Source organism: Ixodes scapularis, unplaced genomic scaffold, assembly GCF_016920785.2.
Source record: "Ixodes scapularis isolate PalLabHiFi unplaced genomic scaffold, ASM1692078v2 PGA_scaffold1__304_contigs__length_218370807, whole genome shotgun sequence".
NCBI lineage: Eukaryota > Metazoa > Arthropoda > Arachnida > Ixodida > Ixodidae > Ixodes > Ixodes scapularis.
Genome location: NW_024609846.1, coordinates 34,067,511 through 34,139,599, shown reverse-complemented (window position 1 = coordinate 34,139,599; position 72,089 = coordinate 34,067,511). Strand labels below are relative to the sequence as shown.

The 72,089-nt window shown below is 44.7% G+C and overlaps 1 pseudogene; it reads left to right on the top strand.

The window, feature by feature from the left end:
* Window positions 1-42,673: 42,673 nt before the first annotated feature.
* Window positions 42,674-44,498, top strand: LOC121835678 (annotated as a pseudogene).
* Window positions 44,499-72,089: the final 27,591 nt, after the last annotated feature.

The following is a 72,089-nucleotide window of genomic DNA, read 5'->3' as shown; positions in this document are numbered from 1 at the left end:
GCGAACAATAAAGAAGGGAATATGCGAATTTTACATAATTAATTTTCTAATTACTCTTTACACTTCCTGCCTGGCGTTCATAGTGGTGAGCAAACCTTATCCCGAAGTAATCTGTTTTCTATTTCGTGGCCCATTTTTAACCATTTGCCGTTTTATAAAAAAACACCTTGCGAAGTAACATAACACGACATAGCAGCTCAGGAAGCAACTTCGACATTCACGGAGGGTACATAATAGCTAAGCTTAAGTAAAAAGAATGATTCATATAAAAATTTATATATTAAAATTGCACCACTACCTGCCAATAAATATGGTCTGAAAAACGATTCACCTACTCTGCATATTTGGATATTATCGCTCATCTACCTTCGCGCTGTATGAACAGTATCTCGGTTAGATCACATAATCACACAGCACAAATGTAATTATGTCCAATTTAAAACATCTGAAGTTTCACAATTTATTGTATAATATTGCATTCATCCACTGCTTTATGGCAGAAAGGTCTCTTAGCGCTGAGTATTACACTACTGCGATAAACTGCTGTAATTACATCGAGACCGTAGAAGCAGAAACCCATCACACATTGGTACAGCGGTAGACTCATGGGTTTCAACGATCCTAGTGCCAGAGCGCATCACCTATGTCATTCGAATAGGCAGATATCCAGCAAAACAACCGGAACCGCGTACAAGTGCGTTCTTTCCGTGCAAAGACCTTCCACAGAAAACAATTGTTTCAAAGTCAGTGCAAAAAGTATAACTTTGTTAGTCGCTTTAGAAGGACGAAAGATAATAGTGATTTTCGGTTACCTAATATAACTCTCACGGACCGTCAGAAATGCTGCCATTAATAAAAGGCATCCTTTTCCTGCTTCTGGTTTTGGAGAAACCGACATCCTCGACGAGTTTGAAGTTTGAAGACACTGGGACTGTCCTCAAGACCATCGAAGACATACCTAAGGAGTTCACCCTTTTGTTTGAGTCTGGGAACGACTTCATGGACGTCTTCGTGCCTACAAATTGCATCATGGACAACAATGCGCTCTTCAAAACTTTTCTGGACTCCCGAGCGAAACTGGTCACGTTGTGGACTGATGGCAAGATGCACTTAAATCTTTGCGACTACAACATCTGCTACGCATTTAGAACGTCGTTTTATAAGATAATTTACTTCATATGCGACCAATACCTTATTGATAGTCTATTTGATAGCCTCCAAACAAAGTACTTCATGTCTGCTTTCGTCGTGGCGGAATACGTGAAACATCCCAATGAAAATTATCGGAAGTTGTTTACAATGCCATTTCAGCCACCTTATCCCAGAGCCAGCGGAAGATATGTAATGAGCTTCGACAACGGCAGTCTCTATTTGACTAGCGAATTCGCAAGAAAATTAATTGAACCCCAGACTCTTGAGAGGGGTCCGTTGTTAGAACGGCAACGGACGCTAAATGGGAGCTTTATACACCTCGTATGTTTAGGCATTTACGCCTGCCAGCATCCAAGCTTTAACGTTACATTAAATATCTTAATGCACCGGAACGCTTTGATTAGCGTTGATCGTAACTTCAACAGTAATGAGCTGTTGTCTAGCTCATTTATAAGTAGTTTAAACAATCGTGCAGATAGAGACACGGCGAGTTTTTTTTACGCGTCTCATCATTTCGGATCGGCTGGCTTCTCATTTTATGTTCGCAAGCGTGATCCGGTTCCCAGGGAGGCAATATTTATCTTGCCATTTTGTTGGGAGGTATGGGTAGCACTTCTCGCGTCTTGTCTGTTACTCGTTTTGACGTATGCCCTAATTGCGAAGGTTAAGTTGAAGGAGAAAGTGAATATTTTCCACTTTATATTTCCCATGGTGGCAGCGTTCGTTCAGCAAAGCTTTCAGCTCCACAGAAGCCTGCTGAGCACTTCTCTGTCCAGCTTTGTGTACAGCACAATGGCGTTAATGTTTGTCGTTATGTCGACAGCATTCAAAGGCCGTCTCACTTCGCTTTTAAACGACCTGCCTCTCAAAGGAGAGGCCACTCAGTTTGTTTCGTTTGAGCATCTTGTTGAAACAGGACATCGACTCTGTTTCCTTGAAGATGCGGGCATCCTTCGTGCATCTGGAACACTAAATGTCTTTAAGGGAAATGGCCCAATCCGGGGAGAAGATAAATGCTACCAAACTAGGAAGTGGTCATTCCGTGGTCCTGACTCGATTAAAATTTCCGCTGACGGAAGGGACACTTTCTTCACCTACAACTTGCGAACAGGTCGAAGTGAGGCTTTGAGGCGAGAGCTGCTCAGAAGGGGATACGTCGAGACCGAAGGCACTGTGTTTTCGTACCCCGTTGGACCGGAAATGAGGTCATCTTCGGTATACCGACAGGATTTCGGTAAAACATTGAGTCGGGCGATAGAGGCGGGCCTATACAAAAGGTATGCTGCCCTTGCGGAGTACAAGAGCAGGTACTTTCACGAGAGTATTTCGGAGCACGCCGAAGAACTGGTTCTGAAGTTCAGTGATGTCAGACCTTTTTTTATGGCTTGGTTCTTGGGTATATCCTTCTCACTGCTTGTGCTGATTGGTGAGGCGACTTTATCTCGTTTGGAGCGTCGAAATCGTTCATATTTCGCGAGAATTATTCGGAATCAACCTTCAAAGAACGGGATACGAATCATACGCCTTAATAAAAAGAATCGTGCTCGCGTTCTTACAATGAACTGAAGATAAACTATAACATGGTTGAACTAGATGACGCTTATACTTTTACGAATTATTTAAGTTCATTGTTTAAAACATTTTAATATTTACAGTACTATTTTAAATTCTTTCCTTAAATATAAGTAGAACTATTAAATGTTATTTAGCATTCATACTTGTAACTCGCAATGTATTTTTGATTTGTGTGTACATGACCTTTTCACTGTAATTCTATGACGTGTATCCTACAACTCCGATGTAACCGAAATAATGTGGAACATAATATCTCTGCCTAAGAACCCCGAACGGCGATTTCTTCGGGGTTTCCCGATTGTGTGACGGTTATTTTTATAATATTTGTACAGAAATTTCTTCCGTTTGTGTGCAATGCTTATGTTGAAATATGTTAGGCTGTCAACCCTCCTACGTTTTCCATTCAAAGTGAAGTATTCTGCGTACTGAGCCACTGACTGCGAAACCTGTATCTCATAAAACGGGAGAGCAAGAACTGATAGTAGGATATATTCAACAACGTTTAAAAACATACTTGGTACCGTAATAAACAGAGAGTTGTTATAACCGATACATAAGATTCAATCGGTTTTTACACTTTATTATAAAAAAAACGTTATGTCCACGTATGTATGAGCAATAATCTCCTTTCGAATGTAAATATTTCTCGCTGCCGTACCTTAATTTGAGTAGTCGAGCACTTGTGGAAGCTTCTTTAGAGATGTGTGTCACAATTGAATAAACCGTACTACGTAATAAATCTTACGCCACTGTAAAAGTGACGTCAAAGATGGGCATCAAATGCGTCTGAAATGATCTGCATATCTTCCTCAGGAAAAGATTTCCTTCATAATTTTGTTTTCGCCCAGAACCCATTTTTTTCAATCAACATGTAACTTTTTGTAGGAATGGATAAGATTGAAGTGTCTCAAAAACGTATATATAAATGTACAATTCATAAATGGCTGTAAATATTCTATGTTAATAAATGTGTTGCTTTTGTGTGATATATATGTTATGGTTGGTTCATGCCTTTATTCACTCATATCAGATTTTAATTATGTTAATATTAACTAACTTTCCTTTTCTCCGTGTCGTCTTATGTTTTCGTACCTTGCCCCTATCTCCAGTCTCAGATTTACTAACTTGTTCATATTCTTTACCAGCTTATATAAATCATGCCTCCTGCACCATATATATCGATATTTATTTAATCAACCTAGTTGTATCGGTATTAAGGCTGGCGACACTGTTGGCCCGAGCCGAGGTGTGGGCTCGCGGGCATTAATAAAAGAGATCAGTCTCGTTCCAGCTGCCACGTCTACGGCCTAATTCCTAAACATGGTGTCAGAAGTGGGATGGAACGTTCGGCCCTGCTAAGCTGAGATTTCTTGCTGTTCTAGCGACAACTATGCTCATAGTCTTTACAAGCTTATATAATGCATGCCTCGTGCCCCTAAAACATGGGCACGTATTTTATCACCCCAGTGTCCACGACTGATTGACGACTCCAGAAGTGAGTTTCAATCAACATTTCGAATAAATCTATCTAAAGACCCTTAGAGGAGAGGGGAGGTATACTCCCGTGGAGGGAATTGGGGCTACCTCTCCTCCCCTCAAGATCTGATCCGTAAGCGTTTAGTTAATGAGTAACATCAGGGCTGCTACTTTGCCAGCAGTGATGGGGAAGAGTGAATGGCTGATTAGGCTGGAGGAAGAAGAGTCAGACGAAGTGAGAAAGGTTTGCAGAGTGCACGTGACTCAGCAAGAAATAAAGGTTTCTTTCCTTTAAAGGTGTTCATTACTTGGTTTCGTTCATTCGCTATATATTTGGAGGTGGCCGGCGCCTTCCATGTTCATTATAGGGGGACTGGACAGAGAACGCCCTGCGACATGTTTATGTAAAACCGAGCACGCCATACCGAGGTGATGACTATGCACGTTTGGATTGCGGACTTGGAACTAATCAGTTACAGGTAACAAAATTACTGGTAACCCTTTACCTTTGTAGTCATTTTGTAATCAATCTACCACTTTTTCTCAAATCCATTTGATTACGAAATGTAACTACTTCTTCAGTAACGGATTGCCACCAATTAATCGTTACATCTCTTGTTTGTTGTTTATTTACAAAAGTCATCTTAAGATTTCAAAAGGTATAAAAAAAACTATAATATGTTTTAACGGTCACGTCACCAGGGGGAAAACCCATCGGTGGGGAGGGGGAAGCAGAGGAAGAAGTTAATTCTTCTATCCCCTTGCACGATATCAAGAGAGTCCCGATACTGAGCAAAAAAAAGGGAAGCGGGAATTTTCTTAGGAAACAGGACAGGTACAGAGGCGCCAGATTTACTCCAGCGATTTCTTTATGGTCGTTGATTTGCATCAAAATTGGCTCGACAAACCAATATACACGGCTGTACCAATCTCTCCAGGTATAGTGTTAAATAAAAAAAATGGCGATGTAATAAAAATTTTGAGTTTCGATTTCATCGTGTTTTTCAATTCAAGAGCCACTACTAGCCACGCTGAAGTGTGACAACAGAAATGGTAAAACGTGGGCAGTAAATCACGTTCCCAAATGATTACAAGGCGTTTGATGGCGGGAAAAACGTTTGGAAGCTCATTCAATGAGAAACACGAAAAAACGCTCGACACACTCTGTTTCGAACTATTGGCACGTCCTGAAATTCTTCATCATTTATGACTGGAGAGCGCGCGGAAATTTGAATGTTGTTCACAGCATTAGCCTTATTTACGATGAGGGCCGTAACGGCCGGGGGAGCTGTGCAGACTGCATCGCATGGGCTCCCATCTCGAAGCCACTTTTCGGCGGAAAGTGTCAGCCCTTGGGCTAGAATCTTTTAAAAGACTTCCAGACCATCGCCCTGTGCCTGGCAATTGAGGACTTTCACGAACTGCGGACCCCTCGGCGTACGCGTAGGCTTTGGGGGCGGGGCATCGGGCTCGTGCCCCCCCCCCCCCCCCCCCCTGGTCCCGGGCCATAATCCTTACCAAGACGCTGTTTGCGTGCTATGTAACGAGCTTCTAGTAGTGGCATGTAAACAAAATAACGCCCACGTTGCCTTTATTGACAAAATACATGGGAAATAGAATCCCAGCATGCTTTCGTTAGTTTCAATGTCCAGTTCCGGCGAAAAGGTAACACTCAGCACCATCCGCAACCCCCCCCCCCCCCCCCCCCCCCCGGGGAAAATGGGAAGTCTTCGCCTCTGCCCCTCGGACATTTGCTGGCCAACTGTCGGCCCATCCAACGAGCTAGGGCTAGCTTGCTGCCGCGTCGCCGGGGACTGAGCACGTCGAGTACGAGTGCCAGGGACCCGCAATGTCGGTGTACACCGCGGAAGGCGAGACAATATCACTAGGGTTGCCGCGAACCACCCTATGTTCGATTTCGAAAGTTTTCGATATTTTCGAGCCGAGCTGATGTTCGAATTCGAAAGGTTTCGATATTTTCGACCATACGGAGATTCGAATTCGAAAAATTCGCAACTTTCAAAAATCGTGGAGTTTCGAATTCAAAACGTTCGAAGCTTTCACGGTTTCTAAAAGTTCGGGTTCGATTATTTCGAATATTTTTTACTTGAGGTTCAAGAAATTCGAAGCTTTCGAACTTCTCTAACTTGAAATTTGAGAGATTCGAATGTACGATTTTTCTTTGGGTCTGAAATTCGAAAAAATCGAACGTTTCGAATTTTTATAGACATGAAGTTCGATAAATTCGAAGATTTAGAATTTCTTTTTACATACAGGTCGAAAAGTTCGAAGGTTTCGACTCTCTTTTAGCGCTAAATTCGAAAAAAGAAACTTAGATTTCGAAGTTCTTTAAAGTCCAAGTGCGCAAAGTTCGAAGTCCGGATTTCATGTTCCGCCACAGTTTCAGTATCAAATAATGTTTTCCCGCCTCACTGGTTTTCCCGAAATCAGGTTTATAAATGTTCGGGTGTGATATTGACATTGCGCGAAGTTGGTCAGGCAATTAAATGAGACGAAGAGTGTCCCGGATGTGCTGGATTATTTGCCAGTGCAGAGTGACGTGTGCAGATCACTAATTGTGGCCGTCAGCCCGGGGGGGGGGGGGGGGGGTTTAACGTGCATCACGCAGTAGTCCCTTAGCAAAAAGATGCCGTACTTCAAACGAAGTTGAAATATATATGAATATGAGTATTAATTTTGTATTCATTCTGTATTATTTTGTCCGCACTCAAAATAAGCACGTAAATTATTTAAAGTTAATCATAAATATCATTCAGAAACTGTTTCAAATACAACACAAATATAATTACTTCAATGTGAAAATGCAATCGGTGTATTAAAAAATGACAAAAAACACATTTACAACTTACAGCTAAAGAATTTAAAAGTTGTCAGAAATGTAATGCTAAATAGGCTAAAAATGAAATAAAAATATGTTAAAATCATATTTGAAATACATCAAGAATTAATAGATTGTATGGTAGAAGAGCATTTTAAGTAGGTCAAACATTACCTTCAAATATACTAAAAGTGACTTGGATGTATGTATTAAAATACTAACCAAATCTATTTTGCATGCATCTAGATAATACGATATTAATATGTGTAAACTACTGCTCCAAGCCTTCCTGGTTGTAGTGGTGTTCGGCTGCACACATGCTGTGAATAGAAATGATACACGGTTTGCTCAACCAACACACTTGAGAAAGTCAAGGTGCCCAGTTGGGACAGCTCAACAAAAGATGTCCCTGCCAAGTGTCTCATCATGCAAAGCAGGATGGCAAAATAACCCAGAGCTCAGTTACAATTGTCAATTTTTTTTATTTCTCATTGATACAATTCAGAAATAGGCGGGCTTCTTCAGTGAGGAGGCCGCATTGTTGCACTTCCGTCTTAAGTACCTCCTCACATTCCCTTCATATTCTCCAGGAAATATGTTCATGACGTAGACTGAAAAAGAAACAAGTCAAAAAATTACATGACGCTTTTTAAGATTCCGAAACAATCTAATCAATCATTAGTCTCTATGGTACAGTAAATAACAGTGTTTCAGGGCCGGCCACCTTACTAGAACCAACATCCCAGCCGAGACTGTGTGAAAGAGAACACAACCCACATCTAGTGTATGAGTGAAGTAGAACGCTATAGTCACGACTTAGTGTTCCACTTCACCTTTTACCCCGTAGGACACCTAGCCTCAGCTGAGACACCAGATCAAGCAAGCTGGTTAAGGGGTTTTGATATTGTATAAGTGGTAATCATTAAGAAAATAGTCATTGATTTTCTTGTTATTCCAGAACATTAACCCAAAGGAAGAATTGGGAATACATAATTTGCAGCATTGCTGTCACATTTTCATTCCTTTAGAACCTAGTATCGCGAAATTCATAATAGTTATTGAGTATCGCGAAATTCATAATAGTTATTGAGTATCGCGAAATTCATAATAGTTTTTGTGAAATCGAAAAATAAAAATGATGCGAAAACCAACATTCAAATATACCCGCACTCTTCAGTACCAAGACCTCAGTGGCGGGCAGGCTTGCCAGTCGAGCAAGCGGTCTAAGACATAGAATATGCCAATCATTCGTTCCGTACTGGAGTGCGGGTACTGGAGCGAGCTTCCAAAGCATTCATTTGACACCATGAAACTGCTTCGGATCAGTTGGGAACAAATTCTACAGTCCAAAAACTGAACCCACACTCTAAGAAAAAATGGAGGAAAAAAGTAGCAACGGCGCGTCTTCCTCCCTTCTACTGACGCGCCCCCAAGCGGACACGAGAAAAGGGGAGGAACGAAACGTTTTTCTCCTTCTTCAGGTCGACGGGAGAAAGCTTTCGCCCTCCCGACTCATATTCTTTCGGTTTCGTTTTTCGAGCAGGTCGCACACGTTGTTTAATAAATAGCTGTTGAGTTGATTGAGCTTCAGCGGCAGCGAAGGCCGCCTGTAATTCCGTCTTTTAGTTAAACGTGCAGGACATTTCGGTTGCATTCACGTTTTTACCACTAATTTTATTAAGCGAGCTAACGAAGGCGCTAGAAACAGCGAAGTTCCGGAGCAGTGCCAGCAGCGCTACATACACTGGGTAAGACGGCCGTCTCCGATTTGCGGGACACACGCGGGGAACTACAGCAGCGAAACCACGAGGAACTGTGTCGACGTTTTCGACGTTATGGAAATCGCGGGAACTGCGTCCAAGGCAGGCAGGTTTTCCTGCCGGCTGCAAGGGTGCCTTCGGTGCTGAGTTCGATTCTGGTTTCCGATGCCGAGTGCAACCGGCGTTCAACGTGGTTCTGTATTTGTGTGTGTCAGCAACATCGTGATGGCAGTGTTGTGGGTTATGAACAGAAGACGAATTATCGCCGATGTCACCGTGTGTTCGCGTGTCAGTGGTGTAACAACAACATGAGATCGTAAAGTGTCGGGCATTGATGCCGTTGGTCGGGCCGTGATGAGGGGGCGGGGTGTCGCAGGTTGACATTCCGCTTTACATTAAAAAAGTTTAATACCACTTGAGGGATTACGTGCAATCAATCAACGTGCGGATAGAAGCTGCTATCTCTATCTTAAAGTGGCCAATGTGACTGTCGGATTTGTCTCGTACCCGAGGGCGATTGCGCTCTGGGGCAAGGACTGAGCAGTACGAAATCGTGACGGAAAGTACGTATATTTACAGTATGAAATTTCGGCATTAAAAAACAATAGTAGGTAAAATCGAAAAAAAAAAAGCTGCCCTTTATTTTGCTGTTTAAATATACTACGGTTCCTGGAGAAACTGCCCTCCAAGTGGCGCGCTGGGATGAGCGCTAAAAGTTTTCGGGCTCGCCACGGCGTAGCTCCGTACCCTTAACACCTGCCGCAAGTCGCGGCTTTGTCTGCATTCAAGTTGATCGAAAAGCGACTTCTCAGCATGTGAAGCATCACTTCCAGCTGGGTGAATATCCGCTCTACAGAGATTAATTCAAGACGGTAATTGCAGCTTTGCGCGAGCAGCACAAATAGAAAAACCAACAGAAATACAGGCTGTGCAGGCTACGACGTGCCGTGTGGGGAAACAAACTCATGGCTTGGAACCGCATTGCAGCGGCGTGATTTATTGGCTTTCAAATAATTAGGGCATGATCGAGCGTTTACTTTTTAATAAGAGATTCATCTCCTGAGCCATCTAAAATACTCTCGGAGATTTGACATTGCTGGAAAAAAATCAACATGCTGGAAATTTTTTTTATTGCTTAGGGAGTCACCGAAAAGTTACGTACGTTCAAAACGACTAGTATAAAAGACGGAAACGTTGTATTGATATTTGTGTGTGCCGTGTATGTGCTCAATGTATGTTCACCTGATACTTGTAATAGGCGTAATGTATGTATAGTAGAGGATCCCCAAGCGCAGGAGAGGGGCTCTTGAAGCGCAGTAGTGGTCTAAGAAGAGCAAATTATCTTTTGTAGAACATGTATTGGGTGGTACCTAGCGCCACCTAGCCTAGCTACTTGCGATGGATGGATGGATGAATACGGCTGAGCCCTTTGGATCGGGCAGTAGCTTACGCCACCTAGCCATTTTGTTTTACCATTTAAGCTTAGAATATTTAAATGTGAAATCTATATTCACTCCGCAGTGCCAAGAAAGTGAGGCTATGAAACCCCCTTGCCATCAGTGGATAAGAAAATACATAGTTTTCTCTCGATTTCTGCCACCATTCACTTAATCTTTGCTTGGTAATCTCTACAGTCTTGAAATCCACTCTCCCTTCGCTGTCTCTAAAACCCAATGACTTTATTAAATCTATGTTGTCTTCGGTAGGCATAGGGTGAAGCCCTTTACAGTAGAGTATCAAGTGCTCAGCCGTCTCGTCCTCCTCTCCACAAGCAGTGCACACTGTATCAATTTCCTGGTACTTCACTCTGTATGTTCTGGTTCGCAGAACACCCGTTCTTGCCTCAAACAGCAATGAGCTTCCCCTAGAATTGTCATAAATGCTTTCTTTGGCAATAACTCTTTTGTTTAATCTATAGCTTTCCAGAGCCGTCTTTGTCTGCATTCCCTCTAGCCACCAATCTCTTTCTGTGGCCTTAACTTTCTTCTTAACTGAGACTTGCTCTTCCGTATCTTCGCAATATCCCAAAAACTTTCCTCTTAATTTCCTAGTGCGCTGTTGCCACTTTGTGTCTACACTCCTCATGTATAAATAGCTGAAAACCTTTCGTGCCCATTGCTCCCCGTCCATTTGCCTCAACCTATCCTCAAATTCTACCTTGCTCACCGCTTCCCTGCTCTCAAATGATGCCCATCCCATGTCTCCTTGTACTCCCTGGTTTGGCGTTTTGCAATGTGCCCCCAAAGCCAGTCTACCTACTCCGCGCTGTTTTATTTCTAGTCTCGCATGCACTTCGGATTTCATGCATAGCACTGCGTTTCCAAAAGTCAAGCCAGGCACCATGACCCCTTTCCAAATCTCTCTCACCACCTCATACCTGTTGTAATTCCAAAGTGCTCTATTTTTCATTACAGCTGCATTTCTGTTGCCCTTACCTATTATGTACTTTTCATGGTCTCTGAGATATTCTGCACCATCACATATCCATACTCCTAGATACTTGTATTTACTAGCTCTCTCAACTGTAATATTCTGTATCTTCAGCCTCTCAACTTCATCCTCGTTAAAAATCATGACTGCCGATTTTTCGCTACTGAATTCTAAACCTAATTCTACTCCTTCCCTACCACAGATGCTCATTAATTCCTGCAACTCTGTCCTGTTGTTAGCCATTAGTACAATATCATCCGCATACATCAATCCCGGTAAAGATTGCTGAATTTTTTGGCCTAGCTTACTGTAAGAAAGGTTGAACCCAAGCTTACTCTTCTCTAGTCTATCCTCCAATCCTCTCAGATACAACATAAACAGCAAAGGCGATAACGGGCACCCCTGCCTAAGGCCTCGTCTTATCTCTATTTTCCCTGTCGCCTTTCCTTCCCATGTTATAATCACCTTGTTATCTTTGTAAATGTTCCTTAATAGTGCTGTTAGTCCTTCATCTAGGTTTAAGTTCTCCATTATGTCCCACAGGTTTCTTTGGTTCACATTGTCATAGGCACCCTTGATATCCAGAAATGCCAGCCAGAGCTGTCTGTTTTCTTTTTGCGCTATTTCTATACACTGCGTTAGAGAAAATAAATTGTCCTCCAACCTTCTTTGTTTTCGAAACCCGTTCTGTAACTCGCCCAGTATGCCCTCGCAATCTACGTATTCCTCCAGTCTGTTCTTTATAATCTGCATTACCAACCTGGAAATAACCGGTGTCACGGTTATAGGACGATAATTCCTAATATCAGACTTATCTCCCTTTCCCTTATATATCATACTCATCCTACTAAGCCTCCATTCATCTGGAATATTTCCTTTTGTTATCACGGTACTCACTACCTCCCTTAGTTTTGAGTTAGATTTAGGACCCAAATTCTTCACCAGCTTGATAGGGATACCATCTGTGCCTGTCGACGTGCCACTAGGGACTCTTCGTTCCGCCTTTTCCCATTCTCTTTGTCCAAAATCCGCGATGTCACAAACTGGACTGCTACTTCCTTCGGTTCTCCTATCTTCCACATGTAACCGTTCCCGAAATTTCTCCTCCATCACTGCTCCTATATATTGTATCGCATCATCTCCCTCTAATAGATCTCCCTGATGCGAGAGTATGAACCTCTGTCTAGCTTCCGTTGTTTCACCGAGTGAGTTCAAGTGCTCCCAAAACTTCTTGGCAGCGTTTCTATCTTTCTTACTTACATTACTCATCCATTCCTCACCCTTTCTCTGAATTTTCGCATTGATCAAACTGGATGCCTCTCGGCGACATGTTATAAAATTGTCCCATTTTCTTTTTACTTCCGTTTCGGACTCCCCACTACGCTTGGAATACCTGTGTTCTCTAGAGGCTTCCTGACGTTTTTGTATCGCTTGCTTCACTTCTTTGTCCCACCAGCTTTTTGGTCTATGTCCTTGCTTCCCCTTTCGTTTACTCTTAACTGTGTCTAGTTCTAGAGCAAAAAGCCTAGTTAGGCTCTCATAGGTCCAATCTGTATGCCGTTGCCCTGAAACTGCTGCCTCTATTCTTTCAACAACTATTTGTTGAAATTTGTTGTTACTCTGCTTGACCCCGCCATCTGGTGCCTAGCGATTTAACCTTTCAGGCTACGCGATAAACAGCGCCTTCGAGTTTGTTCTTTCGAGAGCGGCTTTTGGTTCGCGGATTGAGTTAGCCCTTCTCCGTGATGTGCGGTTGACGAAGGAATTGTGACTCGAGGAGCACCAAAGGTAAGACGCAAAGTGCGCGAAGTAACTTGGTATCGGGTGTCTCCGTTTAACATCGCTGTGCTGTCGACGAGAAGACTGAGTAACTGCTTTCGAAACGCAAGTTTCTGTACCTGTGGGGGCAATCTGGCTTCGGAAATAAACACAGTTTACGGAAAGCTCGTGTGGCGCTTTTATTTGCTGCTGCTCTCGTCCCGTACAAGAGACGTAGCGTCCTCGTTAAGCCTTATTGGGCTCGATTTGCTCGATTCGGGGCCGCCATATTGAGATGCAAGCGACGGAGGAACTTTGCTCCCCTGCTTCAGGGGCGAAAGTTTCTCTCTTTCTAAAGGAACATAGGTTACAAGACCGTTCCTCCCCTAAGGGAGGACTATCCATACCCTTTTTTCTAAGAGTGCATGCCTTCCACTGACATCACTTTTTTATACCCCTTCTTTAAGGTGTGCTTTTTCTTTCTGCATGCGGCAGCTGTGAGTGGGGAGCAAGAAATGCCAAAATTGTGATTTCTATGTACTTCAAAGGTGGTGCATAATAGAAACCTCACTCAACAGAGCTTGCTAACACTCCCAAACAGACCACAAACAACAATAAATACTGTCGGCGACTGATTTTTTGGACCGGGAGGGGACCCCGAGATTGTCCGAATAATCAAGCAGTCCAAAATACCAAATATCCGCGCATATTGGCCACTCTCGATTTGCTTGATGTGAATTTAAGTTATCGTGCAACTTCCGCTTTGTATTGTTCACTTCTCACTTGTTTGTTGATCCGTTTGATCACGGTGCTGCGCTTTGTTGGCACCTTCGTTGGCACAAACAGAGAAGTTGAAAATGGCGCCACTTGGCACTAGTTGGAGACAACATTTAGTCCACCAAGCTTGCTTCAATACTAAGCCTATCGGCAAAAATCCTTCGCGCTCAAAGGCCACTAGAACGGAGACGGCCGGTCTTCTCGCGGTCGCACTCGAAAAACACGGACCATGATGAGAACTGGAAGACACGTAAGAATGGAGACGGCGGTCATGTTGGCTATAGCGGAACCGGAAAACCCGACTATAGCCTCAACTCAGCTTGTTTATTTCGTAGGACGTGGTATCGAGGCTACAGGACAAAATCAAAACAACCAAAATGGCCACGACTCAGCTCGCGGCGCTATCACGTTGGCATGTTTTGTGGCTGTAAACTGAGGAAATCATGCAGATTATGTCAGAAATATTGAGCAATAAATAAGCTTTACGGCGTCCAAAATTTTCTGTCAATGCTATACATTAACTCTATGGGGTAAGTGACGAGTCGGCAAAAACGTCTGAATAATCGAAGTCCAAAAATTTCGTCGCCGACTGTACTGCCAACCAAATTTTGTACGAAACTGCAAAGAGTATGCCAGCTCTGACAGAAAAATAATTTGGATAGCATATTATTTGAAGCACTAAATGAAAGGTTTTTGTAAATTTACACAAACCCACCGTAACAACGCAGCAGTGTAAGGGTTCTGAGCTTGTGGTATCTTTAAAGCATAATGAGCTTCTGTGCAGTTCTGGCTAAAAATTTCCAAATGTTGATAAAATGTAGCATGCTGTACCAGAGTTAATATTTTGGGGCAAATGGCACAGCAATCACATAAGCTGATATAGCTTTGTCTGCGGAGTTTGGACTACATTAAGACTTCAGAGTCTAATCATACTTCAAATGGTCGTCACACGCGGATACGTTAACAAGGCCAAGTACAGACATCCTCACCGACAATGTCGTCCACAGTTTCTTTGTGGAGGGGTTCTTTTCCTTCTCCAAAGGTCGAGCCCCTCAGGCTTTGGGTACCCAGGGTGGTCTGGCCAAAAACCATCTCTGCCAGCTCTTGCGTGAAGATTGATGGCCCAGCGTTTTGCAACCTCACCATTCTTATGGCAGGCAGAAGTGTGTTGCCAAATTTCAACTCCGACGGAGAGAAAAGACACATGACAAGTTTTAGACTTAAATCGTTCCATACTATAAATCAGATTTATGAGAGGTGAATAAAAAAAAAGTAATTCAGCGTGTTTACTCCCGAAATAAGAGAACAAGCAACACACCCGAGTCTGCTATTTGAAAGCCTCTGGTATCGCTTGAAGCTTTCTTTAAACTGCTTTCAGTTGAATCATATTCACACCAAATTTGTCTTGCAGCAGCATCCTATTTCATGAAAAGGCGTCTTGATTGGGACACCGTTACGTTACTAAGGAATGAGAAAAAAAGGAATAGCTCCGAGACGAGAAACAAATTTAGAAGAAGTTTTGAATTCGAATCTTAAAAATCTCTAAGACAAGTCGGCTGCCGGCAAAAATCCCACGTTTAGAGACCTCTGCAATAAACTATAGTCGGGGACAGGATCAGAAGAACAGGGAGGACCTTCACTTGTCCCACCTCCTGTGCACGCTTCCTGCCTTCATGATGCATCACTCTTCCTGTATACACAAGCAGCCAAATTTAAACGTGAGACAACGAGCGCATGCTGGAGGCAGGACAACGAAAAAAAACGCCCTGTGCTTCTTGTGTTGTCAGTGGCTATGGGTCTAACCGCTTGCACGATTTTCCTGTTTGAGCAGAAGTCTCCAGACCATGACATATACGTCAACATCAATTAATTCCTAAAGAAAAAAAAACAAGGACACCCTCAATAAAAAGTTGGGCAAATTCAACAGGCCCAGTTTGACGGACTGAGCATTTTACGATCATGCTGTTAGTATCTCTTGCCAAGAAATAATGCGGCAGATGATAGTGTGCATGAGGCCGTTCTTGCTTGGTTCGGTCACGCCACCGCACTTCATGCTCTTCCCATAGATGTCAATGAATGACGGTGCGGTGCGCACACAGCCACTTTAGATAACAGCATGCATGACTGGATGCTTACATTCGTGGAGATCTTTTTCCATTTTCCAAGTTAACTGACTTGTGAAGTGCAGAAAACAATATTTCAAATCAACCGCCCTTAAATTACAGTGTTAGTTTTCACATTGCATTATATTGTGCTGTCTTAGCAGCAATCACTTCAGCTACCTGGTCTTGGGGGTACGTTGCACAACCTCCGGACCAAGATGGCAACAGGCAGCCGAACAACTCAAGCGGGGGGCGAAGTAACGGACTGGAAATCGCTGACTCATTATGGAGATTGTGTTCTTGAATGCAATGTGTGGTCATATGCACACAACTGAGATCTAAACAAAATAATATTATGAAAGGTCACAGTTAAGTATTTCGTGCCTCTGACTTAAACAAAGCAGAGCCAGTAAGCAAATACAAATATGCTCTCACCCTATGTTCAGCCCTAGCAACTATTACTATGGACATATCTTATGGACATATCAGGACATATCTTCACTTGCAGTAAGCTCTCTGTGGTCAAGTAGAACTTTTTTTTCATTTTACCTCCTTTAGTTTTTATGCAAACAATAAATTATTTGTGTTGTTATACAAAATCATTATGAATGAATAGAATTCTCATGTTCCCCGTATTTCTCTGTAGCAATGTGATTGCATAATATGAGCTTCCAGTGCACATCTTTTCCCACAAAAAGGTGATTGGATAACACAAACACCAGGCGCGCATTTCTCTTATTAATTCGATGTTTTGCAGGTTCGGTTCACTTTTTACATGCTAGGTGGCACCAGCTGACACGCAACTTCTGCAAAACAAACATGGCGGGCCTTCAGTTACACTTCTCCTCTGCTAATCCACGCACTTAGCAAAATTATTTTATCTCTTTCGTCTCCTTGGTCGTTTGCTCACGCTCTTTCAATAGCCTTTGCTTTCTCAGACTGCTGTCGTGATCTGAAAACTGCCTTTTTTTTATTGTGGCCCAAGAGTCCCTTACATGCAGGTTCCACCAAGAAAGGTGCAGAGTAGAATGTTTAATAAAAAAAAATATGCCTCACTGTGAATGGCGAGTCTGGTGAAATTGACTTCTCCAACTTCTTAAGCATCAGGAGCAATGAGCAGACTTCTTAGGCTAACGGTGAAAGCGACATAACGAAAATTGTGACTGTTGACGATTGCAGCGACCTCCTCAAGCCTGTTCTAAGCAGGGTGTCGAACCGGAACCGAACCGAACCGAAAACCGGAACCGAACCGGTATTTTTTCCGGAACTGAACCCAAACCGTTATATTGTTATCGCGATGAACCCGATTCGGAACTGAACCGGAAAAAAATAACGGTTACCGGCTCAGGTCAAAACGGTTCGGCCACGCGCTGTTGACAATGAATGTGCTATCAATGCCATTTGTTTTTTAAGTGCCGTCAACTGACACACACCTCGCTTACATATTTTTCTTCTCCACTCAGTCTTAGGAATATAAACACTGCATCCATGAATCTTGACAAACGCTGCATCCATGAATCTTGAAACAGGAACCAGTATTGCGCTGGTCGCGGCTTGCACGCAAAAAAAAAATTAAAAGGCTGTGCAAAAAAAAAAAAAAAAAAATCGCGTCACGGGATTTCTTTTTCCTACAATCTCGTAAATCCTAAATGCTGCTGTGTGCTCATTTCATAACACGTTTCTAGAACGCGCGAGTTCTTGAAGCTCGCTTCTACCGGAATGAGAAAAGAAAAGGCTGTGGAGTTTGATAATAATTCATCCGGTTTCGTATAGGCACTTAGAAGCTAACATATTTATGAGACAGCGAACTCTTCTATTTTGATATTTATCCTATTACGTCCTTCTGGCGTTGCGTTCGGTGAAATGTTTTTCATATTCCGTATCTTGTTTAATGAAAATTTCTTTAAGGGTCTAATTTGAGTTGCCGAAGGCTCGTTCAAATAAAGAAGGCTGTATTTTCTCCCCACTGTTCCTTCAATTGCTTACACGCCGAGGTGGCGGGATAGTTAGCGAGTTCTACTTGTAAGTGGGTTTGTAAGGAGGTCGCGGATTTTACAGCTACTGCGTCGGACCCAATTAGATCAAGTCCGAATGCGTAAACGTCGGTGAGGTAACCTTTGAGTGCACATAAAGAAACCATTCCTGGTAGAAATCCCTGAACCTTACACTATGATGTATCCCGTTTCATATGTGCTGATTTCAGGTGTTTTATTTGTAATTTATTTTGATGTTGCAATTTGTCATTTATAATTTCCGAACCGGTTCGCGAACCGGTTCAGCACCCCGAACCGGTTCGCGAACCGGTTCGCCGATCGAATTAATCCAACCGGAACTGAACCGGAACAAAATAAATTTACCTGAACCCGTATTTTTTTCGGTTCGACACAATGGTTCTAAGAGAAGTTAATGAATCATTACATGTCTTGTGGAGCATCATTGAGTGCAACAGTTGGGATGACAAGATGCTGTGCTTAGTTGACCTTCTCTAGAACATGATTCTAAAGACTACTTTCTGGAATCATGTCACTGTCTCATGATAAGGTTTTTTTTAACTTGTGCGAGAAAGCTTTGTGATTTAATTTTAGCATTTTCTTTCTGCTTTTCGTAATTCAAAAACCTGCTTAATACATACATTTTTCGTAATCCCACAGATTTTAAACTAACAAGGTTCTACTATAAGTGTCAGAGATTTAATCTTGTCTCTACCTCTGGCCTTGTCTATTTAGAGGTTTGCCAGTGCACATAGGTCGAAGGAGCAAGATTGAACTTAGGCTGAGCTGAGAGCTTATTTGCATTTACTCTCATGCTTTGATTTTCCTAATCAAAAGGCACGATATGCTTGGCGACATCCATGACCTTTTCTAATATAATTTTGTCCAGATTGCATCTTTGTACAGTTGACCTCTTTACGTGTAATCTGAGGAGACAATGTCAAAATGAACACAAGAAAACCTTGCTGACAAGTTGAGTCTGCGATTTTCAGTCCAATACTCTACCAGCTACCTGAGCAATCCAACTACCTGTCCCTACCCTGTACGCAGGCTGGGTATTGCACAGCATGTGACTGAGTAGTTGAAACGATTGTCGCTAGCATGGTGTCCCTTTACAAAAGTTGGGGGCACTGTTCTTGCAATTGCCAGGACCAAAACCATGCTTCGTACGAACCAACATTTGAATAAAGCCATTGTAAATTACAGAGTCAGCTGTCTTGCCGATACCAGCTCAAAGACGAGAGCTGTGATCACGTTATCGTCAGTGGATCCCTGACCTGCCCCAAGTGGAAAACGTGCTAAAGCTTGACGGCAATATGCGGGAAAAGGGTTTTTGGAGTTACCATCTGCTAACATTGCACTTGTGAGACACTGCCAGATGTGCTCATTGGATGCAGTCTAGGCAGAACTGCGTGAATCCACTAGTGATGACATTAGAGGAGGAAGGCGCAAGCCTTGTCTTCTATGTGGTATTGCTATACCACTTATGTTTCCTAAAAATACTTGTTGCCATGCTATACTATGTGACATACCACAAAGGTGGTAATGTTTCAATTAAATACTGTAGAACCTCGTTGATATGTTCCCAGGTTTCGTGTTCATGGCTGCACGAACACCGAAAAAAGGTTGCAGCGCTTGAAGAGGAACTTTTATTACAAAGTTTAGAAGATAGTTTTTTGAGGCAAACAATTGGTATCGGAAGCTCACACTGCCTATTTAAACCAGACTTTCTGGCACGAGCCCGTGTGGTTAGTGGGCTCTCGTAAACGATCTTCTAGGAATCTTATGTGTTAAAGACTAATTCAAAGTATTATGCGGAGATTAATTTTTCCTGAACCTATTTCACTTCCCCCACCCACAAAAACCCACTTGAAAAAAACCGTTTCATAATAGTAGCTTTCTGGGTCCTTCATAGCCCCTGAAGGGCACTCTTGTGATTTGCGTTTTCCCAAATTTGTTTTCTTCTTCTTTTTTCCAGTTTCCGAGAAACATATTAATGGGGTTCTACTAAAACTAAAAAGAAGCTAAATCTGGAATTTCACTATAATAGATCTAAATACCACAGTAGTAAAGTCAATCTAGACTTACAGTCTCGGCTGGCCCATTATTGGCAGCTCCATTATTTATTTATTTATTTATTGAAATACCTTAAAGGTCCTTCTGGGAAGGACATTACATAAGGGGGGGATAAGTACATCATATATGAAACACACAAAAATAATAAAGTAAAAACAGGCACAGCATTGCAAACATATAAAACATCGTAAATCAAGCAACAAAAATAATCTCTTCCACAGTATTGCCAACATACAAGAAGTCGCGTCATACAATGCCTAAATGGCTGCTGATAAGCGAACGAAAGCTATCAGGGTTAATCTCGGTGACGATGCGCTCTGTTAGATCATTCCACCACACTGCTGTTTTGGGAAAGAAGGAATACAAAAAAGTAGAAGTGCGGCAGGTAAAACGGTCAATCTTACATGAGTGAATAAGACGAGGTATAACGAAATGCGACTGAGTTAGGGTGCCTTGGCTCAGAGATGGTGCATAGTAAATGCGATGAAAAAGACATAAGCAATAAACTTTGCGTCTCAAGGCCAGTTCTGGAAGGTCGGCTTTCTGTTTTAATAAGGTGACGCTGGAATGTCGAGAATATTCGGAAAAAATAAAGCCCGCAACACGGTTTTGAAAGGCTTCTATTTCGGTGGTCAAATATGCTTGGTGAGGATACCAGATGCTCGATACGTACTCAAGTTTCGGCCGACTCAATGAAAGGTATGCAGTTTTTTTTAAATCAGGAGGAGCACAACGAAGTGTATGTTTTAGGTAGCCCAAAGAACGATTACACGATGATAACAATGACCGAATATGTACCTTCCAGGAGAGATGCGAGTCGACGTGAACACCTAAGTATTTATAAGAGGAAACAGAGTCAACAACGTTAGAATCAATAAAATAGTTATGAGAAAAAAAGGTCTCTTTCCTAACAAATGAGATGAGTTTGCATATAGAAGGGTTAAGCTCCATGAGCCAAGACGAGCACCACAATGATAGGTTAGTGAGGTCATGTTGTAGTTCCATGCTGTCTTCTTTGTTAGAAATTTGCCTATATATAACGCAGTCTGCAAAAATACGGATGCGCGAGGAAATACATGAAGGTAAGTCATTAATATATATTAAGAAAAGCAAGGGTCCAAGGACGGAGCCTTGAGGAACACCCGAAGCCACAGGAATAGAAGTTGAACTGTAAGAGTCACGACCGTGTACTGACTTCGGTCAGAAAGCCAGTCTTTGATCCACAGGATGATGTTATCATCTAGTTTTAGATGGGTAAGTTTTTGTAACAGACGTTTATGTGGGACCCGGTCGAACGCTTTGCCGAAATAAAGAAAAATAACATGAATTTGGTAACCGAAGTCAATAGAAAGATGGATATCATGAATGAATCCTGCGAGTTGAGTCTCGCAGGAATGACCCTTCCGGAACCCATGCTGGTAATTAAAGATTAGTTGATTTCCCTCTAAAAAGCGGATGATGTTCGAATGCAATATATGTTCAAACATTTTTGAGGCTATGCTTGTAATGGATATGGGCCGATAATTTAAGGGGGAGCTGCGTTCACCTGATTTAAATAACGGGACAATTTTACCCACCTTCCGGTCACTAGGAACTGAATACGAAAGCAAAGATTGTGAAAAAATTGCGGACAATATGACACCGGAAACTGTTTTAGTATTCATTAAAGCCTTCGAAATAATTTCGTCTTCACCACTCGAAGAAGAAACCTTCAAGTTATCAATTAGTTTTTCAACGCCAGATGAATTTATCGTTATACTTTTCATTTTATCATGTTCAAAAAACGTATCCAAAATGGGTACTATTGGTCGCACCAGCCGCCATACCGGTTAGCATTTTTTCCACAGTGCCTGGAAGCCCCACAAATCAAAAGCACTCTATATGAAGTGAACATGTTAGCACTGCTTCAATGGTGCCCATACATATTTGTTTTATGCACTTGGGATGGCACGTAAAAAATGTCACTTTCTATTTGCATTGGAAGCTTGGCAGCAGACTACGCTCGTGCCTCAGAACTCTTGGCCATGGTTCCTATGACCTAGCTATTTCAATGAGCCAGAAAGGGTATCCATAGTCTATACTACTGGGTAAGCCTGCAAGTTCAGGAGCAGAAAATTAAACTGACTGGCAGGAAGGAGGTAGCAAAGGCCATTCAGTCAGCTCTAGCTATTTTTCGAAACCAAACATTCTCCTCCTTATCTGGTGTGTGCTTTCCCCTCTCAGTTGTGCAATGATGCGTGTGCACAGCAAAGGATGGTTGGGCAAACTGGGTAGCGATGGAAGCCTCCTTGTGGCTTAGGAAGGATGGTCAGCCTCAATTAAGGAACGAGTCCCCCCCTCCCACCAAATACCAAAAAGAAGAGAGACCTGTGTCGGAGAAGTGTTGCAATTGCCTCCTGGCTCATGCTATCTCTTTCTTAGTTTTAATCTATGAAGTTCTCTGATGTAACCTTGCAACCTACTCTATGTAGACAGAAGACACCCGACACCATACCTGTCTATAAATCATTCGCTACAAAAATGTTTTCCCCACAAAGTACTGAGGGGGGAACATTTGTAGATCTCAGGTGGTCCTGTTCAAATTAAATATCTAGCATCATAAGCCTAGTACACTGAGCAGTAAAAATCACTCCCTGTTACTTTATCATCATCTGAGGATAAGGAGAACAAATGTTTAGACCTCCTTCTGACATTTACGATTCATACCTTCCAGCAAAGGGAAGAGTGTGTTCACAGCAAACAGTGCCTTGCCCTCCGCTGCCACCGCTCGTGCCTCGGTGTCATATAGCTGGGTTTGCAGGTCTTCGAGGTTCTTCTCCAACAGCACCGCTCTTTCCTCGGCTTATGCTGCCCTTCTTTCTGCCGCGGCAACCTCGGCCTCGGCTTTCACTGAGCTTAACTCAGCTGCGGCAGCCCTGGCCTCAGCCTCACCTACATCGCCACCATCTTCCATGCCATCACTGGCAGAAGCAGGACCCTCGCCACCTGGTCGTGGGGTTTCCTGGGTTAAAGAAATTATTTTAGAGCGCAGCTCTTAGGGGCCCGTTTCCAGCCTGAGCGGCGTCGGCGTCGGCGTAACCGGGGGGGGGGTCACGTGACTCCCCCCCCCCCCGAGGTCACGTGACCCCCCCAGGCCACGTGACCCCCCCCCCCCCCCCGAGTTCACGTGACCCCCCCCCTCCCCCGAGATCACGTGACCCCCCGGGGTCACGTGACTACCCGCAGGTGACGTGACCCCCTTCAGTACCCTTCCCTACTCCTCCTCAAGAGCTGCGCCCCAATTTGGCGTTACAGGGATTTGTAAACGGCTTTCATTTTTTTTAGTGTTCAAGACAAAGACTTGAAAGACGTTTACGCTTCTCTATAATGCGAAATTAGAGCGCAGCTCTTGAGGTGTTTTGAATTTGCGATATACAGTGGTAATGAATTTCGTTATATATATTTCTATTACACCTATAGGGTAGGTGGTGCATAATTATAAACCAATTATTTAAAGCAGGTAATTATGTGGAAACACAAGGTCATGCAAAATCACATGAACACATAACTTTACGTGATGATATTACTTTACCTTACCACGCAAGGTTCCGTGATCACGTGACTTTGCGTAATTATGTGAAGTTACATGATCATATAACCTTGCATAGTAACATAAAGTTACATTATCAGAGAAGGTTACTTTGCGTAACGTCAGGTTACATAATCATGAGACTTTGCGTAATCACGCAATGTTACGTGATTATGTAACGTCACATGATCACGTAACCTTCTTTCTGCACCATCCTCTTCCTCCGTACCCTCCCCTCCTCTTTCTCCATGCCCTCCCTCCCTTCTTCTCCTCCTCCTCCTCTATACCCTGCCCACTCCTCGTCTGGTGACGCCGACACCGTGAAACACAGGAACGGGCGTCTAAGAGCAGCGCTCTAAAAGCATCTGAAAATCATCCTAGAACTATGCTTTCCCAGATTTACAAATAGTCTTGACAATGCAGCTTTTGAAACAAAGTTTTCAGCAAGAAGAGTGTTATGCATACACAGTCAGCTCAAGCAACTGCTCTGATAGAACTGAATCCCACTTTAGTAAAAGTTGTTTATCACCTTGAGAAACTCCAACCTCAGCCGCTGTAGTACGCGGTCCTCAAGGGTACTTCTTTTCCGCTTTCCGATCTTCTAAAATGGAGCAAGGAATATTACAGATCGCTTAGAAACACAGAAAAAAAAAACCTAGGAAGCAGACATTCATGCTTGTAACCATGTCGTAGACAAATAAACATACCACATTCAACCAATCATTAGTAGAAAAATGTATTAAACAAGGTTGTCCTAATGTGGTGATATTGCCTGAAACAAGTCAAAATAAATTATTCCCTTCAGCTATGGAATTCAGTGGATAGTGAACCACCAGCCTCCCTTGAGCATCTAAGCCAAGCATGCTACTATACCCCTTGGACATGAGCAATCCATGGAATGCCATTCGGGCAATGGGCGAATCTGCTAGCAATCCTAGCTCAGCGCATGACGCACATGTCGTGATGCATGGAAGGCATTTGATTGGTCGTGTGCAAGGAGAGCTGCATGTTGTTTGTTCTTTTAGGTTAGACCGATGTAAATGACACTTACAGATCAGCAACGCCCAAGCAGCTACAAAGGCCTCCTGTGCAGTGGAGTAATTATACAGCGTAAGTGCAATGAACATTACCCACTTTAAATCAAAGTAAAAAATAAGTCTAGAAAGCTTAACACGAGGTTGGTTCACAGAAAACTTTGGGTTTCAATTTGCAACTTTCAAGCGAGACAAGTTGCCCTTTGATAATTTACAAACTATCAATGAACCTGCACTCGCTTTTAAAACAGAGGTTCAGGCGGGTTGGTTGTTCATGATATACAAGGGAACAGCACACCCCCAAAACAAGCACTCAGTAGTGTGACGCACACAAAAGAAAGAAATACTTACACAGCGCCGTCTAACAACTTTTGTGTGTGTTAGACGTCTGAGTACTTGTTTTGCGGGTGAGCTGTTCCTTTGCGCATCATGCTTTTGCTGTCCTCGTAAAATTTAAATTTCACCTAAAGTCTGAAACTTTACGCTTCACGAACTTGAAATTAATAAAAAATATTGAAAATATTTTAATTTTTCTAACCTAAGCAAAGTTTGAGACTGCCAAACTCAAACTTTGAAAAAGCTCAAGCTTCAAATTTTGAAAATTGAAACTCAAGCTGTCGCAGAAATTGAAAGCTGCAAATTTTGCATATCTGAACCTCGGCGAGATTCAACATGTCTAAAATGTTTCGAACTCAAATCTTGGGAGGTTTGTGGCTTATCTATTTTGTACACAGTAAACATAAGAAAAATAATGCAGTACATATTCAGACTATCAAGGTCAGGCATCAAGATAGTCAATCTCTTTGTTAATAGTGCGTCGGCGAGCAAGCGCGTGCGTGGCCGAGTGGTCATCGCGCTTGACAGTCGCCCGGAAGGTGTAGGTTCGATTCCCAGTCAGTAGACTGTCCTTTTATTTATTCTTTCAACTTGGCGTTCTCGTAAGTTCAAGAACATTCTCGTCTGATTCGGTTACGAGTGTCCTACGCACTGAAAGTTCTAACCAAATGTTCCAGAAACGCACGAGGGTATACGTTAAGGACTCTGCATGGCGAGTAGAGGCAGTCTCGCCCCAGCTTTCGACTCTGCTGTTACGCTGACTTCGACGCACTGCTGTTACCTTGTTCCCGTTTTATTATTGGGCACAAGTTCGCCCAACTAAACGTTTCAGTTTCTCCAGTTATTTGTTTAGCTCGTCGTTAGTGACAATAGTGGTAAAAAACATGGACACATATACAAAAAAATTAATATACCATAAATGCGATGAGATGTCCAGAAAACAATAGATATTTACCTTGGCAACTTTGGATGAGGCATCATCCTCATTTGTGGCGGTCAGCATCTCATTCAACAAAGATTCCAGGTCACTGCGGATCGCTGACAAGAACACACATATTAGGATTTCTCCCAAAACAATCCCATATCTCCCTACACATTGTTCAGTGCTCGTCAAACGTATACGGAATACTTGTGGAATATTGAATGCAGAAAAAAGACAAAATACGAGAGAACTGCGCATATTTATGCGAACTGAAGGTATGCTACGGATATAGTGGGACAGAAAGAGAAATAGCTTAGGGCTAGTGCCAGTTATGGACGCACACATAGAAAAAAATAAATAGGACAAATCAAGAGTAGGCTTAGAATGTGTTCCAGATAAGTTTGCTGAGCACTGTACACTGTTCTACATTGTTCTACATTGCTCCTCAGCTCAGAGCTGCCGGAAGGTGGACGAGGTCCAGAGGTTATTGTAGTCCCTAAGCTTTTCTATCTATAGTCCGTTGCAACCTAAGACCGAAGGCCGAGGGTAAGACGGGCTGGGGAGAAGGAAGCAGACGGAACGCTAAAGAGAGAAGAAGGTTTCCCCCTCTCTTCTCCAGCGTTCTGCTGGAGAAGAGACGCTGGAGAAGAGAATTAAAATACAAGTATTCGTTCAGAGTGTCAATAAAAATCGTCAGGAAAGCAACAACTATCAAATGAAGCGACTCTTTTTAGGGACATGCAGAAATTTGTTAATGCCTGCGTGAATAGACCTTGTGCGAAATCCCCGAAGCGCCCCGACCCGCGCGCGAGGAATTGTGGGAGAGACTGTCCCTCGCCTGGCCGCTCTGCCTTGAGATCGCATTGCCTTGTCGCTTGCCTCCTCTTAATCCTCTGTTTTTCGATTTCATTACCTTGCTTCCATTACATTGCTTCCAAGCGTTCCTATTCTCTTCTGCGCGCGATATTTCTTGTGTGTATATAGTATTTTTTTTTTGCTTTTTTTGCTCAAGTTAAGCGGCACTCGAAGGCATACGCTACAGTGCGGGTCAACGGAGCGAGCACGGGCGGCCAAACCACAGCGCACTCGGCTCTCCCGTCGCGATTGTTGATTCAGAGCTCTACCTACCCCTATGACATGTGCGCGGGTATTCAATAAAAATAGATAAAATAGCTAATGGAATTGAAAAACAGAGGATTAAGAGGAGGCAAGCGACAAGGCAATGCGATCTCAAGGCGGAGCAGCCAGGCGAGGGACAGTCTCTCCCACAATTCCTCGGGCGCGGGCCGGGGCGCTTGCGAAAATTGCAAATCGTCTATTGAGTAACGGGAATGACAGTGTGCTTGCGCTCTTGTTCCATTCAAAATGCCAACACGTTGGCGGTGTGATGTCATTTTAGTTCTGGTGATCACATCAGTTCAGGCCCGCCCAAAGTAGTCATATAAACAAATCAAATCTAAATATCTTGCTGGGAAAACTCTCGGTTTCCAGAAAGCATAGCGCACGAGGTTCCCCCCCCCCCCCCCCCCCCCCCCCCGTTTTACGTTGACCATCGACCTTTCCGGTTTGGGCTATTTGGCCCCCACACTCAAATGAGTTTGAGACCACTGATCTAGAGAATGAGACAATTAAAAAAAATACAATAGACACATTTTGAATAGTGTTGTCCGTTATTTCAGCTTTCCTTCTCTCAGGATTTAGATTGATTTCTCCTAACAAGCTTGCCTATATGCTTTCGCTTGTTGCAAAAAATTTTGATATACAGGACCAAGGCTGTTCAGACTAAAGAACTATAAAGGCATCCTGAAATCGGGATATATGGAAAAGGAGGCAAAAAGGGCAGGGCATATGACACAGGGCTTTTGAGATTGGGTGCTTTCAAGCGCCATCGGCTTGATTCACACAGGCAAAGCTTATCCATACGCAGATTTACAAAAAGCTGCCTAAAAAATCGGTGATTTATGAACTTTCAAAACTAAGCAGTGGGTGTTCACAGGATTTCTATATGATACTGCTGCATGGATGGCTTAAATTGACGTCACCTGAGCTACCACTGTGGGGGCCTTGTTGCCGAGCGAGTAGCTTCTGCGGCAATCACTTTTAATTATCGTATTTGCCTCCTCAGCAAAAACGAGTTGGAACAACCTCCAGCACGGTCCAATGACGTCATAAGCAAGCCATGTACAGCTGTTTACTACTGCCTATGTGGTACAGCTGCAACAGAAAAAGATTAGCATAAGTGACCGATGACCGAAGTGGCAAGATCGCGACGCTATTGCTCCCGAGCGCGCCGATAGCAAGAGTGCCGGGCACGTTTCATGTTTCAAAGCGGGGATGAATGGCAGAAAGCAGCCCATCCCAAGACCCATATTTTGAAAGCTATCTTGTCCTTCCGTTTTCGGCCGAGCAATGGAGTACCGTAATTCCGCACTTGAGCCAGTTTATTTTATTTTCCTATTTTATTGCTCAGGCGTTGTGAGGCGGCGGTATTTTCTTTATTGTAGCTTCCCCTAAACTGACAATTTGCTGCACGACAGATTGGCAAAGGTTGTGGGCGGCATTGCTTGCATGACAGGGTAGCGAAGGTTTAAAAGCATGTGTAGTTCCCATGAATCCCGCCAAAACAACGTAGGATGCTTCGAGTTAACAACGCGACAAGGGTTCAGATCTTGACCTTTGTGCAAGAAGGTCGGACGAAAGGAGAATTGCTGCAGAGATCAGGTGCTCACTAGGAACCGTACCTCGTATTGTGCATGCTTTTCTCGAAAAGGCGAGAATTAGGGACGATGCTCGAAGTGGGCACCCAAGAACGACCATGGAAGAGGAAGACACATGGGACGTGACTGCAGCTTGCTGTGATCCCCAAGAGATATGAGAACTTAACCTGTAGGTGTCCCTGTCTATCATCAGAGAACGCCTTGGTTCGGGCGGGCTCCGCAGTAGAATGGCTTGCCAGAGGCCGCTCTTGACGCGGAGCCACAAGCGGCTTAGGCTGGAATTTGCCACTAGGTAAAATCTTTCCAAGACAAATTAGCAACTTTAAATTAAAACAACTTTTTTTTCTTTTTTTCCTTCAAGGCTATAGTGCAGGAGCCGCTGGAAGAACTGGGCATACAGAAGCTTCGATGGCCTCCAAAAGGAGCAGACTTCAAAATTATAGAAAATGTGTGGGGCAGGCATATAGCCAGGCATGTCGTTTTGGCGGAATTCATGGGAACTACACATGCTTTTAAACCTTTGCTACCCTGTCACGCAGGCAGTGCCGCCCACAGCCTTTGACAATCTGTCGTGCAGCAAATTATCAGTTTAGGGGAAAACTGCAACAAAGAAAATACCGCCGCCTCACAACGATTGCACAAAAAAAAAGAAAAAAAAAGAACAAACGGGCTTACGTGCGCAACCACGGTGGCGCATCGCTCGGTCGAAAATCGAGTGATAAGATAGCTTTCGAAATGAGGGCTTTAGGATGGGCTGTTTCTGCCGTTCATCTTCGCTTTCAAATATGAAACGTGCCCGGCACTCTTGCTATCGGCGCGCTCGGGAACAATAGCGCCGCGTGTCGCGATTTTGCCGCTCCGGTCGTTAAACACTTGTGCTCATCTTTTCCGTTGTAGCAATAGAAGTTTGGTCGTACGAAATCAGCCCCGTGGAAGCCCGTTCTAACACGTACTCATGGTCAAAACAGACCCATGCAGCGGACCCGTACACAGCGCGACTGATAGTGCGAACAAGCGGTCGTGGGTTTCTAATGATCTTGCCATGGAATCGAAAGGCCCTCATCAACTCTACTCGTGTGACAGCAAGTGCTCGTCTTGGGCATAATCCGAAGCACTAAAAGTTGGTGCCCACCAATGCCATATCTCGCGAAAACCGGCAATGTCGTGTTCGCGTCCACAATATCGCGCAGTAGTTAATCGATCATGGCACTTTATGTAGCCTCGATACATGCTTCACAAAGTTTAGTGGAAATTTATACTTACGGCTGAACTTCGCGACCTGTGCGGCCAGCAACTTGCACGTGCCCGTCGCCCGCCCGGTCCTCTTGTCCCCGTCGGGCCAGCTGACTTTGACCCAGTTAGTCTTCTGCGTAGGTGCGCTGAACTCCGGCCACGTCTTGGAATTATGCTTTACGACCGGGTCGTAGTGTTTAATTGACTTTACTGACTCCACCGATAAAGACTCATCGGGAAACCTAAACGGTGCGAACTTGTCCATTGCCGGGCTGTTCAAGACAGAGGGCTGCCGAAAGTTTCCCTTCAAACAAAGCCGACAACACACACATGTGCTGCCCGGTTGCGGATTGGATTGGACTGGATAGCGATGGCTGTAACGTGCCAACGTTACCACCGACGTTGTCTGCACACCCCAAATTCCAAGCCGCGTCCAGTTTGTTCTCTTTGTAAATTCGTAATTAGATGTTGCCTTTTTATTCGTTCTCCTTACGAGAATACTTATTGTTTCTAAAGGAGATTATTTCTGCATTACCGTACGTTTTATAAAAAAAGAAAAAAAAACAAATCGCAGTTTAATGAAAACAGACTTGCTTACAAAACAAGAACACCCCTCATTAAACTGAAGCTCATTGAAAAGATTGACATGTACAAATTACCACATTCGTTGGAAATGCATGATCCTTTTTATCAGTACCGGACGTACACACAGTGGTCTAACCTTAGCATTGGCCAATAAGCAAAATGCCTTTGTCTGTGCTCCAAATTACGGATTTTTATTGTCTCTAGTTGTCCAGCTCACCTGCACCCTTTGCATTACAGCATTATTACAAAGATACCTGAACGGTCGTATAATCGAACGTCGTTTCGGCAGCGTTCATCTTTGGGAATATTAAGCGTGTTGGTTCTGCTCACGCATTGCAGCTTTCATGGCCAATGTACCTTTAACAGAAATGATAGCTGGCCCTACTGTCGAATGACGTTTAACAGAGGTGTTTCGGCACCACAGACGGCGTCCGACCACACATGGATACGAGCTCCATTCGCTAAAACATCGCTCGCTAACCCTCTTGTAGACGTTAAAGAGCTTGCGCAGGAGCGAGGCATTGCGTGGCAGGTTCGCAAGCTTTGAGTGCGCGCACTAACCTGATGACACCCATTAGGTTAATTATTCCTTTGATACGACGTGATATTCGACAAGGGTGCCATTGGATGACTTTAACAAGCATGTTGTTTATTGATAGCAAAAGCATACGCCACAATGACAGGCACGCTGCAGTACATATCTATGCCTGTACAAGCATGCACATGTCTGTCCTTGTACCGTATTTGTTTTACGACTTCATATTATTATTAGGTAGCGTCAGCTGTCAACATGTACGACAATATACCTGTTTAGGACGCACAATATTTCACCCGACATCAATTGGTCACAGTTGACTCCGAGGTTAACTTCCAACTGCCCAACCGCAAAACTGGTCCCAGTTATAAATTTTCGCCTGGGAGAACAAATGACAATCCCTTAACACTTCGACATCAGCTTTCTTTTATCTTTCATTTATTCTTTTCAGGAGTGATACTACAGGGTCCAAAGGGTCAGATCGAGGCTCGGAATACGCTACGTAGCCAAGATCATGGCGCGCACTTCACGCAGTCTTTCAAAACAAGAGGATATTCCTCACCCACCGTTAACGCAATGGGCATCCGCAAAACGCGCAAGGATCTAGGGAATCTGGTACTTTAAGAGCGTGTTGGTACTGTCACAAACTTCAGAAAGAGAACACATATATACTCCAGCTCACAAGTATCCCAATAAGCTGTGTGCAGCAAGGCAGAAGACACGGGCGCGAGCACGCTGCTTTCAAAAATGGCCGCGAGCACTGGTCCAAACAGAGCATTCCGCAAACCTGTGCCCTCGCGCTCGCGGTTTTGCTGCGCACAACTCGAGCCGACGTACGGGTTGGGGGTGGAGGGCTGTAACGTATGCCTCCGAAATCTCGAAAGGCCGCCCCTTTTTGCAATCTCCTCGAACGCGATTCATTGTTCTCATAACGAGGACTGGTAGGACTAATGAACATTGCCCTCTACCTTGACGACCTCGACACGTCGGATGCAAGACGTTGAGCACTACACTAGCTGAAGGCTATAAATCAGGAGTTTGGATTTCTAGATAGATCCTATCTATCTATCTATCTTAAGAATGGAAATAGATATTGTAACCTGGTATAAAAAACCTACTAGCTAGATAAAATTAAAACACAGCAGTTAGGTGGCGCGAGTTACCTTCTATTTTCAGTTGGGAGTTGTACCGGTTGTACCGGCTGTACCAGATTGTAATATTGATGGGAATATGGACGATGTTCGTGTCATACTTGCAGGGCTTAACGATATAGGTAGGACATCTGCAGCATTCCCAGGCGTTCCTTTGTGCAGTTTTGCACGTGCCAGGGCACTATAGTGACGCTTTGATTTGTATTTACGGGACTGCATTTCCTTCTGGCTCCGTTATTGGGAAAAAGCAAAGAAAAGACGCTCGGCCATGCCTTCAAGGTAGAAACGGCACCTCAAACAGGATGTTTGAGGTGGCGTTGCGGCACAGCAGCAGTGTCGAGCGCTTGGCCGAGATTGACTCCGGATTGCCAAACGGGGCCCCTTATGTTTACATGTGGGCTTCTCGAACAATCGATGTAGAATGTTCGGCAAGTAGAATATTCCGACCTTGAACAAACAAACTTCTCGAAATTCACAAGAACATTATTTTAAGGGTTGCGGGCATCTTCTAGCTCCGATTCCCACAAACCCTGTCTCCGGATGAATATGACACTTCAATACTTCGCTCTCGGCAAAAGAGTTTATTCACTCACTCATTGCCTTGGGGGGTTTCGGGATCGGGGGACGGTCATCAGCGAGGCCGGGGGAGAGCCCGCTGCCACAGCAGCTTCTCCGAGTCCCAGCGGTGGTCGTCCACACCGCGTCGTGGGGACGTCGTCGTCCAGGGTCGCTGTCCGGTCCGCTTGTCGAGTCCGCTACTCGACGTAGTGCCCGCACTCCCTGCGCCAGCGTCCGGCGCCGTCCGAGCTCGCCTCCATGACCGGTCCCTTGTCTAGTCGGCAGCCCAAGCCCTCTTCCTTTGTCTCCGTTCCCCTCTTAAGACCTTCCCAAGTCCTTGTCCCGCCGACCGTCCAATCGGGAACCTTGCTGCGAGCCGACCCTCCGACGTCAGCGCTGGGTGAGGGGGCGCTTGCCCCGTTCCTCCCGGAGAGCTCGGACGTTCCGCGACTGGACGGCGACGGAAAACGGGAAGGTCACGGGGAACGAAGGAGCGCCCGACAGTGCGGCGGCAGGGAGCGGCAAGGTCACGGAGGAGCCAGGGAGAAGGTCCCCACAGGGTTAAAAAAAAGGTTTGTCTGCTCCTAGGATTCGAACCTCGACCCCTTTGTGTGGCAGGCTAGCGCGATAACCATTTGGCCACAGAAGTGCTTACTCGGTAAAGCAATTGGCAATATCAGTAAACTTGAGATCTGTTTCTTTCTTTGCACTTAGCAAACTTGAATGTCATCATTTGTCTGGATTTGTCATCTTGAGGGGTTCATACCTCATCGAACATGTTACAAAAGTTTCATGCACAGTTTGCAGATGCCATCATGTTCTTATACATGCAGTAGCATTGGCATGTGTATAAGAGTAAGTGTCTAGGCAACTGTTCTGGTCTGGATTGCTCAAAATAGAAATCCTCATCTGAGCATTATGTGAAAAAAGGGTGGCTGTAATACTTGGCGAGTACAGCTAAAGTAGGCATATGTCGGTCCACAGAAAAAATTGTGCTGGTTTGGCAAAAACTTTGCTATTTAATTTCAATGAAACCATGACAGTTCACAGTTGGTATCAGGTATTTTTGTGTTTCAAGCTAGCTGAAAAACAGTATTCTGTTCTGGTAACATCAAGTTGGCAGCCAACATTTCACTTAAAGATGTCAGCCACCCTTAAGATCGGCTGTAACAAGATTGCTAACATTGTGGCCTGCCATAATAGTTTGGAAAAACAAACTAGGGCAATGCATCACTGTGTGAGACTCTGTGGATCCATAAGCTTGTATGCTTCTGCTTCTTCAAATCAAAATGAAGTCTCAGGACCCTCACTACTACAAACTGATGCGCACAGCACAGATTCTGAAGAGATGGGAGATGATCAAGTAAGCATTGTTGATGTGTTTCTGAGGTGCGCCTATATACAAGAAAGTGCAAACATTACAAAGGCGCTTTTTTCGTTTTTTGCCTTAAAACGATATTGGCGGGCACTGATTTTTAACCATGTTGGATTAACCTCAGACTGCGGTAGAGAAGAAACATCTGAATGTAGAAGAGACAAAAAACAAACAGGACGACGTCTCAAGATGTCGTCCTGTCTATTTTCTGTCTCTTCTACGTTTTAATCGGCTGTAATAAGATCGCTAACATTGTGGCCTGCCATAATAGTTTGGAAAAACAAACTAGGGCAATGTACCACTGTATGAGAGTCTGTGGATCAATAAGCTTGTATGCTTCTGCTTCTTCAAATCAGGATGAAGTCTCAGGACCCTCGCTAGTACAAACTGATGCGGACAGCACAGATTCTGAAGAGATGAAAGATGATCAAGTAAGCATTGTTGATGTGTTTCTGAGGTGTGCCTAGAGACAAGAAGGTGTTCTCATGAAAACTTGCCATCTAGGAGCATGTGGAAGAATGCGTCAGCACCCCATCCGTCACATTCCACTAAAAATAAAAGTATCGGCAGTGCAGCATGTCCTGGTGATTCGAAGTGCAATTGTTTAGCAGGTAATTTGAACAAACATTTTTGGTATGTATTTATCACAAATCAGTAGAGGAAAATGAATAGGGTTTAGTTGAAGATGAAGTATCAAAATTAGTTCTGTATTTTATTTGAGGTGGCCGGTGTTGGTAGCGAGGTGGTGGTCCGGCAGTTGCTGTTGGGTGCCGGTGCAGGGCTGCGTGGATAGCCTTGAATGCCGGTGGTGGCGGTGTCTTGCCTTGTCAATGTCGGAAAAGGAGGGTGACAGCCGCTGCTGCCGGCGTCGTCGTCGCCAGGGAGTAGACGTCGGGTTCGTCCGCGTAGGTGACTTGGTAACGGTGTGCGCCCGCATCCTCGTGGGCTCCGCCGAGGGCGAGGAAGGACACCGGGGACTGTCGACTTGTTTAATCCAGATGCCAGGGTCAACTGTTCCAAAGCGATACTAGGAAGAGCTGAGCAGGCACCACTGCAAGTGGGGCATGCGCTTTTCTCGTTCAGAATTCATGCCGGTACGATCGCTAAACTCAGAGTACTACGTAGAGTTGTTAGTCAGCAAAATGCCTTTCAGCTCCTCAAAGCCACACAGACATATGAAGGACGGGACGATATCATGCATTTTATGTTTGTGTGTTTTTGAGGTGCTTTTCCAGTCAACCAATATACCAACTAGCCCAATTAGCCATTTATTTCTTTTAGCTCCCATTTTCAGTAAACCTGCCCATGGGACCGATAGTAACTGAATCTCAAATTCATTGTGAAACCAGTAGGTTTCGAGGTAGGTTCAGGCTTTGAAACTGAATTGAAAACCCATCGGGAAACCGAGCAAGTTTCGAGGTAGGTTTGGGCTTCGAAACCATTTGTTGACCAACCGAGTGCTAGGAAAAAATTAAGTTGGTGCCGTGTGACCTTGCAGGATCACATAACCTTACATAATCATGTATGTATAAACGATCTCGTACAGTCACATGATCACCGTCTCGCATAAAGTTTACGCCTTACATAAGGCTTAAAGGGATGGTGAACCGAAATTCAGATTTCACAAAATAAGCTTGCAGAAGTGTCCAACAGGGCGCCATAAACCACGAAACATCACTCATATAGCCATATCTCAAGCGGATGGCAGTATTTCTGGAAAATAAAGGAGCGAATGAGGAAGAATGTTGAGGTCATCTTAATCGCAGAAGAGTTGAGAAGGAGGCGAAATGGCCTCGCTCCTTTTCCTCTCTGCACCCTTGCGGAGTCAAAGCGAAAATAGGAGGAAATGAGAATCGCGAGGTCACGCACCTTTTCGGCCTTGTGGGAGCGCGCTCTTCTTTTACAAAAATACGACGATTCTTGGAGATACCGCTTTATGAGTGACGTTTTGGGACTTGCAGCGTCCCGCCTATCATTTCTGCGTTGTTTTCTGAAATTACATTTTCGGCTCAGCATCCCTTTCAGTAGAACATGTAAGGCCTGAGTGCAGTATGTCTCCCCGAAAAACCTACTAGTCTAAAATGACCTGCTAAAATCAGAAACTTAACGCATGGAGGCAAAACTTACCTGGATTACGTCTTTTACTGATCCAAGTCTTGCATTAAGAATGGAAGTCTCAACTCGCGCTGCGAATCAATAAATAAAGAATGATTTCAGGGAAGGTTAATGGCAGCATCTGTTGGCAGTTAAACCTTTTGATTGCCATTGGAACAGGAGTTAAGGAAATATTTTTGTAGTGGGACTTGAGCCCTCAATTTTTAAAGAGAGTCGGATCAGCCAAATAAGTGCACTGCTTACGGAACTCGGCTATACACGAGCTTGCAAAACATTTGATGGTGTAAAAAGCTTACAGATTGATTTACCCAGGCACTTGCCGCTGTTGGGATGCTTTGTTGCAGCTTCAGTTTGTCTGCACAAGTTACTATCCTGCTGCAGGTCTGCGCGAATAGAGTACTAAACATCACAACATGTCTCGAGCACTGCCGTCTGCCTCCAGTGGACTGAAGTTCTGATGGCATGAAGCATGCGTCAAATGGTTACTTAGAGCGGTCTGTTTGCTGAAAGTGCATCATACCACCGTGTCGAGAGGTGGAGCCAGCTAATTGCAGTCAGGAGGGTAGTCTTAGCCAGGGCGTCGAACCGGAACCGAACCGAACCGAAAACCGGAACAGAACCGTTATTTTTAGCTGAACCGGAACTGAACCGAACCGAAATCTTCGCCGCCATCTTGGAACTGAACCGGAACTGAACCGGAAAGAAATATAACGGTAACCGGTTCAAAACGGTTCACGGTATTTTTTTAATCAGAAAAATGAGTGTTTGAGAGTAAACGTTAGCCGCTGTATTTATATGTAGTGATCAAATTGTCATATACCGAATTTCAATGTATGACAAATTGTGGGTTTTCATAGCGCTTTGGTATTGGCACTGCGATTAATCGTGTGTCATGTGGTCACCTGACATCATGGTGTCAAGACATGCTGTCAAATAATGTCACGTCACGTGGCCCCGCGACGTAGTCGCATAACTCACCGCGTCAAGTCGACTTCAATTCAGAACGTCAATATAGTCCGTTGCAACTCAGGAAGGTAGGGCGAGGAAAAGGAATGCCGGGGAGGAGGAAGCAAGCAGAACGCTGGAGAGAGGAGGAGGTTTCTCCCTCTCTTCTCCAGCGTTCCGTCTGCTTCCTCCCCCCCCCCCCCCCCCCCCGGCCTTCTGTTCCCTCGCCCTTCCTTCATGAGCTGCAATGGACTATAGGTGTATTAGCGTTGTTGACACCGTGGCGTTACGTGCCATCACGACTTCTTGCCGCGAGTCATGTGACTCCGTGACGTACTCTATTGTCATAGGCCCGAGTTGAGTGCTCGGGTTCTTGACAATCTGCATCGCCAAACATTCGTGTTTGCTCTTGTTCAATAAAAGATGAGAATAGCCGAACTCTAACAATGTCTAAAGTTCAACCCATTCTTTATTCTTTGCCAACCCCAGCGCATGACTAAGATAAACACTGGAGGTATACAACTAGCGTCAGATTACATCGTCGTCTAAATAGCAAGTTGAGGAGGGGAAAGTTGTTTCTTTTCTTTGTTTTTTCTGCGTCTGCCATTGAGCGAAGGGGAAAACTAATGGGTGTTTTTGCAAGCTATCAACGCCAGGGATTACTTTTTGCGGTGTTTACTGAAAGTACGAAAATTGTTGCATGAACAATTTTACATGTACACATTATTGAGGCACCCAAATATGTTTTCGTTTTTGCTGAACTGTCCGAGAAAGTTGTCCCGAGAACGGAAGCATTGAAAGGACTTAATGTGGATTTTTAATCTGATGTTAAATAAAACTACAAGTGTGCACGGCAGGGATACCTGAAAAGAAAGATTCTAGTGACCTTTGACAGACAGCCGAAGGTCGGCAGCCGCTCAAATTCTAGCAGTCTTGTTTAAACTTCACAGGTTTTGGTGCAAAATAAAAGAAATGTAGGATTACTGTTAACCAATGGCACAAATATAATTGTCGAATCGGCACCCCCAAACGTAGGAGGGCGTTCCTTAAAAATTAAAAGTATTCTCTGGAGGAGCATCGTCAAATGAAAGGGGGGGGGGGGGGGAGGGTTAAAAACATGCTGTGTTGTAAAGGTTCCTCTCTTCCGCATCTTCGGCACAGAGCAGACAGCGTAATCCTGCAATACTACTTCGTTTGGAAAATCAATCCTGCCGGAAAGCGCGTTCTCGTGGTGCCAGTCGCGCGCGCCGTTCCTCAAGACGCTGCACCAAGCAAGAATATTTTTTGTTTCTGAATACAGGGGTTGCACTAAGCGTGAACCTTCTGCAGCGTGCATTTTGCACCACGGGATATGATTTTCTCAGCAAGACGAAATCTCTGACCACTATAATTCGTTTCAGCTAAAGTCCAGACGCAGCCGATGATACAAGCGCGAGCATGCGGCCCTGAGCAGTGCTTGCAGTGCACGATCGCGCGTGTTTGACAGGGACGCTGAAAGCCGGGAGCTCGCGGTTGGAGCATCGGCTTCGTCTGTAGTTTGGCTGATACGAAGTATAGCATACAGTGCAATGATGTCACGTGCAAACCGTCTTAAACAGTTCAGTTTTCTGGTGAAATATGAAGTTCTGAACACAATATTTTGTTTCACTTTAAGTGTGAGCGTAGCACAAGCTATAAGAGCGAGCTCCGGGCTTTCAGCGTCCAAGTACGTGCGCTCCTGCAGTGCAAGTGGTCAGGACCACATGCTCGCGCGTGTAGCATTGGCTGCATCTGGACTTGAAGGGGCAATCGATTTGCATCTATTCTGTTCAATTTGCTGTTTTTGCAAATTGCAAATTTGCAATTTGCAAAACTAGCAATTTGCATCTCTTTTGTTCGAACCAGTGACTGGGACTCTAGCAACACAGTAAGCATAAAAAAAACAATAAATCTGATTATTTTGAACATAACAGGTAAAAGAGGATCAGAATTTTGAGCACATTTTCATTTGTTAATGACGTCCTTGGTATGAAGTTGAACCGTTATAAAATCGAAACTACAAGAGTGTGCTACAACCGCTGAAACGTCCGAACACTAAATGTTTGAGGCTTGGTTTGTGAAGGTCTGTATTTCTCAAATTTTTGACCCAACAAGACGGAGTTTCGTCAAACGTGTTTACGTTAAAAACATGCATCTCTAAATATTTCTTTTTGCAGTAAGTCGTCGTGTATGGTATTATTTAGAAGACTATCATTTATTATCTTTGTTTCTGCACATTTCGTGTATTTGCCTGCAGATCTATAACGTGAGCACACAACTTTTTCTGGCATACCCCGCGGCCCGGTGTTTCACACTGCCAAACAGCAAACAAGAAAGCACGTTCTGCAGACTCAACAGATGGCGTATTTCCGGGTATCGTTCTCCCGTGTCGATCTCAAGCAGTTGTGGTAACCTCATACAGTCGTATTCATTGATGACAATAACAAACATTTTATTACTGCCTGCAGACTTGGCAACATAAATAACGGGCCGATAAACCTAAAAATATACATAATAAGTAAGTGCGCCCCCAAATTATCTTAAATGTGCTCTGCAAATCTTTTCCGGCTTTATCCTCAGAGGCACGTGTATAAATGATTTGGGAGAAACTTAAACAATTTTTTCAATTTTTTTCTTTAAAGGGGTCACGAAACGATTTTTCAACTTTTTTCTTTTAGCTTTTCTCCTCAACTCACAAATCGCGCATTGTACCAAACAATTCAAGAAGACGGAAAGGAGGGACACCCCTCGTGCTCGGACTCTCGTTTGTGTACCCGGACACTGCCATTCTCCCCCTTGAAGATTAGCCAGTCGCTCAAAACTCAGAGTTGCTCTTCCCACCCCGTTCACCCCTAAGCTGACAGTGCTGTGGAAGCTACGTGCTCCTTGGGCAAGCCACACTTTGCCACGTGGTCACGCTCTCTCGAGCATAGAGAATGACCTCAGGTGATGAAAGGGAGGTGGCTGATTGGTCCGGCAAGCGCATAGCTTTCACCGCACTGTCAGCTTAAGGGGTGAAGGGAATAAATGAGGTCCCAGTGTTGTGTGACGTGCGTTTGGGCCGGGTGACGCGCTTTGGGTACCGAAGATGTATCACATTGAAAAGGCAGAGAGCTTTCGAAGGGGAGAAGGTACGAAATAGTCCGCTGTGTTTTCGAATTTCTGTACCGAAAATGAGCCTTTTGACTTTTTACCTTCTTTCTTTTGGCCTCTAAATGATGTGTTATTAGTAAAATGCCAACCTAAATTCAATTATCCCAGCCCAAAAATCGTTTCATGGGCCCTTTGAGCTGATTTAAAGAAATTGTGTTCCTGACGCATATTCAACTTCTCAAACATATAGAAGTATCTCGCGGCATTTATTTGATAAAAAACAATTTTATGGGTCTGTGGGCTAGATGACAACAAAGTCCACAGAGGCGCGTTGTGTAACTGTGATAATTACGCACGCAGACCGTCAGAAAGTGACCAATTAAGTAGCTGTAATGTCGAGTAGACTATGAAATACTACTTTATTTCATTTAACAAAAAGAAGTAGCAAAGGTGATGCTTATTTGCAAATTGAATTAACCGGCATCTTGGCAAGAACAAACCTCAAGCGCAAAGCTATGTCGAATATGTTCGCTACGGTACGCGCTATATTAGGCCATATCTGATCCGGATATGAAGGTCAGATCTTTTCTGCATGATTCTTCGCCTGCATCACGGTGCTGAGTGTAAACGATATTGGTCAGGAAAGCAAGCGTTGTGCTTGCCGCTTAGTGTTTCTATAAAAGGTAGACTGAAAGGGGTTGTCCTAAAACGTTCCTGAGATTTTTAAATTTTTTTTGCTTTTAGCTCGGTTGCGTCGTCATCATATACAGTATATTGTGAAACGAATTTTATAAACTATAGATTTCGGGATATATATGGCGCGCCCATTTTATGATTTGATGCACTGTAATTAATTTCTAAGTGCAGGGCAACTGCAGGATTCGACTTTTAATACTGCAACGCAAAGTTGTACGAATCACCCATATTTTAGGTGACCCACCTGACTGATAACCTTTAGATTCAGGTAAAATATATGCAACTGGGGTAACAAAATAGATATTGAGTCATATATATTGATCTAGCTTTTCATTAAGTGTTTCATCAAAATTAAATGATGCAAGTTATTATTGGTACCTGAAAATAAAAGTGGATTCTATGAAAGATAAAAAGCTACATAGTTACTCGTTTCACACTTGAAATAGTGCCTATTGCCCAAGGAACGCGGAAAATATATTTTCAATTTAGCGGTTCAAACCGGTTCGAACCGGTTTGAACCGGTTTGAACCGTTCTTTTTTGCTGCCCGGAACTGAACCGGAGCTGAACCGAAAGCCGTGAACCCGAACCGGAACCGAACCGATAAACATTTCGGTTCGACACTCTGGTCTTAGCTGACGCTGGACGGACATGAAGCTGCAGATTATTAAATGGTCATGTGCACCTTTTGTGCATGAGAGCAGAGGCAGAACACACCCCTGGTTGTTTAGAAGGTGGTAAATGCTATGTTAAGTCTAACGCGAACTGGACAGCAACTTCAAACAGTGCATTCCGGTCAATAGACTATACGTACAGTAGCAAGGGTTTCAGCAAAAGAACAATAGCATTGATGTTGCAAGGCTAATAGTGCACAAAATTGTAAAAGCATCCAACTATTAAATGAGCATTAAATTAAATAGACATAAATAAGCCTTGTCTTTCGTGACCACACACGCCCATAATTTGTGTGCTTGATCTTGAATCATTGTAGTGGACAACTAACTTTATGTATTGTTTTTCTGTGGAATGAATACAGTTAAATATGCCATGACGGTAGCATAAATAGGGGTCATGTTATCTTATGGTCATCTTATTACATACTGGCAACAAAGAATACTCCAGAGAGCCCTGAGATCAAAATAAAAGTTTTAATACTAGTCGTCAAACCTACAAAATACTACAAGTCATGTGAAATTATCAATTCGGATGTTGCAATCACTCTGCCTTGCAGTCCTGAATAAAATATCTGTAACCTTGTGCTCTTAATGTTGCCTGCCCGAGCCATGCAGGCAGATAGTTATCACCAACTCAGTGTCGTATTAATCAAAATTTGGCTTTCTTACTTTGAGATAGATTGCCTCACCTTTAGCTTCCAAAATGCTGATGATTCGTATATCGCAGACTGGGCACCACAAAGATATAAATTTTTTCACATTTTAGTTTTAATCAATCACACAATTTTGTCCTCTCATGTTAGTGTAGTTTGTGTAAACTCAGTAAGAGCAAGGAGTTTTCTGTTAAATAAGTGTGAATTTAATATTTTTTTCAGAACCAAGGTTTCGTTGACGAAAATAAACAAATTGCAGCCCTTCTCATGGCATATGTGATGCGGCGCAGGGTGAGCGATCAGGGTATCGCAAATCTCTTGGATATGCAGAACATCATAACCCCCGGTCGTGCACCAACATCAAAGTACCTTCTTCTGAAGACTTCACGAGCTGACGTCCCTGGTACAGAGAAGCATTTTTACTGCATGGATTGTCTAGGGTATTTAGGTAAATCAACTCCTGAGGGCCAGGCTCATTGAGAAAACTGTGAACGGGATGTAGATATGGTGTCTTGCCCTTTCTTTCTTGTGATGCCTCTGAAGGAGCAAATCGAACGGATCCTAGCACAGCAAAACGTCAAATGGCTCCCACAAAGCAACAGAGCTAGGAACACGATTAAAGACGTAAAGAATGGCATTGAACATGCCAGACTTTTGGCTGATTTCTCAACTCATCACATCTCCCTACTTTGGAATACAGATGGGATCAGGGTGTTTGAGAAATCAAGCTTCGATATCTGGCCTGTTCAGTGCGCAATTCTTCAATTGGACCCTGCAGTGCGGAAAAAGAATATGCTGATGCCTGCCCTGTGGTTTGGGTTTTGTAAGCCAAACATGACTACTCTCCTGGATACCCTTTACGAAAAAACTACAAGAGCTTTCTACAGGATTTTCCTGCGTGAAAGATGGAAAAACGGTTCACATAAGAGTGTTCGCAGCTGCATGCTCAGTGGACGCCATTGCTTGCTCTGCAGTGTGGAACTGTAAACAGTTTAACGGCTTTTGTGGCTGCGGCTGGTGTTACCACCCAGGTGGTTCCAGTTATGAGTACTTGGACCCTCCTCCAGAGCGCAGGACAGCTGTCAAGCATCTGGAAGAGGCAACAAGTGGTACCTCTTCAGTGCCCGCCAATGGAGTGAAAGGCCCTTGCATTGCAATGACCCTTCCTCCCTTTGATGTGGTAGACGGTTTTATCCCGGACTACTAACACTGTGAATGCCTTGGTGTTATACGTCAGTTGCTCAAACTGTGGCTAGAGAGTGAGTACCACGAGTGTCCGTGGTATATTGGAACAAAGTTGCCACAACTGAACAGTTTGCTTCTGGCTCTCTCCCCTCCGACCGAGATTACCCGCACTCCAAGGAAGTTCGAAGACAGAGCTTATTGGAAAGCGTCGGAGTTGCGGGCACTGATGCTTTTCTATGGTTACATCGTGTTGAAGCCCATTTTGTCACCAACCTTTTTTAGACACTTCTCATTACTTTCGTGTGGGATGTACCTGTTGCTGAAAGTCGATATTTCCGAGCATGACCTTATGGAGGCACAGGCTCTGCTAGAGAAGTTTGTGGTGCAGATGGGGACATTGTACGGCGAGACCAACATGTCGTACAATGTTCACCAGCTCCTTCACCTGACAGATTCTGTGGAGGCTTGGGGTCCGCTATGGGCAACGTCCTGCTTTCCTTTTGAAGGGTGCAATGCCATCCTCCTCAACTACTTTGCAGGCACACAGTCTGTCGCTGAGCAGATTGCCAGAACGTTTATTTTGTGGCAGAACCTTGTTCTCTGGGCAGAGAGGATAGATATGCCTGAAGGAAGGGAATTTTTTGAAAGGATGGTCGGTCGGCATGCCATGGGGAGGAGTGGGGTAAAGCTCCCGGGCGGTGTAGTTGTTTACCGACGTCAGAGTTGCTCTGGCATCAACATTAGGATGGAGGTTGTGTTGGAGAATCACCTGGGAGTCCTGCCACCACAAGTCAAGTACTACCAACGTTTTCAGTGTGGCGGGATTCTGTGGCACTCGGAGAGCTATTGCATGCCTAAGAGAGTCAACTGTGTAGCTGAGCTACCAGATGGTTCCATTGGAATTTTGCAAGCACTCGCCGTGTTTGAAGGGAGCCCTCCGCACAAGCAGCCCCAGTACTTAGTGCTTATCGAGAAGCTCGAGCTGGTGCGGAGTGTTGATTTCAGGGACAATCAGCTCGGTATTTGCTTCTCAGCTGTTCGAGAGGTGACACGAGCAGGGGTAGTAACAGCATGCAGTCCTGACACTCTGAAGAGAAAGTGTGTGGTTATGGAGCGAACCACCACAAGTATCTTTGATGTGGCCCTCCCCAACCAAGTTGAGAGTGATTGAGTGTGTATGATAACAGAAGAGTGCCCTAAGAACTAAATTTCCACAGACAGTAGAATCTTTTAGGAACAAAGCGTGAGCATGTGTTTTCAAAATAATTTCCAGCCATAAATGGGATGCTGAGCCCAAATTTCGGGGGAATTTCTTGGTTGCAGTCACCTGTATAGCTCGTCAGTTATTCATAAACAACATCACTTTAAGGGGGCCCTGCGACGACTTTTTGACTGTTTCTTAATTTACACCGAACAGGAGCATACTGAACGTAGTAACTTAGTGAAACTTTTCTTGAATTTTGCTTTATTTTGCAAGTTATTGGCAAATTAAACTTACAAAAACAAGCAAAAAACAACTTCCTTCATGACGTCCCTAGTCCTGGCTTGGGTGGCCGTGAACTAGAGGAGGGGTAGAAAGCTCAGTGAGCGCTCACGGCTGCCGCACTCCGTGTCGACAACTCTAGAGGGCGCCACTAAAGCATGGGAAGGATAGGCTGGATGAAGTGGGCGACCAGGGCGGCTCGCATCGCATTTGCTGCGCGACTAAATGCTAATTCAGAATGACACCTGATTGGCCACAAACGACAGCGAACACGGGGTAAAGATCGGTTCAGAACGAGAGCCACTTCGTGCTGCCGAACCTCCAAACGGCCAAATTGCAAGCCAAACCTGCTTGCCGAGGGCCTTCAGGACACTTGGAACTGGTCGGATACCCTGGCCCATACGACCGCAGCGCCGCCGTATTCATCCGGGACCTTTCTATGCCAGTGGCGGATCCAAGGGGGCGGCGACGGGGGCGGCCGCCCCCCTCCCCCCAAACAAAGTCGACCCCCCCTCCCTCCCCCCTTCTCGGAGGGCAATTTGACATGGGTGGACCCCCCGGTGCACACGAAAGAATGGGAGAATAGCATCCTTACAAATTTTCCGCACCCCCCCCCCTTCCCAAAACGGAGTTCTGGACCCGCCCCTGTTCTATGCTCGCCACTTCACAGCAATGCTTGGCGCGCGCGTCGGCGCCTGATCTCGCTACCCCTTTCTAGTATGCGCCGCCTTTTCCACTGCTTGGTGGCGGGTATGTCAACGGGTCATTGCTTGTTTCTGTACTTTATAAACTGCATTTGTTTCTGTTCTGATCTAAAATACTTTCATAAATAATTGAAACAGTTTGCGCCACTTATATTTTGTATTTCCACTAAAACGAAGCTTTTAGCGGCCCTGACCAGTCGTAAGGCAGGAGCTGGCCAGGACTGACAACGTCACAATGTCGCCACGTGCGTTCGGTACCACGAGGCGCCCTTGTAGGTGGAGGAGGCTTCCACGTCGTCCCGTTAAAATATGACACACTGATATTTAGTTGCTCTCTCTTTGCCTGCTGGGTTGCCCAAACCGCAAGAGATGCGGAAACTGCAAAAAAGGTAGACGCTTAAATAGGATTGTAGGGCCCCTTTAATTCTATTGAAACCTAAAATTTATTAAACAAAAAATTAAAAGGTTTATGATACTTGTAGTAAGCGTTACCGGAAGATCGTCTCACTTTACCGAACTCTACGAAACTGCATCGCAGACCCCACTGACTAGGCTCTCAGACTGCCTGGTGACTTCTACGGGCAATGTTGGCTGCCTTGCCTTTCCTTTTTTCTTTTCCGCTGCTTTCAGAAAGCCACCAGTTCTTCACGAGCAAGGAGTTGACCTTCAAGAAAAGCGATAGGAATTAGATGCTTCAAATGGTACAGAGGCCAGCAATATGAGCGGACACAGTTGGGTATAATCAAAGTGAACAAAATACAGTAGTGGGAGTCCTTTGCGTGCCAAGCCACGGAACCTAGTGGCACAATGGAACAAGAAGCAATGTGGCAGTCCATTGAAATTTTCCTTTTTACAGTCTAACACACAGAGCCCTCTGCATGACATTTTTTTCTCTCCGGCCAGAACGTTACTGTTCCAGCTCATATTGCTGCCTACGTACTGCACATTGTTTTTGTGGACTAGCAACAACTAGACATGCTACAACAAACTAGCATCTGGGATGCTGTTTGCGTCAAAGGGTATGCCATCTGCGAAGGAGGAATCTCACAGGTGACCGCTCAATGTTTTTGCACTTTCACTGTTAAGCACAGAGGAATGCAGTTTGGTTAGCTGAACTGGTTAATTGAGCCCATAAATCCTGGGTTCAATCCACTCCTGCGCGTTTCAATCTGGATGAGCATCGCACCGGCGTGCGGTCATGTATCACTACTGCGTGGTGCACGTTAAAGACCCCAGGCTAGCAGTTGTAGTGCACAGGCCAAATTGCTCATCTACAGCTGGGAGACTCTTCGCCTGTCGAGGCAGACCAAGTTCTAGGCTGTATAAACAAAACCCAACCCAATAAATTAATTAAAAGAAATCCTGCCACAGATAAATTCAACTAGTCCCATGAATGTTGTCCTCCAGGAACACTTAGAGCTTTAGTGGGATACACTTTGGGGTTTAGTATCTAGGCATCTTTTCTACTTCCTCCTTCAAAAACATCACAGGAAAGAGCAATTAGAGCCCTTGTCGATATCCAGTTCACAGTTTTCTCAAACAAGGTCACGTGTATAACAATGTCTATGTTCTTTTTGTTGTGTGTAGTGAAATTAGAACCGGTCATAAAAACTTGCAATGTTATTATTAAGTACCCAGTTTTTAGAAGACTGTTTCTGCCTTTCTAGTTGTGTATAAACATACAGTGTGATGATTGAAAATATGGAAATTTTGTATAATGGCTATTATCACGTGATAGCCGATCTCCCTTTTCACTCAGGTTGGCTAGCACTTTGTGCCTTGTGATGATATACATGCTACATAATTGAATTTTTAATCAAGTATAGACTTGTTTGTTAGCTCCTAGCTGTTGTCCGTGCTTCTGCAAAATTGGCTGAGGAAGGCAGCTAGGTTGCTAGTGGCTCGAACTTTCATCTGTACATAAATGGGGAGAGATATCATCTTGTGTGCTAAGTATTGCTTGCTATATTATTTTTTTCTGTGTTCATGTTTTAATAAACATGATTGTTTTGGGTTGTCTCCTGCTTAGGAGACAAAATAAAGATTTTTTGGTTATTTAAATGTGTGCTTGTGCTTACTCGACAGTACTACAGGGCACATATTCCTATTCCTGCTTTAAACATAATTTATTTCCATGTCAAGGGGGTTCAATGAGAAGCTGTTTTTGCCTGTTTTCGATTTAAACTGAATGGCCCACAGACATCAGGTTCAAGCGTTTAGAGTTTTGCAAAGATTTAATCCCGATGTTATACATTAGATTAATACTGCCAATTTGCACTCTGCTTATCAAGATGACGTACAATGGTGAGTATACACATTCAGTGAACTAACATTTTGCTAACACAACCACGCAAAACATCTGCATACTGCACTTGCTGAAGCTTTGCAGCATCTGCAAGTGTTGTGGTTGTAGTTCCTGAATCCTGATTGTGATTGGTGTGCAAGAAACTCATCAGGTGCGTTCTTGATAGAAAAAAGAAAACAATGACATAAACTGGGCTGATTTATCAGTGCGATGCTGCATAACTCAGCTGACAAGCTCATCAAATGTTGTATTTAAGCACTTCAGTGACCTACACATCTGCTTGAAGTGTACTTCTGATCGGCGAGTTTTCAATACTTTGGTGGCTTAACTAAGTTTATTTTGTATGCATGTAAATAGTAGTCCAAAGATACTTAGATTATAACAAAACAGCATTTACGATTCCCAGTATGTTTAGGTGCATTCTGCACATAATTTTGATCCCTGAATCTTTATTTAGGTTGAAGTATATTTTACATGAACTAAATTCATATTTTCATAAATCTATGTGAAAGGAATTTTGTGTTTACTAATTTAGTATTTACGTATATCAGAATGCATGACGATTTCTTCAAAGGTAGTTCAAATAAAGGTATTTTGAAAGGATTTTCAAAAATATAATTCAATACTGAGTAAAAAAAAAACACTTATATTTTCGGCATATTTTGAGTTTACTTATAGATATGAAGTGTACATGAAATACACACAAAATTGAATATGGTATATTTCAAACGTCTTAGTTTTCTCTAAGGGTGGTCACACGAACACACTGTTTAACGATACTCATCCAGTTCGAAACGGCCAGGGGCAGGCAGGTGGTTGAGGGTCCACCGAGGCTCAGAAAAACCTTGAAGCGATCTGGCAAACTGCCTCCCCACCCCCTTGCACGCTGGTAGTAATCCGCTCGAACGCCGCCCGAGTGACGCTGGCATATAGTAAGTTTAGTTTGTACATGATGCAAAATCCTGAGACTGGGAATGAAACTTGAAAGAAAAAGTGTAAGCAGACAGAAAAAAGAGGACAGGACAACGTCTCAAACTCAGCTCAGGACAGCGTCTCAAACTCAACTCAGCTGAAAACTCAGCGCAGGAATAACGTCTCAAACTCAACTCAACTGAGTTTGAGACTTTGTCCTGTCCCATTTTTTCTTTCTTCTCCAGTCTCGAAATTTTGCATCATGATCAACAGACACCAGCTCGCCTGCACCTTGATAATTTTTCAGTTTGTAATTGTTTTGAAGGTTTATTTTCGGAGACAGAAGAAACGCCGGGCAAAAAGCAGAGAAGCCGACACAACTTGAGGTCGAGGAGCGTCTGAATAGGAAAAACGGGGTTGGGGGGAAGAAAGGGGGGGGGGGGGGGCTCCAGTCTCTCGCCCTCCCCCCCCCCCCCTTGATATTTCGGACTGTTAAAGAAAACAATACGGGGAAAGAGGGCATGGTTGAGTTTATTTTAATCTGAATTTATTTCTGCATATGTATAGCTACTGTCGCTCTTCACTGTATAAACGATCACGTAGATGGTCATTGTTAGAAACTCGTTGTCAGAAGGCACTACTCGTCACATGCTTAGTGGTTCGGAAATTCAAAGCTATATCTTTTCGACCTAAATAAATGTGCCATTGGTGAGAAATAATAAATAAATTAACATAACAATAACTGCAAAAAATAAAAAGCTGGAGAAAAAAAAACTACCAAGAATCCGCCGGAAGTGTGGTATTCTCGCGTATTCAAAGGCCCAGAACTACAAAAAAAAATTTATCCTACCAAAATGTGTACAGGCTAAAAAAACACGTCCCAAAAATGTGAGAAGAACACAAAATAATAATAAATGTTTTTTTTGTTTTTTATGACGTGCCGAATTTGAACAATATTAGAAATCTTTTTCCCCGAGTTAATTTATTCCTCAACGTGAAAAGAACAATATATACATTAATTTCTATTCTGCAGATAGTAATGATATGTACTGTCCGTGGTGTTAATTTAAATGCGATATCTCAAACAATTTCGACGAAACAAATTACCAAGTTTAGGGCATAATTGCCCGTAGATACATATTTCGCTATTTCTTCGAAACTCGTCTTGAACAACAATAATCGTATCTTAAGATCATTCTTAAAAAAGTTTAACATCTCTACCATAAATATCTTCGGTTATAGCGCGCTTCAAATATGGCACAAACGTCAAAAACCCGTCGTCCTTCGCTTCTTCGGGAATCTCTTTCTTTAAAACCAAGCATGTCAGATGATTGAAATAAACGGCATTGTCTTTCGCAAAGAGTGCGGTACCAGATGTAAAATTGCGAGCAAAAAGAAATTACGAATGTACCTCACTGCTTAAATCCAAATGAAACCGCCCGCCCGTCTTTCGAAGTTCGACGAACTTCCAACTTTTACCTTAAAAATTTGAAGTTCGTCGAACTTTTGACTTTTCGAAAATTGGAAGTTCGACAATTTTCGATTTCTTTAGATTAATAAGTTCGAAAGTTCTAAAATTGCCAAATTTCTTAGCGTGGGAAGTTCGAAAATTCGAAAAGCTTCGAACTTTTTAGTGCAAGAAAATTGGAAGTTCGAAAATCATCGATTTTTTAGTCTATCAAGTTCGAAAGTTCGACAAGCATAAAATTTTGCAGCGTAATAAGTTCGAAATTTCGAAAAGCGTCGAACTTCTTAGTTTAACAAGTACGAAAATTCGACTTCCGTCGAATTTCTCGATACGGAAAGTTCGAAAATTCGAAATCTTTCGAACCTTTCGAACCGCTTAAATCGATCATCGAAACTTCGATTCGAAAAACGTTCGCGGCATCCCTAAATATCACCGTCGGAGCTGGCGGAAAATGGGAAACTGTTCTTCGGAACCACGACCGACTGCGAGACCTGAAGGCTAAAGGGCCCGCATCGACCGACGACGAGCCTGAGCAGCGGCACAGCCAAGACAAGTCGAACTTGAACTTTTCAGCGCGAAAGAACGGGAAAAAGCTACTTGCCCTCCGCAAGAAAGCCAATCTCCCGCGTTTACCGACCGGCGACTACGAAATCGTCTGCCGACCGCAAAGTTGGAATCTGAGTGACTTTGCGCCCGGACTACTACTCTTCTGCGCCTGCAAAGCAGCCAGGCTGCCGTACCAAACGGGGGGAAATGGAGACATAATCCGAGTTAGTTCGGCCAACAACACCCTCACGCTATGCACACCTGACCGTCAGCGGGCGACAGCATAGGCCAACATCGCAGCATTAAACCTACAAGGTCAAACCTACAACGTGACGTCGTACGTTGCGGCGCCCGAAGACTCGGTCAAAGGGGTCTTAAACAACGCCTACGCGGGAGACTCTCCTGAATCGGTCCACCAAGGCTTTGGAACAAGAAACCCATGGGGATAAACGTTGTTGATGCACGAAGGATCGGACAGTCGAAAACGATACAGATCACGTTTTTGGAAAGGAGCTACCCAGCCAAATTATCTACCAGTGCGGCGTCTTTCGGGTCCACCCCTTCAGGGAGCAGCATGAGGTTTGCTTCAACCGCAGAAGAGCAGAACACCTTGCCGGTGTCGGCTACAAAACCAAAACGCTCCTCTGCCGCCGTTGCGTAGAAAATCACCCACCCCCGGCGCAAGGAGAACAGCCCACCTGCCAACACGCCTGCATCGTCTGCAACGGGGGCGACAACACAGGCAGCCGAAATGGCAAGTTCCAGCTGATTAAAAATAACCAGCAAGCAGCGTCCCAGGCCAACCTGACACCCAACCAAGGGGACAACTATTCAACGCTCGCTGGTCACCAGTCGCAGTCTAAACTCCAAAGACAGGGTGCTACCGGAAACGGAGGCAACCAGAGCCGCTTTTTCCGTGGGCTCCGGGCGGCACCGCGGCAGAGAGGAAGACCCGTCTGTGCACCGAACGTTACCAACTTCCGTGTTCCAGCCCTGGCCTTCCTCTGCCGGCAAAGCGACGGCCCTCCGCGAAGACTAGCAGCCAGCGTGCTGAAGCTGAGTTTTATTCCAGGACGCGAAATGACATTTTTATTTGTGTAACGGACGATGCCGACGATACTCCCGTAGCAGGCGAAATGTCTGACTTCGACTCCTCTACACCTCTGCGCAGATTCCGCGCGGAGTGTTAAACGAAGTTCAGGCAAGGTCGCGTCCTATCTCCGGCGTTTGATTGGCCCCGGCCACCCATAGCTATGGCCACGCTCGGAGCTAAGCTGAAACGAAGAATATAGTCTCTGTGTCGACAGCTAATACCCTAACCACACGGGCACCCTTAACCGCAGTTAAGCCTGACCTTAGTCACACATAACTTCGGTTTATGATCACTGTTTAACTAGCCCAGGCACCACACCAGTGTTGGCCTAAAGTTAGCGCAATATTTGTTTTATTGGATTCTAATATTGGACCGAATATTGGCGCGCAACCCGCTCCAAGTTTGGACCAAGGAAACTTCCAATATTGGGCCAATCACGATCCGGGGCTACTGCCGTTAATATTTCAATATTAGCATTCAAATTTATGAAATTAGATAGCAATATATCTAACCAGTATTACACCATAATGTTCAATATTGGACTTCAATATAAATCCAGGATTCACACCATCGCTGTCCAATGATAGGCCACGTTTTCCAATATTGGTATCAAATTTGGTGCCGCGGTTTCCGATATTGTTATAAAATATTATGCCACGATTTCCTCTATTGGTATCCAATGATACACCATTTAAGGCCATGTTAATGAATTATATCCCGGGTCTTCCAGTATTGTAATCTAATCACAAACACATTTCTAGTTATCTAGTTACATACAAGTCTTCACCAATATCGGCAACCAATGATACATTTTTTTTTTCTTGTACGAAATCTACTGCGATAGTATTGAGTTTGGCAGTAACGCTTCACGTTCTTACGTCATGCTCGGTGCTGCAGCGCAGGTTGTGTGTTAGGTTTAAACAGAATTTCAACCTCTCGCATTTACCAAGCTCCCTCTCTAGATTGAAGCAAGTAGCTCTTACAAGTCATTTTCGGGAATGTAGACGCATCATATTTGGTAGAATCAGTTAAAACCAACGGGCTTGTCTGGTTCCTGTTGAAAAATTTGCTGAGGCGTCTTGAAGCAGGTTTCAGGTTGAAGCCAATCAACTCTTAACATCCGACGATTGAAGCGCTGAGGTTGGGCTTTGTCGACGGACTGTCAATCGTTGCGGACCCGGAATACGGGTCAGCAGACATAATGATCAGCCAGGAGCATGGTATCGGTTCATCAAACGTTACGAAAACCGGATATACACTGTATATATAGATTCGTTTCTCGTAAGTTTCGATGAACCGAGGCCATAATGTCACACATCTCTCTGAAAGTTGTGTTCGTATTAAATTTAAAATAAACTTTTGAAGAAAAAAGGGAAAGCCGTTAACAATTCCCTGTAACGCCGAATTGGAGCGCAGCTCTTGAGGAGGAGGAGGGAAGGGTACTGAGGGGAGGGTAGACCCCTCCTCCTCCTCCTCCTTCTTCTCCTCTTCCCCTCATTCTTGAATATGCTCCGATGGGGTCACCTGACCTCGGGGGGGAGGGGGTCACGTGACCTTGGGGGGTATATATTTCACCACCTTCCGCCCACCCGGGTCCTGGCGGCTGATGGACGGCACCCAAGTTTCTGCGGAGTACCCTATTGGAAAGACCAGTTTGAAAATCTAACTGGTCATACTGGTATTTAAACTGGTCAAACTGGTATTTGGACTGGTCAGACTGGCCTAACTGGAAATCAAACTGGTGGAACTGGAAGTCAGACTGGTCTAACTGGTAACCATATTGATCTAACTGGTCACCAGATTGCCTTCTAACTGGTCACCAGATTGGCCTGACTGGTCAACATATTGACCTAACTCGTCACCACACTGGCTGAACTGGTAACCAGATTGACCAAACTGGTCACCAGATTGGCCAAACTGGTCACCAGATTGACCAAACTGGTCCCCAGACTGGCCGAACTGGTCCAACTGGTAACCAGGTTGACCAAACTGGTCACCAGACTGGCCAAACTGGTCCAACTGGTAACCAGATTGACCAAACTGGTCACCAGATTGGCCTAACTGGTTACCAGATTGACCCCTCTTTTCCACTTTATTTGTAGGGGTGTGCGAATTGGATAGCGCAGAGTCATTCGTAACCTTCACTGTGCAAAATAAGGTCGCAACAAAAGGTTCAGTTAACAGTGTTGAAGCTATTTATTTGTCATATATGTTCTACCATCGCACGATTGTCACAGGGCGACATGGTACTACAAACAATTAATTCATTTGCGACTGAATTCATGGCATATTAATGCCCACACAAAAGGTCAGCTTTATTTATTTAGCTAGAGAACACTTCATCAATCCAAAAAAGTAAGAGCCAACATACTTAGATATTCTTAAAGAGTATTTTTTTAAATATTTTCTTCCCAAAAATACGTTAAACCAGTTTAAATTCTACAAAAATTGAGATAAAAACGTTAATAACTGCTGCACCATGCTTTATGTGGGTCATGGGACAAGGTTACTCGAATATAACGCGCCCTCGATTGTAACATGCACCCTTTTCTCGAGGTCCGAAAAAGAAAAAAACGCCATGACTTCGATTGTTACTCGCACCAGATTTTGTAGGTTACATACAGAAATGAAACCTTTCTCACTTGGAACAACAAAGGTTTATTCCGAATGCTTCAATCTTGCGATGAAATGAACGGCGCTGTCTCTCGCCGGCAAGGTCGTCATCATGGCGACGGTCCGGTGCAGCGCTCGTGGGGCAGTATGCATCACTCGTCATCGTTGTCGGGCGACTCCTTATCGCTGTCAACGGCCCAAAGCATTTCATCTTCGGTGCCGTCCATAGCGTTAGGAATTCCGCACTTCTTGAAGGCCTTGATAACCATGGCAGACGGGATCGTGCACCATGCATCTTTCGCTCATCGCATGTGATGCGGCCCAATTTTCATCGCTCGCTGCGCACAATATCTATTTTCTTTTGAATCCAGCATTATTGGCCTTTTTCATTTGGATCAAGTTGGTTTCAATGTTTCTAATTTTAACTCCCAATCGGAAGAACCGCATTAATGACCATATTTTTCTACATGAGCGAATTGGGCTTTTACACTCCACATAAGTCACAATAAATAAAAAACTGGCAGAACAAGATTTATTAATTCTACAGGCAAATATGTGTTTCTAGAATGAACCTTGCCACACCACAGAAAATGTCTGGCCTTTACAGAACAATTTCTCTATGCAGATGTCGCACAACAGACTAGTAGGCCAAATAAACGCTTTATTTTGACGCATGTACAGCTAGCTTGCAACAATAGTTCGTGACAGGTGAAGGATTCTGTGATGCAATCGCCTCATAGAAGTTCATTACCCTGTGCCGGCCAATCGTTCCCACTTGGACTTTATAATTTTCCCGCTTTTTACCACGGCCTTTATCCACCCTGGCCTGCCCCGAGAAGCCGCTTCCAGGCTCCAGCGCAAGTACCCGAGGCCGAGGCAGGGAGCCTCCATTGTGATGTTGGAGAAGCGCGGGAAAATGTGGCAGTATGAGTCAGGCCCCTGGAATGCGCCGGTGTCCTGGGACCGGAGATCATGTAGTGTCTCCACGCGCAGCGCGGATGCCAGGGGAGAGGTGCTCACGTGCCAGGACAGGGAGCGCGAGGGCCAATCAGCGCGGCCCTCGCGCCCGCTCGAAGCGCCAGTCGGCGTCAACGACAGCTCCGGCAACCAAAAAAAAAAAAAAAAAACGGATCTGGCGCTACGGTTGGTTTCACGTTGGGCCCACAGTGAAATCATAACCTGTGGTCCCACTCAAGGCCACTTCCGGTAATCGCGCATACACAGCGCTCCTCAAGCCGGATGGCGACAACTGAAGGTGTAAAACAAAAACAAACAAAAAAACAGAGTAAAAAAGAATCGCAATTAACTAAATTGAGTGCGTTAATGTTAATATTTTTAGACAACATAATAAGCTAGGTTATAATAATAAACCAATATGGAAAGAAAAAATCGAGCAGTTACCGTTAGCTTTAAAAGTTCGTTGCCCTAACCGAAGCCATGTTTTTAAACGTCGCCGGGCGCGTTGTCGGTGTTGCTGTTCTGCGAATTTCTCTTTCCTAGTACATTTCCCTTTCGGTTGGATCCTCGCTTGGCCTTTTAATGTCACGTGAGTTATCGAATCACGCTATGAATGTGTTCTAAATGGGCCTGCTCAGGCAAGAAGCCAAAAAGCCGGGGACTCGCTTCGCCGTTCGAGATTCCGGGATTCCGCTTCAAGTTCGTTGCCGGTGAGTGCAAACATTTTAAAGTGCTCGTGCTATCCTTCGCGTCAGGCCATGGCACGATCGTCTTTTCTCCAACGCAGTGTATGTTATTATGTGACTCTGTTAATTTCTTAGGCGTATGTACGTCGGACGTGACATGCAGAACGGTCGAACGTAATGAATTGCTTGTTCACGCGCAACCTCCACGTATCGAAGCTTTCACACCACTTTACTGGAAAAATATAAATATCGTGGCAAATGACGCGGATCAGGAACGAACCTGGGATTTGCTAATCTAAAAAATCATAAAAGAGAAGTTGGCATCATAGTATAACATATAAAAAACAAAAAAACACGCTACGTTATAAAAAGTGAATTTACCAGTTATATATTTTCAAACAGGCTAAGCTAGTTGACTGGGTACATTGAACATTGAACATAATTCTGAATTAACTAGTCAGATGGATGTCCCTTGAAGGGAATTAACGGGAAGGCACCTCTGAAAAAGAGCTGCGCTCTAAAAAGTGTTGCTCAAACATGCTAATTTCCTGGACTCACACCTGTCTTCTCTCTCTCTCCTCAGGATACCCTGTGGGTATGGCAGCATCTGGCACCTGTCGTTCAGCATGAGTCGAGACCCCCCCTCCCCCTGTCAAGCTCCAGACATAATTTATCTCCGCTTGCCACGTCATGCAGTAAGACCAACAGTACTTATCTAAATTAGAAGTATAAGCAAGGACGGATCCAAGGGAAAGATCCAAGGGGGGGCGACGAGGACAACCGCCCCCCGTCGCCCCCCCCCCCCCCTTGGTTCTCCCCCGACGGGGTGGCCAAGGGGCGACGGGGCGGCCCCTTGGCCTCCCCGTCGCTCCAAAGTCGACTCCTCCCCCTTCTCAGAAGGCAATTGGACATGGTTGGACCCCCTGGTGCAAACAAAAGAAGGGGAGAATAGTATCCTTACAAATTTTCTGGCTCCCCCCCCCCCCCCAAACGGAGTTCTGGATCTGCCCCTGAGTATAAGGTGTGTCTCACTTCGTCCATTTACTGTATGCTGTTACTTTCCTGTTCCAGTACGATGGTTCCTCGGAGAATCAAAGGGAATACCACGAGGGCGACAAACGTGTGGAGGCAAGTTGCAAGGGCCGGACACCAGAGACAAGGACCATCAGTAACCAGGGGGATGAAGTGAGAAAACTCAAGAGGCAGCTCATCATCTGGGCCACAAGAAGAAAATCGGAGACCGTACGCTGGGAAATTTGTCGACCCTCGTTCTTGGGTGGCTTGAACATTTTCTGTTCATAATCGTACTTGAGGTGAACTGTTACTGGAACTAAGTTGACTCATCCTTCTGCAGCTTACAGGGCGTTACCAAAGCTACGGCACCAACGAGACAACCGGAACATTTAGCTGAGAAACTGGAAACGCTACTGATAGGTAGGGTGTTCACTGAGCTAGGTTATGTGTGCCATTGCATGTCAAAGGGGCCTCACAAAACTTGTTTCGTTGCTCTGATTAGCTCCAAAGGGCGGCAGTGTTTTTTCTTTGTCAAATTGGGCTGAAACAGATTATAGCTGTAATGTGGCCACCGAAATCGACATTGCGGCATAACATTCCCTATGAGGGTTCTGGCATCTATTCTATGATCTCTTATGCAATTATAAATGTCGCAGCCATAAGTGATCACTTGACAATATTCTGCAACTCGTCATATGAAAAACTGCGTAAATGGTTGGGTAAGTGCAGTAACGGCAGTTCTGCATATCTGGGAAAAAACAGTGGCTGGGAGGGCTCTAGCTCTTCCTCATCACGATCGGTCTTAGGGAGGGCTGTCTTGAAAATCCCTTTGAAGTCATTGATCTGAAAAAGAGTTTCTGGGATACCGCTGACGCATAGTAGTTTCCGGCATCTATGAGACACTTGAGAAGGAAAACCTTATGCAGTTGCAAGCTGCGAACCAGGTTGCAAACTGAGGATGACTTAGATCAAGTCCTGCTTTGTATGAGTTGTCTCAGCATTTGGCACGCAAGCTGTGGAGCCGTTCTGGCAATTGGAACTTCAAGCTCCTGAATACTGGAACTGTTCCCATCAGCACGACAACCACAGCTGGTTGTCGTGCCAGTAGACCTCGTTCTGAAGTCACCGGAAGAAAATAACTAACCAGTTGCCATCATGTGTTAGCCAGTGGTCAAGAACAAGATTCTTTTCTCTTGAGCTTGGACAAAGTGTTCTTCAATTAGTTTGCTCAAAGCCCCTTTTACATGCAATGGCACACATAACCTAGCTCAGTGAACACCCCACCTATTAGTAGTGTTTTCAGTTTGTGCTAAATCACTAAAAGAGCCCTTGAATAAGGTAGTGTTGTGAAGAAGTAAATTTTTAATTCCTCATTCCGGAGATTCCCATCTGTTGGAGTTTGGATAGGAGCAAGCTGTGGTCTGCGCTGTTAAAAGCCTTTCTGAAGTCTAACTGGACGATCTCGCACGGAGTTCGGTTGTCGAGGCTGGTGCTGAGTGCATGGGTGAAATCTGCAAGGGCTGATTCGCAGCTCCTGCTGGGCGGAAACCGTATTGGTGGGGGCTGCATTGTTTGGCAAACGATGGAGGTTATGGAGATTGGTCAGTATGAGTGGATGTTAGACTCGAGGGGGCACCGTGTCCCTTTTTGAGAGGCGTTACTGACTCAACTTTCCAGGGTTTAGGAACAGAGCTGTGGGAGAGAAAATAGTTGAAGAGGCGAGTGAGGACGGGGGAGATGTGGCCAGCTCAGGATTTAAGCAATGCAGGGTGGAGGCTGTCTGGTCCAGGGCGTTGAGAGGAGTTGACACAGGCAAGGGCTTCGTAGGTTTCACTTTGAAGAATGACTATGGAAGAGAGAGTGGTTGCTGGTGTGGCCATGACTGGCAGAGTTGTGGGTTGGGTGGGACAAAGGTTAGGTGCGGTAGGGTCAAGTAATGCTGCAGCCTGAGAAAAGTGGTAAGAGAAGAGCTCTGCTATGACATCAAGATTAGAATAGGGCCTGCTGTGATGTGCGAAGACCAGCGCATGGAACATTTTTTATTTTATAGTGAAAACATGCCCAAGAGTTTGGACTGGCAGGTTGCTTTTGCTCCTAGTTGCTGTAGCTAATCGTTATGGGAGATATGGATGAGATGCTTGACTTCCGTACGTGCCTGGTAGGCTTGGTTGAGATGAGTGGGATTTAGAGGTGCTTTTTTGAATAGCCAGTGTTTACGTCTGATTAAGACTGCAATCTCCTTTGTCATCCATGGAAGGCTGCCGTGCCTCCTGTTGATCCTTAGGGTGAACACATTTGTGCTGAATTGCTGATATGTTGAGCGAGAGGTCGTCGGCCTCGTCAGCCGATGGGTGATCAAACACGATGAACCAGGGAGCGGGGTGGATGAGCTGATTGAGATGAGGGGAATCGTTTTTTTAGAGCTGCTGGAACTTCTTGGCTTGATGACCTCGCTTAGGGGCTGAGCAATGGATATTGGTGAGGAGAGCACTGCGATCACTGCCTGGTAGGCTGGATTTCACTGTGCAGCGGTAGGATAAGGTGGGATTATTGGTGCGGACGAGGTCGAGGAATGTAGCGTTACTGTTTCGAGAAATGTAGAATGAGGCGTCATGAAGTTGGGTGAGGCCAGCAGTTTTCAATACGTCTAACAGCATGTCATCAAGTGGATCAGATGAACAGTGCAGAGAACTTGCTGGGGTCGACGCGCTGTAGGCTCTCTTGGAGGAGGGCGTACGATTGTTCACGGAGGGAGGGTGGGCAGTAGGTAGACACCAGAAGAAGCTTTCCATGTTTGCAAAATACCTTGACAAAGATGGCTTCTAGACTTGGAGGGGTGAGGTAGTCGAGACGTTGGGAGGGCAGGTGTTTTGGCATGGTGAGGACGGACACCTTCACCCCAAGAAGGGACGGTCTTGCTGGAATAAAAAGAACTGTGCGAGATTGATTAATTGCCCATTAATTACCCACCGAAGACAGGCGTCCAGCCATGTCTCGCACACAGCGAATATAGTATTCGGGAAAGATTACTTCAGTGCTTTAAAGTCGGGAAGGTTGTTCTTTAGGAAGCAAACGTTGGAAAGCCAAACGTGATTGGAGTCTGTAGACTCCGATCGCGCTCTTTTCGCACGACAACTATGCCAAACGTGAAGTTGTCGTGCGAATGGTGAACGCTGCCGATGTTGTCGCTCGCCGGAGGCGGGTCGGAGAACTACTTGGTAGATCTGGCGATGATGGTGGGGTATGCAGGGGCTCCGTGCTACTTAGGGGATGGAAAGAGGTCATTGGCCAGGGGTGGGAGCTGGCACGTCACACAGAGTCACTCAGTTGATAATAAGGAGAGGCGTTTATACAAAGCGAGAGATACATCTTTGCATTTCTAGTGAAATCACAAACGTTGCATTGGAGAGTGGCGACATTGTCGAACACAGACCGGGAACACCAGGGGCAGGTTGGGCGTGAGCCGGAGTTTGAAGGTACACCCATGAGCGATATGAAGGTGAACAGCCCCCTTCTTGTTTTTGACGCTCCTGCAAGTTTTGGAACAAGCTCTGTTCCAGAAGAGGGCTAGAACGCAAAGTTCCGACCCCAAGCCACGTACCATTTGAGACATTGAGAGTTAATATAGCTTTAGGGAGCTGTAAAACAGGCAAGAATCCAGGTAAGGTGTTCACCTTCATATTGCCGGCGGGTGTACATCACCAGTGATCAGCAATAAGGGGATTAGGTGAGGTTGTTGGCGAGGGCGACGAGCGCTCAGCCAGGAGGTTGCTTCCATGGACGACAATGTTCGATGGCGATGCTAATCAGAAAGTGGCATTCTAGGTGCTTACAGTTTGTCGATGAGAAGTGATATTTCTATCGAAGGGCCAGTAGCCCCGTTAGGCAGATCAGGAGACGGAGAGTTGTAAAGGCACGCTGTCATCGAACCTAACAGCTAAACATTGTGCTGAAGAAATTGACTGGCTAGATCCAACATATCTCATAGAAAACTGACCAGGGGGGGCAATGTTCGACAAATGTCTTGTTTCTCCTGAGAAGAAATGGAAGAGATGGAAGTGACGATATCGCGTCTGATTGGTTAGAGGCTCAAATGACGAAAGAGGGAACTTCCATCATTTGAGCCTGTAACCGATCAGACGCAATATCGTCACTTCGATCACTTCCGTTTCTTTTTAGGAAAAACGAAAAATATTTGTCGAACATAGCCCCCCAGGTGTGTTGAACATTAATCTTGGCGGGGAAAAGGACGGGCAGGTCAAATGCACCTCCAAACACAGCTTTATTCTTTTCCACATTATCCTGTAGTTACTGTTAAAGCAACTGGTTTTTAATCGCATTGTATAAAAATTCAAAAGCGCAAACACCAAGGAAAAGAAGAGGGGACAGGACAGAGCGCTTACTTCAGCTGGAAGTTTAATGCATTCCCCGAGGAAGACATAAAAGAAAAATTAGGTATGTGAAGGTAAAAAAAAGAAGAAGAAAAAAATATTATTGTTATAGTTTATAGATGCATTAAAAAATTTTAAACTAAATCTTACCCCTTGACACTAGCGAAAAAATGTAATAAAAATTCAGAAATATAAACAAAATCAGGGCAAAGATAAGGTTAGAAAACACTAAAATGACCCGCGTTAAGGAAAAAGTTCGAGGTATCTCATCTCTTTCTCGGACAGCGCTATTGATGGTGCGCTTATGCAAGCTCCCCCGAGAGACAATATGGTTTTCGCTTCATAGAGTTCTCGGGATCTTTTTCTATGGTAATGCTTGAGGATCTTAGTCTGTTGGAACATGGGTGTGCAGTGGCAGTCACGGACATGTATGGCGAGATGTCCCGATGGTGATGATTTCAGAGAAAGGTGATGCTCTCGAAGTCTCACGTTCACACAGCGCCAAGATTGTCCGACGTAGACTTTTCCACATGTGAATGGAATTTCGTAGACTACGTTGATGTTGCAGTTGACGTACTTGTGCGTATGCTTGACGGTGCAGTTGTTGTTATTTTCGTTTCGCGAATTAATCTTAGGACACAATTTTTTTAGTTTGTTTGGAGCTGAAAGTACCACTTTTACTTCATACTTTGAGCCTATCCGTTTGAAGTTGTGTGATATGTTGTGGAAGTAGGGTATCACTGCCGGTCGCGTTTTCTTGCAATTTCGTTGTCCTCTTCCCTTGGGAGTTGTCAGACATTCTGCTACATCAAACAATAAGGAATTGGTGTATCCAGAATCCTGCAGCCTCTGCACTTGTGCTTCGAAACTGCGCTTAGCCGTGTGTTCACAGGACTTGTGCAGGGCCGCTTTGAAGCAACTCTGCACTATTCCTCTTTTGATGATCTTGGAGTGGGCAGAATCAAAAGGTAGGAGTCTTTTTTTGGACCGTGGTGCATAAGTCCAGCAAGTGTGCGATTTTTCAAAGGACAGTTGTAAATCTAAAAATTGAAGCTTGCTATTAGTAGGTAACTCATGTGTGAATTCGAGTCCTTGAGCTTGTGTCATGAAAGTGTTGCTTATGATGTTGAATGTAGCACAATCATATTGGTCAGGTCCGATGGAAAGTAAAACGAGATAGTCATCGACGTATCTAAAGATACGTGTTACAAGGTTTGTGGGAAGGCTCTGGGCTATTGCCCTGTAACAGGTGGAAAGAAAAATGTCGCATAAGACGGGTGCTACACAGGAGCCAATGCAAATCCCTTTCTTTTGGATGTAAGTACTGCCGCTAAAAGTTACAAAGGTAGATGTGAGGTAGAACCTAAGGAGTTCCATGAAAGATTCGGATGGTATGCCACATTGATTTTGAAATGACACAGTTCCATTAGCCTCTATGCAATCGCTGACTGCTTCAAACATTCTTGCGTGAGGGACCGAGTAGAACAAGTCCTCCACATCAAGGGAGAGTCCAAACTTTACTGTTGAAGCACTTGATTTAAGGTAGTCTATCAGAGATTCTGAGTTTGGAATTAGAAAAGGGTCATAGAAATTGAGGCTGTTCAAAAGAAATTGGGACATAGCTCCCTGCCAAGATCCTCGTTCAGTTACTATTACACGAAAAGGGCAACCCTCTTTCTGAGTTTTGGCGGTGAAAAACATTTCCAATTGATCACTTTTAGCAGTGTTTATCTGTTTTCTCAATTGGCTTAGATCTAGCCTGCTGCACAGCTGGAGTGCTTTTGCCTTCACTTTTTTTGGATTGAACCTCTCCAAGCAATTAAAATTCTTGTCTATAGAGAACTGGGCTTTATCAAGGTAAATCTCTCTGGTCGTCACAACAAAACCCCCTTCCTTGTCCGATATTAGATTTAAATTGCCTTCTCTAAAGTGATTGACTATACGAGTGAAATATATCTTCCTGTCGCTTTGAGGGCCAGCTTTTAGTAGTATTTCCATACAGTCAGAAACGCAACTCTGTCGGTTTTCTTCCTGAGCTTTAGAAGCGATATCATGGACGTTTGACACCATATGTATTCCTTGCTGTTGGGGCTCAGTACAAAATTTCGGTCCTTTTTCAAGAAAACCGCGTATATCATCCGGAAGGGGCTCGCAGCCTAAGAGCGTAACAGACTCCTAGATGAACGTAGGTATTTTAGATGAGGGATGTAAGAGCCCCAAAGGAATTCAGTATTTTGGCTGGCTGTAGTCAGGAAGAACCTGTATCTGGTGACGTGTCCATCATTGGGGATGCCGTTGCCGGCAAGGGCGCTTAGACAGGACCGATAAAACCGGACCTGTCGCCACATCTCAGACCGCAAAATCCTGCACATCCTCTTGGCGTGTTGCAGTGTTGCAGTTTCTTCTTCTTATTATTTTTTTCTTCTTCTTTTTTACCTTCACATACCTAATTCTTCTTTTATGTCTTCCTCGGGGAATGCATTAAACTTCCAGTTGGAGTAAGCGCTCTGTCCTGTCCCCTCTTCTTTTCATTGGTGTTTGCGCTTTTGAATTTTTATACAATGTGTAGCTAACTAGCCCAACAGTTAATTTTGATTGTAATCGCACTCGTTATGTAAAACTGTCGCGTCTGTGCAGTTTTTTTTTTGTTTTTTTTTGCATGGTTTATCAACAGCTGTTTTGAAATACCTTTACCGCGACTTTACCTCTACCTGTTTAGACTATGTTGATCTTAGGTTTATCATTTTTTATGCACATAGCTTGAAGGCTAACATTCAAACTGTTTGTACTACCGTCTCTTCGCTAATGCCCGTCAGCAACCGCATCATTGCATGTGCTATTTGTAACGTTTTCGTATAAATTGTACTATGTAGAGCGAAAATAAACATTTGCCTGCTTGAAATAACTCTTGTGTGAATAAATTACCTGTGATTGTCGTCCAGCGGAGCGCACATCACAATATAGCGAAAACGCAACGCGAGCGGACGCGAGAAGCGGGTAAACAAAATGCCATGGGGGCCGCTATCTTGAAAAGCAAAACAATAAAAACGAAACATAAAATGTAGTTAGTTACCCCATCCGTGGTGAGAGGGCGCTCTTACGAGTTTAAATAATTGTTTGAGGAACTTTCGCTCTTTTTGAGTTAAATGGTCGTCAATATAATTTATATTGTGTGAATAATATGTAAGGAGTTAAGTTCCACAATGTACTTTTATTCACACAAGACCCTCGATCACGTGGTTTGCGATTACCACAGGCTTATTCTACAGTGGGCAAACTGTGTATGATAAACTGTGGTTGGGCCGGTTGGACCTTTCTTGTTTGGGGTCGCTCTTCTGCTTCGGGAGGTTACAAGTTGTCTTCAAGCTGTGTTTGTATAAGATAGTTTGCAGGAGCCTTGAGTGCTGCCTCTGCCGATGGTTCCTGTGGCTGACGACGTCCTCCACCTGAGTTACACTCGCTCGCGGGCGAAATGGCTGCGTCCCAGAACGGCGTGTTTGGAATTCGCTCCGTCCTCATTGCGGCGCTGGCAATGGCTGCCTCTGCCTCCGCGCCAGCGAGCCAGGTAAGCAGGCTCGACCATTTGGATTCATTTTCATAATCAGGTGCATGTGAAACTGAACGTTTCAGCAACCTGATTTGGAACAGCTGTGCTAGTAATACAACCGCCAGTGTGTATGCCGCTTCAGAGATATTCTACCATAGTGATTGCGAGTTGCGTAGCGGACGACAGACAGGGGAGGCAGGAAGGGGGTAACAGCAGGATCGTTTCGCTCCTGGGCGTTGCTTTGCGTAAAGGCTGAACCGCATCTAAGGGATTAAGCGAACTACGGTGACAGTGAGGAGAATCAGCGACGAGCGACGGAGATTTCCCACGGTCGGTCGTCGCGTCGCTCGGTTTTTGGATTTCTAGAAATCGTCGCTCATCGCCTTGGTCGTTTGCTGCCGTCGCTTTCATGCGGTTTGTCTCGTCGCGCGAGTGACCGAGCGACAGCGAAGCGGATCGTCGTCGCTTCTCTCGTCGCTCGCCAAAGCGCTTACAGGCGGTTTATACTTAATTGCCGCTAGACTGGCACCACATGTACGGTTGGCGCACGCTTCCATATTCCCTCTCATACTGTTTATGATAGTGCATATTTTTTATTCGTGGCATTAGTTACATACCGTTTTAGAACAGACGGGTGCAAATAAATCTGCCATGGCTCTAATTTCTGATGTTTATTCTTATTTCAGATGCCTTGAGGTACTATGTTATCCACCACCGGAACCCCGACACTCCAGAAGATGTGGGAAATCTCGCCGACCGGCTGGGACTAATAAATAATATCATGACATATTTTTTAAATTGTAAATATGTTTTTATGTTCATTTTTGTGGTCTGAAGCAGGTAATTTAGGTGGAAAAAAGTGAATTTTATCCGTTTACGACCTGTGTTGTCAATATTACCAGTTTAACTGGTTTAACTGCTTGGAGTGAACCAGTATACGCAGTCGTACAGTATTACCAATATACACATTTTCACAGTCAGACCTGTATGCCCAGTTTCACAGTAAGACCAGTATGCACAGTTTGTTTGTCCAGTTCGACCAATTTAACCAGTGGCAATAAGCACACTGGTTACCAGTTAAACCACCATGACCAGTTCAACCACCATGACCAGTTCAACCAGTATGACCAGTTCAACCACCATGACCAGTCAACCAGTGTGACCAGTTCAACCAGTATGAAACTGGTCAAACTGGAGCAATATCCAAGTTTGAACCTGGTACCAGTTTGAACTGGTTACCAGTTTAAACTGGTCTTTCCAATAGGGTAGCTCTGCTCGCTGGGAACCTCCATCGGGTGCTGCTTCGGGGAGGACGCCGGGATCACCCGGGGTGGCTGGACCACGTTGCACCGTCGGTTTGTACCTGCCACGCTCAGACGCAGACTGACCAGGCCTACCAGCCACCTTCGAGTGACACTTCTGCGGAAAACCTGCGGCTGTGGCCGCCTCTGCCGCAACGGGAGGACATACGGGCGGCGGCGGGGGTGCGTCCTGTGAAAGGGGGCCAGCTTGTCAGGCCTGACGCTTCGCCTTCTTTGGCACGATCTTGTCCGCCTGGCGGGCGGAGTTCCACTACCTCCGCCTCCAGTGAGGAGTTCCGTTCGGCGGGCTCACCGCGGGCATCCGCCGCCTCCCCAAGTTCCAGTGCTCCCCCACCTGCACGGAGCGCTTCGCCTTCAGTGACACGGCCTTGTGCACTTGGTGAGCAAGATTCCGCTCCCTCCAGCGCCGCCGGAGACGTTCGTTCAACGTGTTCGCCGTCGACGTCCATCGCCTCTCCGAGTTCCAGCGCTCCACGTGCACGGAGCCCCTACTACCTCAGGAGAACTCTCGCCAGTACTGCCGTCACGCTTCCCGGGAGGGGGAAAGGACTCGGAGAAAAGAAAGGTACCGTCCCTCCTGTTCATCCTAGATCTAGGACATTCCTTGAGATTCGCAAAATCATAGATAAACGGATTCGACACGCAATGCATGCGGAGACACTTCAAGTTTACATGGAAAAAAGATACATCCCGAAGGGCTTTCAATTATCGATCCAGCCGTCTCTAAACACCTTCAATGCAAACTAGCGCCAGAGGTGGGACGACACCCTTTCTGAGGCTTCGCTAAAACTTACGGATATTACAACCCAACACCACACTAGGATGACGTCGGAGAAGGAGCTGGAGGAGGAGGGAAGGAGGGTAGATGGGTTGCTTCCAACTTCAGAGAAAGATGAGCTCGAACGGTATGAACAAAAACGGATCCGCGAAATTTGGGCTCTTAAAGAAAAATTTCTTTTCGTGACAACATTTCCTCTTAACGTCCACAGCGTGACACCGGCTTACAGCGGGACTCCCGGATACATAGTTCTATTAACAAAGGTCGCATCCCATCAGGAACATCAGGTGATCCCACACTGCCCGAGGTAACTTCGCATTCGCACCTCAGGACAATAAACCCCTGTGCTCGGGGCCCACGCATTGCTGCACAGACTTCTCCTGCCTCTTTCGCCGGCCGAAAAACATCCTCTCAAGAGAATGAAATCGGAAGCAATATTGTAAATTTGTCAAGCACGTCACTCTCACAAGAAGAGGTAGCGATTCTTTCGAAGGGCCTCAGCTTCTCCTCTGCAACGGGAGGGTATGACGAATTCCAGTTATGCCAGGACGTGGACAACTTCTCCCGCTACGTCTCCGAGAATATTCTCACGAGCGCCCTAGTGATGGCGGCTGCCCCCTTCCCTCAAATCCAAAAAAGCACTGGACACCAAGCAGCCAAAGGAACAAATACTTGGATATGTACATAGAGGTGGTACAGCGGGAAACTATAGAGTCATTTCAGAAAAAAAAACGGGTTCCGAAAAACAATCTTTCACTCTCCGAAAACAAGTGCATTAAACTTCTTGGCTCCAGGACCGACATTGTTATTAAGCCAGCCGACAAAGGTGGTGCCGTAGTTGTTCTCAATACGCAGGACTACGTTAATGAAGGACTCCGACAACTAAATGACCCAAAATTCAACAAAAAGCTTTCAAGTGACCCAACATTGCGAATCAAGTCCGTTGTTCTCAGTACACTGTCCCAATTGAAAGACAACGGTGGCTTAATTAGGGAAATGTTCCACTGCATTAAGCCCTGGCACCTTAGGCCTGAGCGATTCTACACGCTTATACCTTAGATACACGAGGACAATAACCCTGGAAGGCCAATAATGTCTGGCATGGGAACAGTAACCGAAAGATTTTCAACTTTTATTGACACTATAATTAAGGAAATCCCCCCAACCTTTCCGTCATTCTTGAGGGACACAAACCATTTCATCTAGGATATATCCCCGCTAACCATACCCACAGGGTCATTTCTGGTTACATTGGACGTAACTGCGCTGTACACCAACATTCCGCCCGATGACGGCATCGCAGCGGTAATTGGAGCGTATGTGAACACCCGAAGCTCTTCAATACTCGATTGTCAGTCCTTAACAAAATTGTTACGACTCGTACTTGAGTGCAGCCATTTTGAATTTGAAGATGAACATTACCTCCAAATTAGCGGAACCGCCATGGGCACAAAAATGGCCACAAGTTATGCATACATTTTCAAGGCGGAATTAGAGGGTCGGTTCCTCGCAGATCGTTCGATTCAGCCATATTTCTATAAAAGGTATATTGACGATATTTTTATGATATGGACAGGCACCGAGGACGAACTCAACACATTTATTTCAGAATACAATTCGGCTCATTCCTCTATTCGGTTCTCTCACAACGTATCGCAGGGGACAATTAGTTTCTTGGACATTACCGTCGAAATTCAGGATAACAAACTTTCCACTAAACTCTACAGAAAACCCACGGACAGGCAACATTATCTTAACTACGATAGCTGCCACCCCCGCCACAGCAAAAATAGTATGCCCTATTCTCAGGCGCATAGGTACAAACAAATACGCAGCAACGAGAAAGACTTCAAACAAAACGCAGATAATCTAACGAAAGCACTCATTAGGCAAAATTATCCGCCAGGCGTCATAAACAATGCTATAGAAAAGGCTAGTAAACTAAACCGCACGACAGCCATCAACAAAACAAGCGTTCAAAACTCAGAGAATAATCAGTATAATTTAGTGCTAACCTACGCAAGTAACCTTCCCAACATCAACAACATCCTACGAAAAATTTTTAATATTCTCTCACAAAACCAGCGCCTCAAATCTGTCTTTCAGCAGGCTCCACACGTCGTTTACCGTCGAGGAAAAAGCCTTAAAGACATGATACTACGATCCAAAACCACACATAAGGAGTTCCTGGGATCTCGGCCATGCCGGGTGCCGCGGTGCAAAGTGTGTAGCCACATGACGGAATCCGTGGAGGCAAAAAGTACAAATTCGGACTTCACCTTTAGGATAAACGGAAATTATAACTGTAACTTAGCTAATGTAGTCTATCTGTTGCACTGCCGTGTATGCAACATGCAGTATATTGGACAGACCGATCTCCCCTTCCGTCAAAGATTTAACAATCACAAGTCCCACCTTATAACACTCCCCAAACTCCCGCTCTCCAAACATATGCGTCTCGATCAACACCGCATAAACAAAATATTTGTAACTATACTTCAATCGGGATTTAGTACAGCACGCGAAAGGGAGCAAAGGGAATTGTACCTAATTAAAAAGTTTAACACGCTTCCAGTAGGCATTAACGAGAGCGTCGGCCTGCGTAGCTGCTTACATCTTGAACGGTTCATCTCCTCGGAATCCCCAAGTCGACGGGAAAACGAACAGACGGAGTCCCCTGCCTAGAGTTTTCCCTGAGCTGGACATCATTACGACCTCGAGGAGTGTCTTCGCTCTCGGGTGCGAGATGGGGAGGCGGGCGGTGAGAAAAATAAAAATAAGGAAAATGGAAGATGAAAAGAAAAAAAGGAAGGGGGGGGGGGGGGGGGGGAGGGACATGCTTGCACGTGAGTGTGTGGGTGTGTGTGTGTGTGGCGGGGGGGGGGGGAGTGGAGAGGGGTGTTTGGGTGTGTAACTTGAACCATCGCGCGTCTCGGTTCGCGCCAGCGCTGCTTCTGTGTCTCTGCTGGCTCTTCTCGGCCACCCGGGCGCGCTTTTGGGCCAACTTGATTTTGTTTTATTCCCTTGTTTCGTTCTCGACACTGCCGAGCCCCAACGTCGCCTAGTGGGGGATTGTTTGGGGATGCATGCGGGGCCCCTTCCCTGGCCGCGGCCTTCGTCTACCCATGGTCGGTCCTGAGAAGTTGTTTTTCCGCCTTTCCTCAATAATTCTTTTTTCTTTTTGCCGTCGTGTCAAAATGGCGGGCTTCCAGCTTTTACTGCAACATTAGGACCTGATGAAGTGCGGTCCCCGCTCGGAACGTCGTCCAATAAATATGTTTTAAAGCATCTACCTCCTTTTTACGATACATACATATATATATATATATATATGTATATACACGAAGCTAACGACTCACGGGGTCGACGACAAGGCATATTAATGACCAGATGCCCGGCCTTCTAGCGATAAACTGGATATATTGCCCAGTGGTTTCGCTAACGGATGCTCGAAACGACCGGATAAAAGTAATTAAGTTTGCGACACGCCAGATGCTGTAAACCTCACATCTACATACACTGCAGCCTGTTTGGGAGGAACGAGAGCCGTTTTTATCTCACAGCAAAAACAGAAACAACGCAGCGAGAGCAGTTGCGACGGGATGCGAATGTTTCAGGGTCTACCGCTATTTATGTCACAAGTTGCAAGTGATTTTCGGAAACTGTCAGTGAAGAAAATGAGGCCAACGGGGCCCGTGCGTGCATGAAGATTGAGGCTACCGGAAACGCACCCTTTGAAGCTGGAGCTCAGCCGAAGCTACGATCCGATGAAGCCAATCAAGCAGGGCTAAGGTGCATCGCCACGGCCCTCGTAACCTTTGTTAATTTAATATCCCTTGCGAAACCGATCACATGCAGTGATTGGTTTAGCCAGGGGAAGGAGAACCCACAAAGACAAGGAGGGCCGTGACTAAACACTTTTGGCGCCGCTGGACTGTCTCCATCAAATTGTGGACAGTTTCATTGTACAGGGTATCACAAAAGAAAATTTACACGGTCTTTTTCACCGCAAAAACAAACTAGGCATTGCCGAACGCTCATTCTCCGCCCAAAGGTAGAGCTAGAGGTCACAACCAGATGCCAAAGTTTCAGCCCGATCCGATAACTTAATCAAAAGTTATAAGTGATTTTCTGAAGATTTGAATGAGAAAATGAAGCCCATTTTTGCCCGTTTTCGGTTTTTGGTGCCATATAGCCCTTTGTGTTTGAAAACTCCGTCGGCCGCCATTTTCAAATTGAAATATAGATAAAATCACTTATAACTTTTGATTAAGTTATCGGATCGGGCTGAAACTTTGGCATCTAGTTGTGACCTCTAGCTCTACCTTTTGGCAGCGAATGAGCGCTCGGCGATGCCTAGTTTATTTTTGCGGTGAAAAAGGCCGTGCGACTTTTTTTTTGTGACACCCTGTATATTGCATGAAACATATTATATCTTGTATAAAATAAAAGTTAAGTATCTCTTATACTCCGACGTCGAGCGGAGTTAACGCGAAGTAACGCAGCGGACACCGATACTGATTTGTCGCGGATGTTCAGTTACTGCTCGCCGTCCAATCAGAGGCCGTCGTTCTGCGCTACGCTCAACGTCGGAGTATAACAGATCCTTCTGTCCTGAAACGTTGACACCTCCATGGTCAGGATAGCTAGCGCTACATGTGGGCAAAGACTGAATGCACGGTGTTACCTAGTTTATTTTTGCTGTGATACAAGCACTTTTTTCCTCCCCACTGGCCTCCACGAACATTGAAATTAATGAGTTGTCAAATGATCGCTTTGAACAAGGCGCATGTTCGTCAGAAGTAGTATGAAATTAGCGTAGAAACGCGCTGCTGAAATAGTTCAAAATGTTTTGTAGTCTTAGTTTTTTGTATTTTTTTTTTAACTACAGGTGACGACAGATACATATCTAATTGATAGTTTAATTCACTTTTTTACAATGT